Source organism: Monodon monoceros, unplaced genomic scaffold, assembly GCF_005190385.1.
Source record: "Monodon monoceros isolate NGI ecotype Baffin Bay Population unplaced genomic scaffold, NGI_Narwhal_1 Super_Scaffold_7, whole genome shotgun sequence".
Classification (NCBI taxonomy): domain Eukaryota; kingdom Metazoa; phylum Chordata; class Mammalia; order Artiodactyla; family Monodontidae; genus Monodon; species Monodon monoceros.
The window spans coordinates 3,484,161-3,555,541 of record NW_021703784.1 but is presented as its reverse complement, the minus strand read 5'-3'; the positions used below and the strand labels follow the sequence as shown (position 1 = coordinate 3,555,541).

At 46.4% G+C, this 71,381-nt stretch overlaps 2 long non-coding RNA genes across 5 annotated transcripts; both read left to right on the top strand.

The window, feature by feature from the left end:
- The first annotated feature begins 11,526 nt into the window (after positions 1-11,526).
- Positions 11,527-25,417, top strand: LOC114886771. 3 transcript variants are annotated; one of them, XR_003791414.1, is made up of 8 exons: positions 11,527-11,760; positions 15,051-15,184; positions 15,465-15,599; positions 15,964-16,117; positions 16,473-16,679; positions 22,726-22,896; positions 24,201-24,357; positions 25,357-25,417. It is a non-coding gene; the product is annotated as an uncharacterized LOC114886771 (long non-coding RNA). The 3 variants fall into 3 exon arrangements; XR_003791415.1 differs by lacking the exon at positions 15,465-15,599; XR_003791413.1 differs by lacking the exon at positions 11,527-11,760 and having other exon boundaries at positions 14,771-15,184.
- A 6,054-nt stretch (positions 25,418-31,471) lies between these two features.
- Positions 31,472-67,296, top strand: LOC114886435. Of its 2 annotated transcripts, none has more exons than XR_003791343.1 (3): positions 31,472-31,606; positions 32,514-32,670; positions 66,491-67,296. It is a non-coding gene; the product is annotated as an uncharacterized LOC114886435 (long non-coding RNA). The 2 variants fall into 2 exon arrangements; XR_003791344.1 differs by lacking the exon at positions 66,491-67,296 and adding an exon at positions 54,215-55,153.
- Positions 67,297-71,381: the final 4,085 nt, after the last annotated feature.

Sequence of the window (71,381 nt, the reverse complement as noted above, 5' to 3'; positions counted from 1 at the left end):
GCTGGGGACAATTTTACAAACTTTTGATCAGTTGCTTTCCCTGCAACTCCAATTTCAATCTTGTGTGCGTGGAAAGGGGTGGTGCAGGTATGCTGAGACTATGGCTCTCCCTTACCTAAGGGCTACGGGCACCCAGATGTCTCCTCTCATCAGTATTGATGTATAATCTCTTGACCCTTCTTAAATATGTTTAGCTAAGACCTCCTTTAACATTTTCAAAAGGAACACACACACAAATGTAGAAACAATTGAGCAAAAGTAGTTTTGCCAGAGCTTAAAAAGTACCCCATCCTTACCTTGTTGTCCTTGATACGACCTGGACAGTCAACAACTTCGAACTCATGGCAGGTTTGGGTTGGCCCAGCTGCCAAGTTGGGCAAGAATTCGATTCCTCCTGGAACTTCTCCACAGCCCTTTTTCCAGCTGAGGGCTGGTGTCCATCTCCTCTGGACCCTCCCTGTAGGTCCCACCCTGTTCTGGTCCCTTAAGTGAGAGGGACCCTTTGTGTCTGTCTCTGGGCTTTGAGCCAGCCTTCCCTCTAACCTCTCTCCTGGAGTTTTCCGTGGTTCCAGATTCCACCTTTGCTTTCGATCCTTTCTAAAGGATCTCTGCCTGTTCTATTTCTGTGCAATTTGTATTTGGCTGAAGCACGCCCACCCGCCAGAAATGAACACTTGTTCTCCCCTTCTCAAAGGCTTCCGGTCTTCATCCATCATCGAACATAGCAGTAGGCTCTGGCCTCTGTGACAGCCACAGCCTGCCTTACATCTCCTCCTTTCAGACCTTGACTTCCCTTTACCACCACCCATTAGGTTCTCCTTCCCTGTGATCTAATTTGTTGTGAGCAAATATACTGGGACCTGATTTGCTGGACAGAAATGATGGACAGCTCCTTTTCTCAATGACTGATCAAATCTTTTCTGCTTCGCTTTTTCGGCACTACCCCCTTCCTCAAATTCCCTTTGTTGACTCATTCCTCTGGAGGCTTTAAGAATCTTCTGAAATTCTGACATAAGTTAATAGAATTGAACACATTATGCACATACTGTATCTTCCACATATAGCAGATGGAAAAAGACATCATTTCCACCTAACGAGTATGAGGCTTATTCCTTGTCACTTGGTTGAACAAGGATTTATTTACTCCTTGGATACTTGCTGAGGTGATGGATGGGAAGTGTCACTGCCTTAGGTAACCCAATCAGTTACCTGCTGCCAGTTGTAACCAGTTTGCTGAAAGAGCAATAAAGCAAGGCCCCGATACCGTTCAGGTCACAGCATATTGTAGAAAATAGGAATTGTATTATTACCAAAGAGATCCAGATACTTTAGCCCCTGGGGGCTCTGCCTTCTCCACGCCTCACACAGTTGCCCTGAGAGCTGAGGGAATTATGATCTCAGCTCATCCTAACGCATGTTGCTCAGGCCCAGGAGTGGGGAAGCTCGGCTCGAGGTTTCCAGTGGGAGTACCTTAATTGTGTATTTACACCACTGCCCATCAAACCTTCTCCATCCAATCTCCCTGCTCCAAGTCCGAAGGAAGTCTTGGCAGATCCCTTTGCTCTCCCAGGTACTTTCAGGCATAGTCTCACTTTCCATCTAATTAAAAAATATAGGACTTCTCTGGTGGCCCAGTGGTTAAGACTCCGTGCTTCCACTACAGGGCACATGGGTTCGATCCTTGGTTGGGGAAATAAGATCCCACATGCTGTGCGGCGCGGCCAAAAAAAAAAAAAAAAAAAAATAAAATATATATATATATATATATATATATATATATATATATATATATATATAATCTCTTACCCATTTCGAAGCTTCTCCCCTTGCCCACAGAAGGCTCAGAACCTGCAGCAGGCTGCTGGGCTGTCTTTGTCCCCTGCTCCACCTTCCTTCCGATGAGTTTGGGTGGAAAGAAAGGAAGAGATGAGGGTGGCCTTGCCTGGTGCTGTTGACACTGGGGTTGGTGCATGCTGTGTGGCAGACACCCCAGTGCTGACTTTCTGCTGGGACACCACTGCACCCCGCCCCCCCCCCCACACCCTTTCCTCTGGGTCACCTCACCCTGGAAGGCAGCCGCTCTTTAACTGACGCCTCAGTGCTGACCCCTCAGCCAAAGGGAAAGCTCAGTCAGGTTGCATCACTATTGGCGGACACGCAGCTGCTTCCCCTGCAATTCCTTGCCTGTGTCTTTGCATCACAGGAGGCACCAGCCCACCTCCCACCTTCGGGCTTCCCACATGACAGGGAGACACCAGTCTTCGGATCCAGAGACAAAGGATAAGTTCTTCCAAAATCCCTCCAGGCGTCCCTCCAGCCCCTGGTAGCCCTGGGGCTGTGTTTCCCATTCAAAGCCCCTCAGCAGACCAGCAGCCCACCCCATCCATATGTCAGGAGAAAGAGGAGAAAATGAATATGGAGGCAGGTTGCTGATAAGACTCCTGGGGAGTTTTTTGTTTCTTTCAGTTTTAAGAATTAAACCAAGCTTTCACTTTTGTGAACCATCAGCCATACTTACTGCAGCCTGCAATGAATATTCATTAAAGTCTGTCATTGAAGAAGCGGCATGGCTGCCCCAGTCTGTTTTGAATCCAGTACAGCTCTCTTTGTGCTGTTTCTGCAGCACCAAAGTCCTCATGTAAAACCTTTCTCAGAGTCCAGGTTAGGCTTTTTACTACTACTCGTGCCCTGGATGCTGTAACCTGTCTTTTAACACATCATCAGAGACCCTTGAGATTCTCAAATGATTACGTTTCAAATGTGAGAATTGTAATGCCTTCCAGGAAAAAGATGTTTTTCTTAGCCATACTCAGCAAATCCCACGCAATATATTGAATGGTCTGCATGAAAATGTTTGGGCGATGCATTTCCTCAGAGGGCAGGCCGCCACATTCCTTACCTATGAATAAAGCTCTCTAGGTGGCACAAAGAGGTAATGCCCAGACTGAAATCTCCTGAGGCCAAGTTTTCTCCAGTTGATATTCCCCTCACAGCTGCTACTACCCTGTGGAATGGGCACCCACTATTACCACAGCAGAACCAGGGCTAGAATCCAGGGCATTAGAGGAGTGGCACTTTCACACTCTCCTTGGAGCTCCTGCAGTGGGAATATTTTGTAAATGTTACAGAGCCAGTCATTCCGAATATACAGAGATGGGAAAAAAAACATTAAGCAGGAAATAAAAACAAACAGAACAACAACAAGAAAAAGAAAAAATAACAAACAAAAAACCCAATCTCCTCACCCCAGCACCCAGAACTGGGAGCAAATCCTTTCACCAAATGTACTGTTGGTGATGTCAGAGAGGAATGTCCTACCAGAGGCTGTTAAAAGCATTTAGAAGGTCATATAAATGGAATCATACAGTATGTAAACTTTTTTCTTTTTTTCTAACGGCCACACTGCGCGGCTCGTGGGACCTTAGTCATGGTGGACATCGGATCCAGTTATTCCCATCGGATCAGGCTCACAAAACCGAAGTTCTGCCTTTGGTGTTGCAGCTTAAGGAGTTAGGAAGGGCTTTTATCTTACAGTTTGATTGGTCGGATGAAACACGGATCAAAAGGCGGTCCATGGGGAGCGAGCTGGAAATGCCAGACTTGCCTTGGTTTAATGTGGAAGAATGGATGCAGTGGCTTAGGGAGATAGAAATGTTAGATAGATTTGTCATTTAAGACCCACTCACCTCCCCTTGAGGGTCCAGAAGACATACTTTCACCACTGTTATGAGGGATAAATGTGTGAAGAGAGCCCTGGCATCCTTGGAGGGCTCTGTGATTGCTCTTCTCTGAAGGGCTGACCTCAGCGTAGAAACTGCAGCCACTGAGTTGTCCTTATTCTCTTACGAATACTTGTTTGTGTGTGTGTGTGTTACGTGATATGGAAGATGTATCACAGTGTTGGTGTATTATTAATATCACATCATAGTATTTAAGTTGCAGGATATCAAGGAGAAGAGTAAACATCACCCAAGGACCTTACATCCTCTTCTGGGGAAACAGTTAGTGCATTTTCAGTTCTAGGCAGGATCGCTGTATCATATTAGATGGAAGGGTGATCTTGTTATTGTCTTCATTTGGAGCTTCGTTATGGCTTAAAGAGGTGTGTGTGAGTGTCAGGTTGACAAGGGGTGGTCTTGTGATGGTTAATATTATGTGTTAACTTGGCTGGGCCACAATGCCCAAATATCTGATCAAACACTACACTGGATGTTGCTGGGAGTGTGGTGTTGGAGAGAGTAATATTTACATTGGTGGACTTCGGGTAAAACAGGTTGTCCTTCATAATGTGGGTGGACCTCATCCCATGAGGTGAAGGCCTGATGTTTTCGACTATTTGTGTCCTCCCCAAAATACATATGTTGAGGCCCTAGCCTCCAATGTGATGGTCTTAAGAGGTGGGGCCTTTGGTAGGTAATTAGGTTTAGATAATCCCATGATGAGATTTGTAAGAAGAGAGACACCGGGGCTTTCTTTCTTCCGCAAATGAGGACACAGCAAGTATACAGTCATCTGTAAGCCAGGAAGAGGGCCCTCACCCTCAGGCTAGCACCCTGATCTCAGACTTCCTAGCCTCTAGAACTGTGAGAAAGAAAAGCTTGTTTTTTAAGCCACCCCATCTATGGTATTTTGTTGTAGCAGCTGAGGAGACACCTGACTAGAACAAAAGACTGACCTCCCCTGAGCAAGAAGGAATTCTGCCAGCAGACGGCGTTTGGACTTGAAACTTGTGTGGGTGTCCAGCTTCTAGACTACCCTGAAGATATCGGATATGCCAGCCTCCATAATCACACGTGCCAACTCCTTAAAATAAGCCTCTCTGTGTACACACATCCTATTGGCTCTGTTTTTCTGGAGAACTCTGACTAATGTAGTCACTTTGGAAAACAGTTTGGTGATTTCTTAAAAAGTTAAACATTCACCTTTCACATGACTTAGTCATTCCACTTACCTAAGAGAAATAAGCACACGTTCATACAAGGACTTGTATGTGGATGCTTATAGCATCTTTATTTCTAATACCACCAAAACAGAAACCTCTCAAAATGTTCATTAATAGGTGAATTGATAAACTGTGGTATATCCATATAATGGAGTCATAATTAGCAATAGGAAGGAAGAAATACTGATACACACAACATGATAAATCTCAAATAATTGTGCTGCATGAGTTCTTTTACATAAAATTCTAGAAAATGCAAACCTGTCCATAGGGTCCGAAAGCAGTTCAGTGGTTGCCAGGAGATGGGAGTGGGGATGGAAGTTCTGAAGGAGCATGAGGAAACTGTTGGAAGTGATGGATGTGTTCATTATCGTGATTGTGGCAGTGGTTTCACACATGTCAAAAACCGTCAAATTGTACACTTTAAATATGTGCAGTTTATTGCACGTCAGTTACACCCCAATAAAGCCGTAAGTGCCCCCCGAACAACAACGACAACAAAGCAGATGCAGACCGTACCTTCCTGGTACTCACTGTTAGTGGGATAATAATCGCTAGTATTTACAGAGCTCTTCATATGTGCCCTGAGCCTCTATATGTTATTTCTTTCAGCATTATTATTTCCTTTTAATAGAGGAGAAAAGTGAGCTTAGAGAGGTTAAATAACTTGCCCACCTTCTCTAACTTCACCTCTCTATCCAGAAATGTGAGTCCAGAGCCACTGACTATGGACTCTGACTCCACAGCCGTTCTCATGTGGGGCTGAGTATAGGGGAGAGCAAAGAGGGGCGACGGGGGCAAAAATGAGCCTGGGACAGAAACACAGCCTGGCGTGCCAAACTCAGGAGCAAAACCTTTATCCTTCAATTCCATGCATCGAGTCAAGGGTTGCTGTCCATCAGCCAGATAAGATGAGAATCAGCAAAAAATGGATTGAAATGAAAGGAAGGATAAAAGAATGGGGATAAGAAAGGGATGGAGAGAAGGGAGGGAGGAAGGAAGGTGCAAGCCAGCTCATATCCTCAAGGGATTTAAATTATAATTTAAACATAAAAAAGCACACTTCTTGTAGGGCTGGGGAGAGTGGGCAGAGATACACAATCTGGAGGCCCAAGGCCTTGATGGATGCGGCTGACGCGGGGTGGGTGGTTGTGAGGCTCAACTGCTCACACTTCTACCGAAGAAAATTCATTTTCTTCGGTACCCACGTCCGAAGGGCAGTTGGGGAAATTCACTCTAGTTTTACAGGAATCAGGAATGACCTCTAACACTGGAAGATGATGGATAAAGTGGGAGGATAGAGGGGGATTCAGTCAATGTTTCTTGGAATTTCCTTGGAAATGCTGAAGATACCTTAGGAGGAAACCTTTGTGGACGTTGAGATCATAGCATTATTACCATTCAGAGTACAGATGCTTACCCACAATGGATAATTCCAATGACCTAGAGGGAAATTACTCACATTGGGACAATACAGAGAGACTATCTCAATTATAGCATTTTATAACTATTATCAGTTATAAATGTATTTAACTTATTGGAAATGTAATAGTATGGCTCCCCAAAACGTAATTTCTTTTCTTTCAGAAACACAAATATGCTTATTTTTCTGAAGACACCAAGAGACGCATTCTGAGTCATGGACTTAAGACAGTCTGTTGTGGACTAAAAGTTTGTCCCCACCCCAGATTCATGTGCTGAGGCTCTAACTTCCAGTGTGATGGTATTGAGAGGTGGGGCTTTGGGGAGGTAATTAGGTCATGAGGATGGGGCCCTTATATGGGGTTAGTGCCCTTATAAGGAGAGACACCAGAGATTCCTCTCTCTCTCTACCAGGTGAGGACATAGTGAAAATGCAGCTGTCTGTAGGCCAGGAAGAGAGCTCTCACCAGGAAGTGAATCAGCTGGATCCTTGATCTGGGACTTCCAGCCTCCAGAACTGTGAGAAAATAAGTGTCTGTTGTTTAAGTCCCCCAGCTGTGGTATTTTGTAATGGCAGCCCCAGCAGATGAAGACACAAGATTACTGCAATTCATTCTTTAATAAAGCAAATGGAATCTCTTCAAACATCTTAGCTCAACCTACCTGCATAGGAGACAAAGTGACAGGAAGAGAATCTCTAACATACCTGTGACTTTAGGTGAAGCTTCACGTTTGTGACTTTTAATGGACTCAGCTATAAAATGAGGGGCTGAATTCACGTGCCCTTAGCCCATCTGGTTCCTGGGGAATCGGTCAGACTGCCCTTCTGTTTACTGTTGGTTGAGTTGTTATGACCTCTACTTCTTCTCAGCCTTAAGGGGCGACAAAGAGGACGATTTCAGTTTTCTATGTCTGGAGGGTTCTCATCTATCTTCAAGTTTTATGTGATTTCTTACCTTTAAGAACAGATTTTCCTGGAACTTCCCTGGCGGTCCAGTGGTTAAGACTCCATGCTGCACTTCCACTGCAGGGGGTGTGGGTTCGATCCCTGATTGGGGAACTAAGATCCCGCATGCCATGCAGCGTGGCCAAAAAAAATTTTTTTCCTAAGGTTGAAGCTGATGGAAATAGGTTCCTGCAGCTTTGGAGCAATCATGAACGGTTAATATGTGAAGTGCCTTAGGGAAAGTTTAGCTGCCAGACAACTAGTTCTAAGTTCTTGAAGAGCTAATGCACTAGGGCTAGTTCAGTGACACCTGCTGTCTCTGCTGTGACTTAGAGCTGTTTGTGGTGAGGTGTGCCAGCAACAGGTGTGGAGGCCTCACCTGTCATCACTGGTAAGTGGGCAAGGCCAACTAGGCCATGCGAAATTGTTCATGTGTATGGTTGTTCCAGCTCCCCTTTGAACGGCTGTCTGGGGAAGGGCTAGATGGACACTGGAGCCGTCTGGCCCTCTGGGTGGGTGGAGGAAGGTGGAGTGTTTCATGGAATTTCACAGTCCCCTTGACAGGCATAACCTGAGCCATTAGACTGATCTCATCCATCTTGATGTTATTTCTCTCAACAAGCAATAACCTTAGCTTTCCATGGCTTGTGGTTTCTGTAAGCTGGGAATGAATCCCTTGACTCTGAGTGAAGGTGTCCAGTTTGAAACAGTAAAAAAATATTTAGTCCATAAAGACATCTTGTCATCAGGGAGTGCCCTGTATTTGGAAGAGTCCAGTGGATAAAAGTCGCTTTGGAAATCCTTGTGGAGCCAGAGGAGTGATCCGTCAGCCACTCAGGCATTCTTATAACCAACATTTAGTAAGCATCTGTTGTGTACTAGACCCTATGCAACAAATGTCAGACACCAGAGGTGAACACATACAGGGCTTGTTTTCAAGGAACTCATGTATTAGTAAGAGAGATGAAAGCATGAACTGTTAGATTTTTTAAAATTAGTTTTTATTGGAGCATAGTTGCTTTACAATGTTGTGTTAGTTTCTGCTGTACAGCAAAGTGAATCAGCTATACGTATACATACATCCCCTCTTTCACTGAGTAGAATTCCCTGTGCTATACAGTAGATTCTCATTAGTTATCTATATTTTATAGATAGTATCAATAGTGTATATATGTCGATCCCAATCTCCCAATTCATCCCACCCCGGCCTTTCCCCTCCTTGGTGTCCATACGTTTGGTTGGTCTACATCTGTGTCTCTACTTCTGCTTTGCAAATAAGATCATCTATACCATTTTTCTAGATTCCACGTATGTGTTAATATATGATATTTGTTTTTCTCTTTACGACTTACTTCACTCTGTATGACAGTCTCTAGGTCCATCCACGTCTCTGCAGCTGACCCAATTTCATTCATTTTTATGGCTGAGTAATATTCCATTGTATATATGTACCACATCTTCTTTATCCATTCTTCTGTTGATGGACATTTAGGTTGCTTCCATGTCCTGGCGATTGTAAATAGTGTTGCAATGAACATTGGGGTGCACATATCTTTTTGAATTATGGTTTTCTCAGGGTATATGCCCAGTAGTGGGATTGCTGGGTCGTATGGTAATTCTATTTTTAGTTTTTTAAGGAACCTCCATACTGTTCTGCATAGTGGCTGTATCAATTTACATTCCCACCAACAGTGCAAGAGGGTTCCCTCTTCTCCACACCCTCTCCAGTATTTATTGTTTGTTGATTTTTTATGAACCGTTAGATTTAATCACACGAAACTGTAGACATTCAACCACTTTGGTCTATTAAAAACCGACAATCTCATATGGTTCAATCAGATGCTATTGTGTCTTATGTATAACAGGCTATGGGAACAGAGGGGAATGAGTGGTTAATTTACACGTTGGATCGTTGTCAAAAGGCTTTACTGAGGAGATAACATTTAACCTTGGCCTGAAATGGGGAATAAAATTTTGAAAATATTGTAAAAGGTGAGGTGAGAGGAAGTAAGTTGCATTTATGCCATAAATACTTATTGAGCATCTACTATGTGCAGGATGGTATCACACGCTTACGATACAGTGTTCAGCCTATACAGTTGAAAGTCTCTGTCTCCCTGGAATTTACATTCCAAAGAGGGATCCTGGGAATAAACACCTAATTAATTATTTAATTACAGTTCTGATTGGTGCTAAGAAGAAGGAAGTTTGCTAGGAGAGCAAGTTACAGGGGCCTGATCTGACCTGTGGATTCTCCAAGATAAAAAGGAATTAGCCAGAAAGAGATATGGGTGGAGGAAAGCATTCCAGACAGACGAACTGCATGTGCAAAGGCCCTGCAGCAGGCCAAGGGAGCAATGTTTCACCTCTCAGATTTTAATGATCCTAAGAGTATATGTCTCTATGATATGATCCTATTCCCAGGGGCTCTGACACTTGGTAAATACACAGGAGAAGACCTGGGTTCTAAGGTGTAGCCAGATCACTAACAAGGTGACTTGGGTGAAGATATCTTAGCCAGGAGCTATCTGTTTGGAAGGAAAATTAATTAATAAAATAAAAAATGAATGAAAATGAAAGCAAAGCAAATAATTAAGGATATTGATTTTTTTCCCCAATTGTTCAGGTTTTCAACCTCCTTTTCAGATCCCTGCTGATCCTCCTTACGTCTGAAGCCCAGATAGCCTTAGAAGAAATAGGCTTAAAACCCGTTGGGAGGTTTAACCTGAAAGCGCGTCAGAGTCGCCCACCTGGGTGGGGCACAGGCTGATTTCAGTGCGCCCCTATTTGGACACGTGTGGACCACTTCTGGAAGGCTCAGCCCTCTGCCACAGGCTTTACCAACGGACTCCACAGGGAGTGAATGCCCTCGGGGTCTGACCAGCTGAGGACACAGCTGAACCGGGCCCGGGCTGCTGGCAGAGGTGATGGGATGGAGAGGCCGGGGGGCTGATGCCACCTGACAGTCCCTCTGCACATTTCACAGCTTTTCTTCGTGTTTGGCGTTGTTATTTTTGCAAATACGGTTTTTAAAAAGGAGGCTATTATTTTTTCATGTGCTTTAATATATGTTTGTGAAAATTTTTCATCTGCAGATTTAGTTCCTCGTGGACAATATCCAGCACAGAACTTAGAGGCAGAGACTCCTCAGACCAATTAGCCAAATCAGCCAATTCCTCTCAGAAAAACGCCTGACTTCATTTTTGAACTCGAATAAGTTTCCTTGCATCCCTGTGACAACTGTCTCACTTCTGAATCCCGATTCTTGCAGAGAATCATAAGACCTTCATCTGACCTTGTCACCTGGGTGAAGTAAGGTGCCTCTACCTCCAGTATTTTCTAAGGACATTTCCCTCTGTCCCTGTCAGGGGCTCTCTGGAAGGAGAGGTGTGGTGCCCTGGAGGCTTTCACCCTTGTGAGCTTCAGGATGGGTGAGGGGCATGCAGTTTTTTTATAAAGTGGGAGAAGGATGGCTGGGGTAAAAAATCGTTGAGAAATGTGAAGTACAGGTCTATTCTTAGGCAGAAAAAAATACAAATTTAAATCGAGCATCTGAAAATTAATTTCCTCAAGACTGTCAATGCCTGAAGAGCCCCTGGAAAAATGTTCTTGTACCCCTTTTGCAGAATACTGATTTAAAAACAACTCTTGTCGGCCAGCTTGGTCCCTGAGCCCTCTGTTCATTTAGTGTTTAGAACGCGGCCACTCACCTCTCCCCAAAGTTTACTAAATCCACTTCTCTCCTTTTAGAAGAGTGTGCGCTTGGAGGACAAACCCTCCCGAGGTGAAGCTGCCCTGACGCCTGCAGGCTGCAGGCTCCTGTCCCACACAGATTCCCTGCCCTGAGCTTCTGAAGATGGGACCGGCCTCAGGTAAGTCCTGTGAGGGAGCTGGTGGGCTTAATGGAGCCCCAGTCTGTCTCCATGACAACAGAAAAAATGGTGTATTTTATAGAGTCAATTTTGCTATGGCTAAAAGAACCTCAACCTGTCCAGCACTGATTTTTTAGGTCTGGAAACCGAAGCCAGAGATATGGGGGGCTGGTGTCCCCCAAATCTCACTGTTAGCAAGTGGCAGAACTGGGCTGGAAGTTGATTCCCCAAAACCAGGGCTACCCTGGGGAAATGAAACACTGGTTGATGTCACAAAGATACAACAAATGGGTTCACTGACCAGACCTTTCACATTTTCCTCGCTGCCCTGGTATCTTTCAGATACAGTTGTGATTTCTTCATCTTGGAAGCCAGATGGTCATGGACCTCCCCCGGACTTTAAGAGGAATCACAGCTAGAGATGCCTGGAAGGGTTTTTTGGCTATGACTTTCCTAAGAATAAGTCTTTTAGAATTTCTATCACCTTCCAAGTGGCTGCACAGTCCCCAGGGTTCCTACTGGACTTGGGCTGCAGAGGGGCCTGAAACTGAAGTCCTTCAAATCATTCCACATTGCAGGTGCTTCAAAATAAATGTCTTTTAAAACTTGAGCAATGTTTGCCTCATCTCTGGGGCTTTTCTCGTTTAATTCAGACTTGATGGCTTTTCCCACTTTGCACCTGCTGGAAATACCAGAGGATCAGCGGTCGGTCCAGCCATGACCAACCACCAGTTAAAGACCCCAGTCAGCTGCACTTGACTGAAACATTAGGTAGCCTTCCACAGTTCTGGGAGAGGCCAACATAAATCCCTGTGCTGAGTGGGACTCCGGAGACGGGGAGAAGCCCAGTCCTGTAGCCTCTTGGTTGGACCTCATCACCTCATCGTACCTCTGTCCAGAATGATCCTGAGCTGTAGCAGAAGTCAGCATATGGTACATCTGAGGGTGCAGATGAATCAAGTCTCTCGAGCTGGAAGAAATGAATTGCTGGTGAATTCAGGAAGAATAGAGAGTTCATCAGTGCAATCAGAAACCATCTTAGCATCCAAATTAGCAGCCTCGTTTCCTGAGTCCATTGGGCAATTACTTCTCTTCATTTTAGAAGTGCCTATAATAAACCCCTTAAAAAATAAATTCAAGTAACTTTGCAGAAAAATAAGAATCCAAATGGATAGGAAACTTAATTATCTAGAGTCTAAAAATATTAGAATGAGTAAGGATGTTAGAGATGCTCTGTATTCAACTATACTTCAATAAATTTTTTTTTTTTTTTTGGCCACGCAGCACAGCATGTGGAACCTTAGATCCCTGACTAGGGATCGAACCTGTGCCCCCTGCATTGGAAGCGTGGAATCTTAGCCACTGGACCGCCAGGGAAGTCCCTCAAAAAACTTTCAAAAAGAAATGCTCTGTAAAATGGAGATAATATACACACCACATAGAATTGGGCTGTAGATGAACTGTCACAATGACCATGAGGCATTTGGCCAGAGTCTTGTTTATACAACTCTGATTTCGTCTAATTCAGCTTGTCATTTTATAGACGGAGGACCTGAGGCCTGGGGAAACTTCCTTGTCTATGTCAGAAAGCTGCTGTGAGCTGACCGGGTCCTGGGCTGACACCCAATTTAGAATCCCTTCTACTTTACATGCTTCCAACACCCACAGCCAGCATAAATCAGCCCATTTTGACTTAACCCTTTAAACTCCAGAAAGCGCTGAGGGAGATAAGATTTCTCGAAGACTTCTGGTATGTGTGTCACAGAAGTTGCTTGAGGCTGCTGGACGACTCACATGGAAGCTTTGGTTTCCTCCTGAACCTTCTGCCTTCCTGTTGGTTACAAGCTGCTTTCACATCAGCCTGAGGCCTGATTGGAGAAGTGCTGGCTTAGGGGTATGACACATGCTTGAAACACGTATCAGGGTCCTTCTGGAAGGAGAATTGGGAAGAAGGTGGTAAAGGCTTATAAGATGGGTGATATTTTAAAAAAAAGAAGCTATGGAGCCTTCTCTCTTTTACCCCCAAGTTTCTAGAAATCTCACCTACAATGGATATTTATTTTGGCCTTTCTCAGAATCATTCAAGCCCATTTTATATCAGAATTTAGAGGAGCTGGCTAAGGGGAGAATATTAATTGTGAAAGCATGGGGATGACTGGCTGGGTCCATCTTGCTGGAATTTCCACCAGGGGCTCAGTAACTGACAAGCAGAGGTAGATCACTCAATTCATATGCTATTAAAACTTTGCATAATAACGCATAAATCTTACAAATTTTCTTTACCTTAAAGCCATTAAACACATTGATGATATAAATGTATTTTTCCTAAATATAATTAGAATACTTTATTACTAATATATTCTCCTAAATTCACTCCCTTAAAAGTGGTTCATCTTTCTCCCTGTTAATTGAATTTGACTATTTTCACAGCTTTATATCCTTTCTACTCTAGTTTATATTTAGCTGCTATTTTAAAAGTTCCTTTATCCCTGTATGTTAGTTATTTCTTCTTTCTTTCTTCTTTCCCCTAGTACTGTTTTAGATTTAAAAACATACATTTTGGGGGGATTGGAGAAGGAAGGCTGAAAAGTGTACTTGTTCAGCCAGACTTATCCAACCATGGGCATTTATTCTTCACAGCGTTCCATCCTGTCTTTTGAGGGGTGTGTGTGTGTGTGTGTGTGTGTGTGTGTGTATTTATAATTTTGCATATTCTGCTTTTGGTTTTCGACTGTCAGCTGAGGCCTCCCTGCCTCTTTTGAGATTGGGCACAATGAGCGGGAACTTTCCAACCCCATTGCCTATGGATTTCCAAAGTTCTCCCCAACATCTCTCTGAACTTCTGGGGAGTGGGCAGCTGTTAAGGCCTCTTCTGCTTCTGGGAATTCCCTGGTGGTCCCGTGGTTAGGACTCGGCGCTTTCACCGCTGTGGGTTCTGGTTCAATCCCTGGTCAGGGAACTAAGATCCCACAAGCCATGCGGCGAGGCCAAAAGGGGGGAAAAAAAAGGCCTCTTGTGCTTCTTGGCTACTCCTTTCCTTCCTGTAACTTTGTCTCCATTTACAGCCCATAAAACGCTGTCTGTTCTATGATCAAATAGACCAAAACCTCCAGTTATAAAGGTAAGCAGGGAAGACCCTCTAAGAATGCATCCATGTTGAAATGAGTCCCCGACAGTGATCAGAGCTTCCTAGCATCGTGCTGTTGATATTGAGTCATGTGGGCGAGAAAAAAAAAATGTTCCTATCATTTATTGAAACTGTGTGTACTTATTGAGCTCCTGCCAGCCACTCTCGCTAGGTATCGTAGAAAGCCCAGAGACCCCCTAGTGAAGAGGACTGTGAGCAGCAAATATTTTGAGGCAGAACGTTGAACTAAAACAAGGGGTGCGCAGACCATCAAGATGGGAAACTGAACCCCCGTGGCTCCGTTTCTTTCCTGTCCTAAAACTGACAGGAAAGGTGTACTATCACCAACTACGGAAATTCCTAACAGGACTGCAAATTAAAGAGATGACTTCGGTTAACTAGAAATTATTAGGAATTTCTAAAAGACATTTGATAGAGAGAAGCAAAGTAAAGTGAGAAGCCAGACCCCCCAACATTCCGAGGAGTGGTCTCCAACCAAGTAAAGATGGTACCGGCAGTAGAAGTGGCAGCCGGCACAAGGAGTGGGTCCTGAGCCCCCATCTGGCGATTTTACATCCACGGGTGTGTGTGAATGCGCCAGGAGGGGTCTGGGATTGGGTGGGCTTGTCAAGTGGGATTTAAGCTATACCTTCCTTTTAAAAAATGTTTATTTTACATTGCAAACTTAAACATATAATTGCTCATTTTAAGGGGGAAATTTTCTCTTGGTTTTTAAAAAAGAAGCAATCGCATTCAGTTAAACGGATTCAGGACAAGCTTCACGCTGGAGACAGGATTCTCCCTACGACTTGAAGCAGAGATGACAGAAAGAGCATGCAGGAGCTGGTGGGGAGTGATGAGCTCGTCAGGATGTGGTGAGCAAGCCGGGAGCTAGATGTGTGAGGGGGCAGGGCTGCAACGGAGGCTGAGGAGGACTGGGGGGCCAGATTTGGTCATGCTTATTGTACTCTGTGCATGAAGCAGAGTGGGATATTTTTGAGCAGGGCAGTTACAATGTATGACTTCTACTGTGGTACAGGTGTGTGTCCCAGGGGGGTGCGAACCGAAGCAAAACTCTAACTGGGAGCTAGTAAAAGGCTAATGCGGACAATTGGCTCACATTCCCTAATGCCTCGCTCCCCACCGTGCCAACAGGAATAGGGAAGGAGGAGAGGCATTTGCAGTCGACTCTGATAGTATTTGCCCTGGGATGGAGGAAGAGAGCGGAGAATGGAGAGAGGAAGGATGGAGACACACAGCATGGTCCAATCCTGCAGTTGCATCTGGGAGGTGAAGGCAGACATGTCCCTGAATTTAATTACCGGACAGTGGGAGGTGACCTGTGACAGAGCAATTCCAGCAGGTGGTGGGGGTCAGGGTGCAGAGCTGGGGGAAGAGTGGGTGCTGTGAGGGCTCCTCGGGTGGTTGCATTGTTTAGCACCTTGGTAGTGATGGGGAGGAGAGAGAGGCCACTAGAGAGGAAAGCTGTTTTAGGAATAATCTCCTTTCTGAAAGACCCTTGACCTAACCCACTCTTCTAGCTTTCTTCTTGTCTCACTGTCCACGCCACTGCTTTCAGAAAAGATCGAAGGCTGGGAGAGGCAGTTGGAGGGCTGGAGTGACATTGTACATGTTCCCAAATCTGACTCCCCAGGTTACAATCTGCTCCTTGAACAATTGTCAGCCGCGATGGGACCAGAGACGCCGAGATGATGGGATGGACGGGATGGGATTCTGCATTCTCAGACTACCTGCTTCCTCCTCCCCGGGACCCCTGCTCTGAAAAATCATCCTTGGCATCACGTGCCGTGAGTCAGCTGTTTAGCGTACAAAACTACTTCAGAGCTTGAAAGTCAAATAAAATAAAAGGTTGGGTTGAGAGTTTAACGTGGGGGAGTTCGGACTTGAGATTTCTCTCTCCAACTTACTACAACATCCAGACTAGAGTCCAGGCCCCGGGAGCTAATCACCATAATGAGAGGCACTCAACTGTTTGGTTTCTGAATAGCGTTTAACAGGGCAGCAAATTTGGAAAGCGTCACTTTTTTCTTTAGGGAGTGATAAAATGACCTATTTGTTATGAGCGGATTAATGAGTACAGACTAGCTGGTAGACTCGTACAAGCAGGACACATTTTATAATAGGATGAACGTCTACACGCAGGTCTCGCGGCATCACAGGAAGAAGCAAAGGCATCCAAATGTTAGATTTTATAAAGCAGGAAGCAGGAGGCCGCTCACGGCGTTTGATTGGGAACCAAAGCAGCCCACGTAACGTGGCCATGATGCCAGGTGGAACTGAAGGTTGATTTCACCACCTTCAGGACCTTCAGTCACCTTCCCGCCAAAAACCCCCGAAGAAACGAGGCAGGTGAGAACAGTTGGGCACAGTGTTTGGGGAAGATGTGAGGACAGAGACCAGGCTCTCTCTGGAGGTCTCTCCATCCCTCCTATAATGTGGGTCATAAAAGCCTGAGCTCCCTGTAGAGTGGATTTGTTTGTTTTGTTTTGGGGCCAACAATAAGAAATACTGACATACAAATTGTACGAGGCAGAGAAGGCGGAGGAGATTCCCCACCTTCCTCTCCCCAACCCTGCCGCCCTGTCTCCGGCTGGCGGCCTCCATGGCTGAACTCAGCGGAACCCTGCTGCTACAGCAGTTTGAGAAACACAGCCCGCAGGGTCGGCCCCTGAGAGACGGAGCAGATGGGGTGTGAGGAGCAATGCGTGAGTCGACAAGCAGGCCCAGGACCGGTCCAAAGATGCATTGCCGCGTTATCTAAGCTCATTTAGCACAGTTTAGCTACTTTGAGTTTTCGACAGGGTCTCACCCTGCCTTTCATTTCCTCCCCCACTAGGGCCCTTCCCTCCTTTGCCGTGTTTTCCTTCTACTTCTGATCCTTTCAAGATTTCTTGGTTATGAAGAAGCAAAACCGTCGTCTTCTGGGACGCAGGCTCATTTCTCAATTTCTGGGGAAAGCACTTCGTGGGAAACTAACGAATGGATAGAGGCTGGTTGTGAGGCAGACGGGGCGAAGGAGCCCGTGTTGGCATCGCCGCAGGTCGGGCTAATGCAGAGGTGGACGAGGAGATGCCTGCGGATGGGGGGGTTAGCAGAGGAGGCCTAATCAAAGCTGTGAAGGAGACGGGACTTGTCTCCCATCGGCCTTTCCTTTTTAGGAACCAGTGCTTCTTTGCTGTTCTCTTGTCCCACTGCCCTCAACCCTCTTAAACAGAAGCCCAGAGCTAAACCCAAGCAGGCTTGCAAACAAACACAAACAAACCTCTGCTTTGAGCTGAGACGAGACCATTGGTGCCAAACCTTGAATTCGGTTCCCATCCCTCTCGCAGGGGACTTGCATTGACCGTTTCATCCCAAATTATGAAATGAAATGCCTTGTACACTGTTAAAGAAATATGAGGTGTGGGGAGTCTGTTTCACCCCTTAAAGCATATCAGATGCTTGTGTGCAGGGCAGGTTCTGGTCGGGGATGTGGGCAACTGAGAAGGGCAGGCAGCAGGAGGGAGGCGATGCTGACCATCCTGGGAGCAGGAATCAGGCTGCGCTCTGGACAAAGCATCCTTCTCTCTGGCCTCTTGGGTTGTAAGTCAGAGGTCTCCTGAGCTCTGAGAAACTAGGTGGAGTAGGATTTCTGTGTCAGATAAGAAAATGAGGTGAGTAAAGCCTTAGTGAGCCTCTGATGAGGTTGGAGTGGAGCTAGAAACCATGCCACCCAGAGCGCCTGGTGGGTTGAGTTTGTCCTGCAGACCAGAGTGGGCATGAGAGCCAAGGAGGGCAGAGGGGAAAAATAAAGGAGCTGAGTGATAAGGTTATGCAAAGAAAAACAGGAGAGGAAAAACATGGCCTAATCAAAAAGAACCCACTTACATTTTGATTTCTTGTAATATACTTCCTGCTCCACAATGAGAAGTCCCATCCTCCCGCGTGCTATGTGATACCAGGCAGGGCGAAATCCCTGAGCCCTGGTCGGAGCAGCTCTCAGAAAAACATCTGCGTGGATTTGCTGGCTTTCCTTAAACAAGGGCCAGCTCAGCTCCTCCAGGGCCTTGTGCAGCAAAGCTGATGACAGGCTCTGCAAGGAAAATACAAGAAGTTCTCCCTCTGTTACAAGGGGCTCTATCCTTCCAGACCAGGCTGCAGAGCATCCTCTGGGGGTAACGGCAGTTCAGGTAAGGAGTGAGGGGCTTGAGTGGTGAAGACCTTAAACCAGACCTTGGTTTAAGCACCTAGGTCCTGCCCCCTCTTCCCCCACCGCCCCACCCCCAGACGACAGGGCCCAGGAGGTTCTTGCTACAGGAAGTGGCTATGGAAGCCGGGCAGGGGGAGAAAAGGCGGGTTGGGAGAGTGGGGTAGGGGGGTGTTGAGTGAGACCTGCTGCCTGGGTCATCGTTGGAGCAAGGAACAAATTCTGCTCAAGTTATGCGATAAACCAATCGATTTCTGTCTTGGGAAGTGAGAACATGTGGTGCCCCCAGCGAGGGTGTGCCTGTCAGGCCCAGACTCTGCCCTGAACCTCAGTGGGCAATGCCCCCCATCTCAGGTGTGGCTGTGCTGAGTCCTAGAGCTTGTACAGATGGGAGGCCTTGCTGGGCTACATCCACACCTCAGTCCCAGAGGTGATCTGAGCATGCAGTTGAAGTCCACTAATATGATCTTGTAAAAAAGATTTCCACTGCGAGGTGAGGCTCAACTGCTGTGGCTTCTTGAGACCACTTTCTTCCGTGTATGTGTCCAGCTCGCTCTCGCATCTGTTTCGGCTTCTAAAATGCTTTCTCTGCTTTAACACCTTGAGCGCTTTTTTTTTTTTTTTAGGTAAGAAGTGGATTTATTTAGAGAGAAACACACTCTACAGACAGAGTGTGGGCCATCTCAGAAATCAAGAGGCCCCAGGGTACGGGGTGGTTAGTTTTTAATGGACTGGGTAATTTCTTTTTTTTTTAACTTCCTAAATTTTATTTATTTTTTATACAGCACGTTCTTATTAGTTATGTATTTTATACATAATAGTGTATATATGTCCATCCCAATCTCCCAGTTCATCCCACCACCACCACCTACCCCCTAGTTTCCCCCGCTTGGTGTCCATACGTTTGTTCTCACAAACGTATGGACACACATGTAGAGAACAAACGTTTGAACATTTTCTTAAATGTGACAAGTCTGAGTAGCTGGAGCAGAAGGACTGTGGAACCCTCTAGATCATCCTCTCCAATGAGTGGTGCTTCCCAGAGCACCGCCATCTTGGTGGCCTGGAGCCCTAAACCTTTGCCCAGTCCACTTTGTCTTGAGAGCCCATGGAGCAAGCTTCTTCCCTTGGCCTGACATTATCCTCCCGATGGCGGTGAGCAAGTGGGTGTGACATTCAGAGGGCCTAGATATTTGTAATCTTGACCTAACTGGCCTTGATATGACTTAGCCACTCGTGCTTTGGAACGAAAGTGGTCCTGGTGAGAAAGCCGGGGGTGGAGACGGGAGCGATACTCTGAGAACTTGTCCGGTTCTGTGTCTCTTGCTGGCTTAGATGCCGGTGGATCCCAGGAACTGATCTCTCACGCTTCCTCCTAATCCCATTTTTGAGGAACACACAAAAATGTTGGCCATATGATTCAGCATACAAATCACATCTTAGGTAATAATTCTAGGACATACGACTAGAAAACTAGTGATAACAAAGAAATGCCTATTAAGCATTAACAATAGATCTTAGACGTGGCCATGAGATGGGCTTCATCCGTTGCCCTGTTTCCACCTGTCCTAAGATTTCCAGAGAGAGAGAGAGTGATTGGAAGTAATTAAGTGAAGGATCTACTTTTCTCTAATTGGTTAGACCTTAAAGGAAGGATTTATGTTCATATGAATTGTGCAGAAAGGAATTTTAACAAATAGAGAGGCAGTGGGAGACAACATAGACTGAGAACATAATTCAGAGAAGAAAAAGCTTTCCAGGAAGGACTCACATACACTGCAAACTCTCCAGTCACAAGAAAGTCCTCTGTGTACTGGAGTGCCCTAGTGAGTGCATTGGATGCGTTTATTCATACAATTAGTAACTAGTCCATAGCTTGTCCTCCCATTGCTAGTAACAGAGACCTGAACTGCCCTGAAGCCACACCTTGCTGGATCTCCAGGGTTTATCAGCCTCAGCACAGTGACATTTCGGGCTGGATCGTTTACTGTTGGGGGAAGGGTGTCCTATGCATCGCAGGATGTTCAGCAGCGTCCCTGCCCCTACCCACTAGATGCCTCTGGCACCCCTCTCCCAGTCACACAACCAAAAAGGTTTCCCGACCTTGCCCCATTGTTCCCAGGGGACGAAATCCCGCCTCTCCCCCATGGTGAGAACCAATGAGGTAGAGGAATGACATCTTTTTTCTCCAATGTTTCCCAACAATTAAGTTCGCTCTTTGGGGAGCCCAGAGGGACAGAAGGCATCATTCCGCCTAATGCCGATCCCCAGCAGGCTGACAGAGTGGAGGAGTGCGGACCACATGTGTGCCCTGAGTTAAGGATTCCCGTCTGGGGGTGGAGGTGTGAAAGGTCACCGTGACAGCAGTCACTCCCACTCCCACCCCCAGCTCCTGGGTTTCCCATGAACAAACCCCACCAAGTGCTGAGTGAGCCAGATCCTGCTGAGGCTGTGAGAAAACAGGCATTCTGGATTCAGAACATTAAAACAACTCTTTGGCAACAGGCAATGACTAGAGCAGAGATGAATAATGACATGTCTCCCTAGAAGAATCCCTCTTATTTTCATAGGAATGATATCTTTGTGTGCTGAAGCAGAGGCACGGGGGAGAATGCTGTCTATACACAAAATGCTCCCCAAACATATGACGTTATCCCAAAAACTCCGAAGAGGAGGATATAACTTCAAAAACAAACCAAAAAAAAAAAGAAAATGCGAAACCCTCTTGGCTCTGTAGACAGAGCTGATACTTCCTCTATATTGAAAAAACAATGCTTCTGTGGTCAGTCACATCTGAATGCTGTTGGGTGAGGTAACCCTGGGGTTTCCATGGAGACGTGTTTTCCAGTGGTGCCTGCATCAGGACACTTCACTGTGCTGCTTCTCATCTGCAGCTGAGCCCCTGGATGCTGAGGGAAGAAAGTCATGCCCCGAACTGAGACACACCCCGAAAGGGAAAAGAGCCCTGGCACCAGGGAGACTTTCCAAACCCTTTCTATCGGCGGACCTCAGAGTCCCCTTTGTGCATAAGGAGACCCATCTGGGGACAGCAGTGGTTTCTGAGCCTGCAGTGAAGGTAAGACAGAGACGGGGTAGAGTGGAACGTGCGTGAAGACCAGGCATATGAGACTGACTCCTCCCACTGGTGCTCAAGTCCAGAGGCGTCTGCTTTGAACTCTCCCTTTGAAGTGGGTGCTGGCCCTTGCTGCCAGCATTCTGGGTTCTCAAAAGAGGAGACATTTCTGTTGCCACAAATAGATTAGAGAAGGCTTTTGACAGTAACATTTGGCTGGATTCAAGGACTCTGAATTCTCCTGGAATAAGATTCATGAGCAGTCAGGCCGTGATGCTAACCCATGAATGTCACACACTTTACGGTAGGACTCAGCATGGCTGTTTTTCACAAGGAGCAATATTTATGTGACCCAGACAGGTGCCTACACAGCTTGAGACGCAACTCAGGCTCCCGTTCCTAATGGCTTTCTCTCTAAGGACCGACTCGTGTCCAGAAGAGGCTGGATCAGTCTCTGACAAGTGATGTCTCATGGTTGATGTATCTGTTTCCAATAAGCCAAGTTTTATAGTCTGTTAGTGGACTGACTGCAGAGTTATAAAAAGTTGATCTCATAAAAGAGAAACATGAGTGGTTGACACATCACATTGTATCTGTGTCATTCTGTGCTCTGGCAGCTGCACTGGCCCTCATTTATAGCAAAGGAGGTGACATAAAAGCAGAATAATCGGATTTCAAGTATAATAGGGATTTCTCTACCCCATGGGGCTCTGAAGGGTGAGGACTATTGTGGGACTTCTGGTTTCCAAGGAAATATATTTTCCGTGCCACTGCTGAGATGTACTCAGTAAATTCCAAAAGGAATAAGGCAGAGTGGAATGGCTTCTAGCTTCTTTAGAGTGAGAACTGATCAATTTTTTGAAAGAAATAAAAACTAAAGAAATAAAGACTACAAACTAACATTCTTGAGGCTTTCAAGACTTTACCTAATCAAAGAACTTTTCTGAAAATATCATGGCGTCAGTTCTCACTTTTGGTACATCTAGTTGCTGAGAGAGGTAGAGAAACAGTAGCTCCTTTTAAGAACAACTCCAGTCCTGAATATCCACCCTGCTTTGCAACCTGACCAAGACATACTTCTATCCCGGTTGCCCTGCCTTTTTTCAAAATTTTATTCCAACCAGTGTTCTAAACAGGGATGCAAGGAGAGGACCACCCATCGTGTGATGCAAGACAGACCACCCATCGTCACCTGACGCAGAGACAGAATCATGACGCAGAGAAAGAGAATTACTTGTAAACCTATACGTGGATGGGAAGGTCATCAAGACCCGAGGCTACTCCAGGGACCAGTCTTCCCTCGTTGTGTCAGTTTTTATCTTCATAAAACTCTGTCTCCTGTCTCTACCAGCTGGCTTCCTCACCCTTAGCTCCCACGTGGCAATTTGAACCCAGCTTTGGATGCCCCAGCTTTGACTTAACCTCAATGTGCCCTTCATTTGACCTCTGCCACTGATGCCTCAGTCCCCCAACTCACCTTTTCCGGCCATCATAGAGCTTTGGCAGCCTGTAGACTGGCTACCCCAGGTCCTTTGCTTGCTCCTTGGGCTCCAGGAACAAGAGAATTGTGCTGCCACGGCTGCCAGGCATGTGGTAGAGCATGTTCTCTGAGAGGGGCTGTGCCCTGCAAGTAGAGATCAACCTCTTAATAGGCCATTGGCCGCCATCCCACATCTGAAAGACATCACTCCATCCCTCCATGATTCAGCTCCAACTTTCTTTTCTGACCTTCCTTCTAGCCCAAATGAAGCACTTGCTGGTCCTTGAGGACCTATTACAGACCAGGGTTCTTGGCCTCCTTAATCAATAGAAATTGATCAGAGGCCAGACAAGAAATTCAGGCAAGGCTTTATTGGGGGCTCCTGCTACAGCAGGCGGGAGCAAGAAAACAAGTAACAGGTTCCCGTGTTTGCTTCCTAAGCGCAGGGGCGAGCTGCTTCCTTATATGGGGTGAGGGTAGGGGCAGGTCCAGGGGTCGGGCTGGAGGGGCAGCTTAGGTGGTCTGCCCACCCCTTTGGTGGTGTTGAGGGCAGTGGGCATGCGCAGTACCCTGCTTTGGCTCCCGGCTCTTCAGAAGTGGCAGCTGGGTTTTTGGTCTTTTTGTATCTTATTGTTCATAATTTACCCCAGCTGCTCATGCATGCAGTTATTTTTAGTCCCTTGTAAGTTTCTTTGTATCCTGTTGCTCAAGGAGACATGTTTCCAGGTGCAAGCCCCACAGCAAAGGTGCCAGGTCCCAGCCTGTCTCAGACCCTCAGCTCCTTCGACTCTGTGGATTTTCTCCACATATGGGAAACCTGCCACAATCCCCAGCCCCAGCCATTTTTCAAGGCTCACTCTTTCTGTAAAGCTTTCTCTGATCCTGCCTGATTGAAAAAAAAAAACGAAAAACAAAAAACTACACTCCCCTCTGATCCCGCTAAGCATGTCTCATCGCAGTGCGCTGTTGCCACATCCCAGCAGAAGGGGAGCCGATCTCTCTACCCCTTGAATCTTGGGCTTGTTTTGGCCAATGGAATATTAGCAGACATGACATATGGAGGAGCTGGAAAAGTGCTTGTGTATCAGGGCTTTTCCTCTCTCTTGCTGATAGGGACCTTTTTTCCACCAGGAGAGTGAGGCTGGACCACATTTGGAGGACAAGAGGTCCCCTCCATCCCAGCCATCCCGGATGGGTGAGCAAGGCCCTCCTAGATCACCTGGCACTGCTGAGCCAGCCCCAAACAGAAGAACCGACTGGCCCATTGCAGAACTGTGAGAGGCAACAGGTAGGTGTCCTCTGAGTCACTGAATTTTGGAGTGGTTCGTTATGCAGCAAAACCAAACTGATGTCCCATCCCTCTGCATCCTCCATGTTGGAATCGCTCTCCTTTTTTGAAGCCCCATAGTATTTTGTCAGTATCTTTTATTGGACATTTGTCACTTTCTACGTTTTCTCATCATCATTTATGGAAACACTTAACATCAGTGAGAGAATAAATTACTTGAGGGCTGAATTCATGCTTGATTCATTTTTGTATTTCACCCACCTTCCACTCCCACAGCATCTAACTAACCCTGACATGGAGCAAATGGCCAGCAGTGTTTGTGGGGTGAATCGGTGAAGGAGGGGCAGCATGGAGCCCTGAGTGAGAGCACAGATTTTAGAGTTCCTGGGTGAAAACCCCAGTTCTGCTACTTACTAACGGAGTCTCCCTAGGAAAGTTTATTTTGCCTCGGTTTCTTCATCTATAAAAGGGGGGAAATAGCAGAATCTACATCATGAGGTTGTTATAAGGATTAAACAAATTGGCAGTTGTTGTTTGTGAAATAAATAAATGAGAGGCGCCCACTGCTGCCTCTAGTCCATCCAGCCAAGGCCACACTCGGCGGCAGCTCCGTTCTCCACGTCTGCCAAAGGTCCTCTTTTTTTAAAATATTAAACAATCAATTAATTGATCTTTAAAACTTGAGATATAATTGACATATAATATTATATAAGTTTAAGGTATACAACATGTTGGTTTGATGTATTTATATGTTGAGACATGATTATCACCACAGTGTGATATGTTTCATGTTCGCATCTTAAAATTAGGTAAATGACCTCATCTTTCAAGCTCGAATTCATTTTTAGTTTTAATTTGATTTTATACAATGTATAGACAGTTCCCTGTTCTCTGCGTTTAGAAGTATAAACAATATAAATCTGTTAATTCTGTACATAATATTTGTAATTAAGATGTAACGCTATCCTATCCTTAAAACATTTAAAATAAACCCTTTAGGGCTTCCCTGGTGGCGCAGCGGTTGGGAGTCCGCCTGCCGAAGCAGGGTACACGGTTTCGTGCCCCAGTCCGGGAGGATCCCATGTGCCACGGAGCGGCTGGGCCCGTGAGCCATGGCCGCCGAGCCTGCGCGTCCGGAGCCTGTGCTCCGCAACGGGAGAGGCCACAACGGTGAGAGGCCCGCGTACCACAAAAAAAATTAAAAAATAAACCCTTTATGTGCAAAAAAAAAAAAAAAAGTCTTGAGCCTCGTCTACTGAGTAACAGAATCTGACAGTCAACTGGTCCAATGAGCCAGCGTACATAGAGATGGCTGGCCTCTGCCCGGGCTCCCCCCACCCTGCTTTGGAGCAGAGGGAAATTGAAAAGGAGATCGTTGTTAAAAGCATGGTCTTTGGAGCCATTTGGACCACAGTGCGCTTCCCTGCTTTATCAGGCACTGCTCAGGGGAGCCTGGGAAGACAACCCATCTCTCTAAGTCCCCATTTCTTCATCTTCATTGGACACGCAGCCATCACCCCTCCTCCACGTCCTTCTGTTGTTACTGCTACTTCTGTCTCTGCTACAATGGCTGTGCTGTCTTGCCTGAAGGAGATGCTCATGCCAGGGATATCTGCCAAAGGCCCCATTTTAATTCAACCAATTAAGGACTGCCTGGAGATACCCTCTTCATGTCCTGTAACCCGTTTTGCAAGGGCTGTTGAGTTCTGCCTCCATATATGGTGGCCATTTGCACAGCTGTGAAACACCTCCTCCAACAAGTACCACTTGTTACTCCACAGTGGTAACAAGCTGTGAGCCTGTGCTGGCCAGACCAAATGCCAAAGGGAATAGAAGAGAGAGTGGTGTTGGAGAATGTGGCTGCACTGGACTCTTGATTTCACCTTCCAAATATCTTTTCAATCTGTCCATTCCCACAGCTGCCGCCCTAAGCCAGGCTCCTGTCCTGTCTTACCTAGACAGCTGCAGATGCCTCCGTCTTACCTGAGATACCCCGAGAAAGCAGAGCCTAAAAGGACTTCTTTGCAGATTGCTTATTTAGGAGTAATCCCAGGAATCAGAAGTGAGGGACAGGCAGAGTGGGAGAAGAAGGAACGTCTATATAAGAGTGCGTAAGTGAGGTCACAGTCGTGGGACCTAAACCCAACCTGGGACCTGAAGAGTGGGTCCTGATTGCCCATGAGGAGTGTTTATCCCACGGCTCCCATTCTCCACTGGCTGAGGGTCGCTCCTGGACATTCAGATCATTCCTACATGTGCACCAACAGCTTCCCTGGCACCGGTGTCACTGGAGAGGCCCCAGGGAAGGCGGCATTTGAGATGAAGCCCACCTGGGAGAGTCCACCATGGCCATGGCCATGGCTGAATTCAAAGGGGGTGCTGAACAGGTGTGGGGCAAGGCAGCTAAGGTTTCCTGTACAATCTTCTAACTGCACAGCCTCTTCCTGTACAATCTCTACCCTTATCAAAGTGTTCGCTCTTCTCTACACAGGAGCTACAGTGATTACGTTTTCAAAACGTTAAATGGATCTGTCACATATACCCTCTGAACCCCCAGGGCTTAAATCAGTGCTATGGATAAAGATCACAATCCTAAGATGGCCTAGGGAGCCCTGCCCACCTCTGCCCACTGCTCCTGCCCACCTCTGCCCACTGCTTCTGCCCACCTCTGCCCACTGCTCCTGCCCACCTCTGCCCACTGCTCCTGCCCACCCCCACCTCACTCTACGGGAATGGGCCACCCTACCTCCTTGCCATCTTGTCCAAAGTGCTGTGCCCACTCTGACCACAGGGCCTTTGCACATGCAGTTCCTTCTTTCACTAGCACACCCCTGTTTGTCCTTTACCTCTCAGCTCAAGCGTTGTTTCTACAGAGGAGCCTTTTGAACCCCATCTCTGGGATGGGCCAGGGTCCTTTGTCAAGCCTGTTGGAGGACCCGACAGTCTCCTTTTAGAGGATCTGGTGGCAGCATTTACCTGGGTGGGGGCAGGGGGACGGTAACTGGAGGGGAAGTCTGGGAGAACAACTGACTTCTCGCTGCATAGCCTTTGGGACCTTTGGAAATTTATACCCTGTTCTCATGTTGCCAACTAAACTATTAGGTAATTAAACCTAAATCAGAGCAATAAGACAACTGCAAAAATCCTAATTGGGGGCTTCCCTGGTGGTGCAGTGGTTGAGAGTCCGCCTGCCGATGCAGGGGACGTGGGTTCGTGTCCCGGTCCGGGAAGATCCCACATGCCGCGGAGCGGCTGGGCCCGTGAGCCATGGCCGCTGAGCCTGCGCGTCCGGAGCCTGTGCTCCGCAACGGGAGAGGCCACAGCGGTGAGAGGCCCGCGTACCGCAAAAAAAAAAAAAAAAAAAAAAAAATCCTAATTGGCCAACTGATCGTTCTGGTTTCTGTGTCTGGATGGCTGCTCCTTAGGGACCCTGCCTGTCCCAGGGCCTCCTCTTCCCCTGAGCCCGCTCACGGCCAAGCTGCATCTGAATGCTGTGGGACATGTCTTATTCTCTTCCAGAGATGAGATGGGTCAGGAGAATGTATCTTCCTGGTTCCTTGAGTGTATGTTTTGCCCTTTATTCAAGATTTGTGCTCCCCCCACTTCCTGAAGGGCTTAGGCTGGCTGAGAGCCTGGGATGCCGTGTGGGGAGAAATGTCTGAGCATCACACTTCTAGGACTCTCTCCGAGAAGCGGATGGAGATGTTTCAGTCACCTGATTTGAACAGATCACAAAACTTAGGCAATAAGTTTGACTTTTAAACTCTCTGGCAACCAAGGCCGAAAAAAGGGGAGCAAAGTTCTTGGCTTTGGAAAAATTTCATCCGGGAATGTGTCCGAGTTTCAGAGGTTCAGGAAGAGCTGCTAATTTTTAAACTTTCTCTCCAAAGACTCAGACTGCCTTCCCTAAGCACAGTCCCTTCCCTCTTCTGTCTACCGGCTTGACTGATGTGTCGTTGATACACAATAAACCGCACGTGTTAATGAATACAGTTTGATGAGTTTGGACACATGTGAACACCTGTGACGCCATCACCGTTTTCAGAGTAATCGACATATCATCACCTCCGCAGGTGTCCTTGTTTGATGTCCTGTTTGATGGTTGTGTAATGTAGTGACAACACTTAATGTGAGACCTACTCTCTTAACACATTTTTAAGTATACAACACAGTATTGTTGACTATAAGCCCTACACGGCACAGCAGATCTCCAGAACTAATTCATCTTGTGTAACTAAAACTTTATACCAGTAGGGCAGCCACTCCCCACTTCGCCCCTCCCCCCTGCCCAGTAACCACTGTTCTACCCTCTGCTTCTACGTCTGTTTGAGATTCCTCATATAAGGGGCATCGGGTGGTACATGCCCTTCTGTGTTTGGCTTTTTTCGCCGAGCACACTATCCTCTAGGTTCAACCATGTTGTCGCAAATGGCACTCAGTGTCCATCAACAGATGGGTGGGTGAAGAAAACATGAAATGTACATACAGGGGAATATTACTCAGCCTTTAAAAAGAAGGGAAGCAGGACTTACCTGGCGGTCCAGTGGTTAAGATGCCGCGCCTCCACTGCAGGGGGCACAGGTTCCATCCCTGGTTGGGGAACTAAGATCCCGCGTGCCGTGCGGTGTGGCCATAAAAGAAAAGAAAGAAAAAAAAGAAAGAGAAAAAAAGAAGGGAAGCAGTCCCTCTCTTCTTCATTCATCCTTTTTTAAAAATTTAATTTAATTTTTATTTTATATTGTAGTATAGTTGATCGTCACGGATCCGTGTTTTTAAGCTCTCACCCCTCAAAACGTGCCTCCCCTGACTCTCCTGTGACTCGGTTCTCTCTCCTCCTTGTCCTCTCCCCACTCTTGCTTCTCCCCCTTGCCTCCCCACCCCCTAACCCCCTAACTCTGTGTCCTTGCCCTTTCACACACCCATCCACAAGCTTCCTGTTCCTTCAGTTTTCACCATCTGAAGTGCTTCCTGCAACATGCAAGACTTGAAAGGGAACAGAACAGGACTCAGCTGTCCCTGAACTTTCCTTCCCTTCCCAGCCCTTTCCCCAAGGGCTTCAGAATATTTCAGGCCCAGTGCACCTCTCTCCTTCTGTAGATGCGCCACTGCCATCCCTCATAATGGTACCGACCAGGGTTCTTGGCTTTCCCCAATCAATAGAAATTGATCAGAGGCCACACAAGGAATTCAGGCAAGGCTTTATTGGGGGCTTCTGCTACAGCAGTGTGGCGGGAGAACAGACAACAGGTTCCCTTGCTCCCTCCCTGGGTGGGGGAAGGGAGCTTGCTCCTTACATGGGGTGAGGGTAGGGGTGTGTCCAGGTGTCGGGCTGGAGGGGTTGGGTGTTTCACCCACCGCTCTGGTGGTGCTGAGTGCAGGGGGCATGCGCACTACCCCGCTTTTGCTCCCAACACCCTGTTTTTGCTCCAGGCTCTTCAAAAGTGGCAGTTGGGTTTTTTGGTCTCTTTATATCTTTGGGGTCCAGAATTCGTCCCAACTGCACATGCACGCAGTTATTTTTAGTCCCATAGAGCTTCTGTGTATTTTGTTGCTCCAGGAGAGATGTGTCCAGGTGCAAACACTGCAGCAAAGGGTCCCAGGTCCCAGCCTGTCTCAATAAGAGCCGGAGAGCAACTTCCCCTTGGGCTTCTTGGGGAAGGGGAGGCATCCACCCCATCTGCCTCCCCCCTCGCCGCTGTGCTGTCAGGCACCTCCCAGCCAGGTGCACCCGAGGCTCAAAGCCAACACCAAGTTTCCTGCTGGGCCGGGCGAGTGAAGTGTCGCCCACGCTCTCCTGCACCCCAGCCTCAGACAGCTGCTCCCCACCAGGAACACGTGATTGATGGAACCTCTCCAGAGAAATCCGCCTCGGCCTGCGCTGTAGGCAGAGCTGCTAATGATCACAGTTTAAATGGCTTTGGCAACAACAGAGCACAAAGGTCTTTAAAAGAGAGTCATCCCTTGTCTATCAGAAGAGCAGAGCCAGTTGTTAATACTTTATTACAGTTTATCTCCAGAGATGGGGGTGGAGAAGGGAGGCCTGGGGAGTCATTTCCATGTGTAGATAGACTCAGGCCTGACGTTTGTATGTCACCCGTGGCCAGAGTTCTTTTTTCTTTTTACTCCAGAGAGGAAAAGTAAAACTGAAGCTGCCCATTTAGCAACTCAAGGCATCTCGTGCTGCTCAACAGCAGCTGGCACCGGGACGCCTTGGAGCCGTGTCCTCGTCACCAGGGATCTCTGCGCAATGGGCACAGCCCCAGCAGCCTTTCTGCCCCACGAGGCCAGGCGCGTGAGCGCTCCTTTGGGATCCTTCCCAAATCAGTCTGGGACCAAAGGATATCAGCCGGTGCCCCCAAATCAATACACTGTCTTCCACCATTTTTCTTCTTCTTGTTTGGATGTCTTTGGAATTTGTGTCTGAGAGGAGCGTCCTGGGACGTTTGTAGGTGAGGCTTGTGGACTGTGAGCTGGGGGAGAGATGGGGAGAGGTCGAGTGGTGTGAGGAGGAGCTGGTGGTGGTTTAATAGGGTTATTAAGGGTGGAAGTTGTTGGGGTGGGGGTGGGTATTGCTGTGGGCAGAATGTAGCCTTGGAGCCTGGGGACTGGATTAGACAGGTTCCGGAATTGGAGCAGGGGACTCAGGAAATTTGAGGTAAAGGTTTTGAACCCATGAAGGCCTTTCTTTGTCTCTGCATCTCATCCCTTCTTGCTTCCTTCATTCCCTTCTGCATTCATGCATCAGAAAATACCAGCGTTTTGCATAGCACAGGGAGATCAGCTCAGTGCTTTCTGACCATCTAGAGGGGTGGGATAGGGAGGGTGGGAGGGAGATGCAAGAGGGAGGAGGTATAGGGATATATGTATACGTATAGCTGATTCACTTTGTTATAAAGCAGAAACTAACACACCATTGTAAAGCAATTATACTCCAATAAAGATATTTTTTTTTTAAAAAGTAGCCATGGTGAGGAAAGTTCTCACTTAGTCTTTGTAACCATCTTTAAAAAGAGTAGAGGATGTCCTATTCTATTATTCTATAACTACTGCTTTATAGACATATATTAAATTTAACAATGTAAAACTTTTAAATTATCTGTTAAATCTTATTTACAGAAAAAAAAGAAAAAGAAAATACCAGCGTTTGCCAGGTGCCAGCTCCTGGCGACACAGCGGTGTAAAGACAAATGTATTTGTTCTCCTCACAGGGCTTCCACCCTCTTTGCCCCTCTGGGCAAGGCCCTCAGAGGTGAGTCATTCTACTGCGGGAAGCTAACTCCACCCCCGAGGTCTGATGGAGGGGCTCTTGTCCATAAACAGCTACCATGGGGCACAGCAGGAGGTGGGCAGATGTTGCTGGAGAGGGCACAGCAGCGGCCCTGCCAAAAACAGCCCTTAAATGGAAAACATGCAGGCAGCTCATGGCTTATTAAGTGAGGTTGTCTGACAAACCAGCGGATCTAGCCTGGAGAAAAGGCGGCAGGGTGGGCGGGGCACGCTACAGGATCTTCAAGATCTGAAGGGTGTCACAGAAGGAAGAAGGTGGAGGCGTTTACCATGACCTCAGAGAACACAGTTTACAATGCTGGCTGGAAGCTACAGGAAAATTAATGTTGGCTTAATGTAAGGAAAAATTATCTAAAACATAGAGCTGTCTGGAAACACGTGTGCTGCTCCCTTGAGGGGAGGAGTCCGCCTCCGTGGAGGAGACAGGCAGCATCTGTACCTCCTGCTGGTCACGGCGCAGGAGAGGCGCCTGCACGCGGTGCACAGCGTGTCTGCACGATATCCAGTGCCCCAGCTAATTTTATGATTTTGAGATGCTATGAAACATTGAGCAACTTTATCTTAAAAACCACCACCACTCAATTTTAATTTGAGGGCTCCTTTCACATACAACTTTCTGTGGAGTGGGGAAGAAAGTTTCCAAGGCCTTGCCCGTCTTTGCTCCCTCTGGAAAACCATCGGAGGCACCTTCTCTCTTGAGTGTGTCATCTGGTAAACTCTGGGCAAACAGGGCCCAGTGCCTTATAAGCACAGGGAGGTTACACACGCTTCTGCGACCCTGGAAAACACACACTGTCCGTGTCCTGGTCTATGGTTCATTTTCAGATGGTGCTCTGAGGTCTTAATTCATTCTTATTTCCTTTTCTCAGGTTGAAGAGGCGAGAGTTAAATGCCGGTGGGTGAGTTGCCACCAGGATCGCTGCCCTCTGAGAAAGGAGCGTCACTCTGAAGGGAAGCTGGAATTCCTGGGGAATTTGGGGCCACGCCTGGGATGGCAGTGCAAGCAGAAGGCACCTGCCATGCACAGTGAGTGTCTCTGTGGGGTTCGCCGTGGCCATGAGTCTGACCTTTGACTCTCCCTGGTGGCTTGTCCCCAGGCCTGAGTGCTGGGCTGGATCCTACACATGGCTGCCGCCACCTGGAACTTGCCTGAGCCAGCCCCCCAGGTTCTGGGCCTTTCCTTGTGAGGCAGGGGTGGGCACTGCAGGGAAGGGCAGGGTGTGGGGAGTAACCATGTTAGCGATCGTGACTCTGGAGTCTGGCGCCGGGGGTCGTTTCAGCTTTGGGTGCCGGGGGGGCGGGGGCGGTGTCACGCCAGGGCAGCGTTGCCTTGGTAAAGGCTGCCTTCCTGCCTGGAAGAGACTTGAACCCGCTTGGAGGTTTTCAAAACCAGCCAGACTGCAGGAAAGAAAGAGGATGTCCTTCCTGCCACCTTTGATCTATCATGTTCTTCCTTCTCAAGCACATCATGCCCACGTTGCTCAAACCACTGCAGTTTTTCCAGGCAGCATCTCCTTGGTCGAGAGCCCAGGTGTTGTTACAAGCTGCACCCATGCCCTGGTATCCCCGTGACATGGCCTGCCCCACGGGAAAGGAGAGACACCGGCCCTTCGGAAAGACACTCAGTGACACCAGACCCAGAAGCAAACAGCGAGGCTGACGGAACCTCTCCCCACCCCCCGTCTCCAAATGCAGCTGTTTTCTAATGGTCCCCCAGGAAGGAGATCTGGCCCTTGCTTCAGCATCCTGCATCAGCTTCTAACAGCCCCATGTGGGCTGAACGCTCCAGGAGGAATCCTGTGCCCCGTGGGCCCTCTCTGTGTATCTCCGTCACCGTGGCATCAGGCTCCTTCCAGCCCTGTTTCACTCTACGTTGATTGCAGCCTTAATACTCAAGTTCTTGATGAAATCCTCTCTTTGACTTTTGCTAACTTATAACACCCCTTCAAAGCCCCTGGCATCCCAGAGGCACTGGGTTCTGGACCAAACACCAGGCGCCATCCCCCAGTCCCCCAGGTGAGTGTAGCCAGCGCATCTCTAAAATGCCAAGTGGCCAGGTTGCAAGGGGACAGCCTGCCGAGGGTGACCTTGCTGGTGGAGTGGGGCCTGGCAGGCTCGGGCGGTGCAGGGCGTCCCGTTACTCTGCGGCTTGACCTGGTTCACCGTCGGCTGAGGCCGGAGCCCAGACGGCAGGCCCGACTCAGCTGTATCCTCTGGTCCCACACAACATCTTTGTCATGAAGCTTGGCAAGGACTGCTGAGTTCTTCCTTTCTGTTACTCCAGAATCATGCTCTGGGAGGGAAGGTGCTCCGGCCGGCCTGTCTTGGAAGACTAGGTTGAGGCTCCTAAGGTGGGATTTCAGCCCCTGTGGGGCTTTGATGTGCAGGGAAAGGAGAGGGGGCTGCTGAAGGTCTCACTGCAGTGCAGAGACCCGAAGCCATACGCGGAGCGTGAGGAATCCAGCCCAGGCAGTCTGGGAAGGCTGCTTCAGTCTTGGCGACGGTCGAGCTCCCAGGGGCCGTGACTACACCACATATTTACTTGAATTCCCTCACGTAACCCAGCACAGAGATTTGCCCAAGTGGACAGACTAGGTCAGCGGAGCAGGGGGTGCAGCCTGGAGCCTGACTGTGTGGGTTCGGATCCCTGCTCTGTCATTCAGCCTTGGGACGTGGCGGCCGCGTCAGCCACCCTCTCTGGGCCTCGGTGTACTTGTCTGTTCAATGGAGGCAGCGAGAATCCCTGCTTCTGAGGCTGTTGCATTTATAACAGTGTTTGGCTGACCCGCTCCCACTGTGCCGCACCCGGCAGGCACTGGTAGAGGAGAGCGGAATCCAGGGGGCATCAGACTGGCAGCTGCCCCAGGGCGTAGACTTGGGCCCCTTGTCTCTGGCACTTATCTTTTACCCTGGTGTTTGTCAACTGTTTTACACGTTGGGGACTTTTGGAATTACTCAAATCACGTGACCAAGACGGCCCAGAAGAAGCCGGCACGAGGACTGAAACTCCACCGCCAGGCCGTGAGCAAGGACCAGCTGCGTCCTTTCTACGGTTCGCGCTCGGGCTCAAATGTACGGCTCAGCGGTGCCGGGCTCTGGGTTACGCCGCCCGGCTCCTCTTGAGTCCAGGGGTGTGTCAGGAGTGGGGCACACCCCGGGGCCCCAGCCCAGAATGCCGCTCAGATAAGTCTCCATGGGAATTTGTACTTAGCCCCTGGCCTTGCTGGCCCCAGGCTCTGGCCACCTGAGAAAGTGGCCGGAGACGACAGAAAATCACAGGATAAGCCACAGGCCAGGTGTCCAGGGAAGGGCCTGCGAGTGACCGTCCCGGGAGTCTTGTGCAGGGGAGGACGCCCTAGCAGAGGAACCCATGCTCAGCTCGGGCCCTCCCCGACCCCTCCCTCCCGAAAGCCTCAACCGACAGAAATCATCCCCAAGCGTGGGCGCCCGGCTTCTCTCACCCCTTCCCTTGCGCTAAGCTCGCTGTCGGGCAGGCACTGCCTCTGCCAGGCCCCTGGGCTTCCCTGGGCCCCGAGCTGCCCAGAGAACACCAGCAGGATGATTGCTGGCCCAGCTGTCTGGAATCATTTTGGGGATGAAGACAGTTAAGCTTGGCAGGAAGCCCGCCAACAAACCCCATCTCTTCTGTTGCACTCCCAGCAGCCCCTGTTCTCTCGTCCTCTCCTCCTCACCTTTCTATCCATCCGTAGGCGGCTGAGAGCGTCGGCCAACAGGCCTCCAGTTCCAGAGGCACCGGCTCAGTCCTGTGGATTTGGAGAGCCTGGGTACTGGGGGAAGGGCTAACGGGATTCCGGAAGCCTCCCTCCCCGGGGAGGCGGGGCCAGATTCAGCCAAGGCCCCACCATCTGTGCGAGGAGATGGCACGCATTTCCCAGGCTGCCCCCTGCTCTGTGCAGCAGACGCTTGGCTGTGGCGCCGGATGTGGAAACTGAGGCAGGGCTGAGGGAGGCTGTGGGCAACTCGGCATCTACCCAGGACCCCCTCAGGCTCTGCGCTCTGGCGAGCTCAGCGCTGCATCTGAAGAAAGTCCTCCGACAACTCGGTTCCCCCTGCAAAGGCAGGACCAGCTGAAGAAGGGTCTGGAACTGGAGGGGCCCTGGGACAGCCAGGGAGGAGGTGACAGGGACAGCTGTGGTCCCTTTTAGTTCCCAGGCTCCACACCACTGCTGAATTCCTCTGAGCAGTGTCAGGGTCCCCACAGCCGCTGTTTTCCCACTGCTGTACCCCAGGGTCTAGAGCTGTGCTTGGCACATGGTGGCCTCTTGACAAATCCGCCTTGACTGGGGACGGGCAGCATGGAGAGGGGCAGCAGGGGCTCTCAGGGCTCCAGGGCCCTTTCTGTTTCAGTCTTAGAATGGCCTGGGGGTTGGGGCGGGGGACCAGGGAAGCGGGCGCAGTGTGTCTCCAAGGCTCTCAGCCACCCCACCCCCACCCTGCCATCCCTGCCCGCCTTTACCCCACTGCCACCCCGCTGCCCTGCCACCCCATTCCCACAGCTTCCCTCCCCTCCTCCACCCTCTGATGTTAAGATGTTCACATTCGGTCTCACCTCGGTTGTCTTAAGTGTCAAAGTCTTAAGCCAAAGAAATAAATCTCTAAGATGACTGATCTCAGGCATCAACAGGAGAGAGGAAGGCCTGTCTTGGGGAGGCGGTGACAATGGGGACTTCAGGGGCACAGAAAATTCCCATGAGACCCAGCTCCCCGGCTCCCAGCCCAGGGGTGCCTTTCTGCTCAACACAGCCCCTCACTGCAGCCAGTCCAGGGGTCAGCGGTCTGCGAGGGCGGCTCCCCTGCTCACCTTCCCAGCTGCCTGGGTGTGGCCTGGGGACCGGGAGCCTGGGCTTCCAGAACAGACGATTTCAATTTAAGGTGGCATTTGGGGAGAATACTGTTCCATTTGCTCGCTTTTCTTAGTCCTCCCTGCAAAACTTGATTCGATCAGCAGTGAATGAGAAAGGCCTGTTCTCATCCACTGAAAGAAAGAAAGGCCTGGGTTCTCATCGGGAAGAGGGCGCTTGTGGGGGTAAAGAAACAGAGGCCGAGCAAACACTGGGCGGCCCTGAGCCCACCACACTCCCTGGTGGTTGACCTTTCATCCCATGTGGGACCCCAGAAAAGGCACGAGAGCACAGGGAGCCCCAATGATGTTTACGCCCAGGGACACACACCTGCTCGTTGTCCGGCTCCCATTAAGCCAGCCTGATCTCTTTAGGCCTTTGTTTATTTTCATGGCTGATGCAACCCAACCAGACTGATAAGTGTCTGGATCTTTCTCTTTCTTATGTTGTTTCCTGTTTAGTTGAACGTGTTCAATACTTCTGTGCATATTCATCTCTCATCTGATGCTGCCAAAGAGAACCATGGCCCTTATTTCCTCTTCCAAAGCCATGGTCTGGACACGGTTCATCGCCAAAGGGAGAGAATCTTTGGGAAAGATGAAGGGTTTCGGTCCAGCCTCTACACCCTTTTGGAGTTGGACAAGCTGAGTTTCTAAAGTGAAATGGTTGGCTGGACTCGGAGTCCCAGCCCTGGGCCAGGATGAGATGTTCAGGAAAGGTGTTTCTAGGAGGCATGTTGCTCTGAAAATTTCCAAGTCTGGGCTTGAGGATTTGGGATAAAGTGACCTTCCTACCTTTCTGAGGTTCTCTTTCTCTTGGTTTCCTCGGAGATCCATCTACCAGCCTGGCTCTGGGCCTGGCCAGAAATAATGGCCCTGGGTTTGGAAATATCCCCAAGTATAATCTCCTCCAAGGGTTTTACCCTTCACTTGGAACTCCACTGGGCCTTTTAAAGTAGATTGAATCCATATGTTTCTGATTCATTTACACTTAACTCATCAGAATGTTCCCTTTTTTATGAGTGATTTGTTGTCTTAAGATGCCTTTTGTAGTCTTGTTTATAAGCATTTCTTTTACCCTTAGAAACAAGATACCATGTCTTGTTAAAGCATGGGGGTAGGGGCAGTGGTGGTAAAAGTATAACTTCAGGTCTGAGTTTTGGGTCGCAAGAGGAAACGCAGTGTTTCAGCAGAGCTCTTTGGTTGGTCAAAAGATTTCTGTATTTGCTCAGAGCATGAGATTGGCAGTGGCTATCCACACCCCTCCTCCTAGGTTGGAAACTTAGTGAGTGCTTCTCTGAGCACCAGTGTAACACTAGGCAAATTGCTTCATGTCTTTTCTCCTCAAATCCTTCATCTGTAAAATGGGGCTGCTAATACTCCCTGCCTCACAGGGCTGTCGTGGTAATAATGTGTTGAGGCTGTTACAAAAGCATGAGTCATACAGAATTAGCTAGAGTTCCTTTAAACAGTGCCAAGCCCATGCATTGCTCTATCCTTTCCTTCATATGCCACCCCTCTAGTCCACTTTAACTCCAATTAATCCTCCAATTAATGTTTGACTGAGTTCAAACATCACCTGTTCTAAGACCTTCTCTGCTCACCAGCCTTGATCGTCAGTTTCTCCTCCGTGTCCCTGCACACGTCTTACACACTTCTCTGTTGTCAGTCTCCTTGCTTGTTGGCTTTTTGTTTATATAACCTGACTACCCCATTTGGAAACTGGCATCTCCTTGAGGGCAGGAAAGTGATATTCACCTTGGTTTTCCAAAGCCCAGGGCAGAGTCTGACCCATAGGAGGTGCTCAACAATAGTTTGAAATTAAGGAGATAAAACCAGAAAAGGGGACACAATGCTGCCCATTCTTTTTGTACTCAGGATGAATCTGGTTAACTGTACGTGGCTTTATAAGGAAGGAGACTGATGGAGTGGTACAGTGACCACAGGGTCTTCAGCATAATGTGGGCTGGGTGTGGCGAGGGAGAGAAAGGGACCAGAGGAGACTTGGGATCTGAGCCACAGAGGCAGAGCAAGTTCTGTGGAGAAGGTGAAGAGTTCATTTTGGGATGTGTGGAACGCAACACTCAGGTGAAAATATCTTGCACAATGTGGCAGTGTGGGGCTGGGGAAAGTTTGGATCTATAGATGTTGAAACACTGAAGGGACTTCTGAAGTTAGGGTAGGTCATACCACAGGGGAAGTGTGGTCTCTTTGAGACCTTGGAACATAAACTGTCAGCCACTAACATTTTTTATTTTTCTAGATATTTAGAGTATAAAGTTAGGTCGTTCATTAGAGGTCTTTCTACATCATTTACAGCTATACATTTCCCTCTTAGCACTTCTTTCACTGCATCCCATAAGTTCTGATACGTTGTGTTTTCATTTTCACTTGTCTCAAGATATTTTACAGTTTCCCTTGTGCTTTTTTCTTTGACTCATTGGTTGTTGAAGAGTGTGTTGTTTAATTTCCACATATTTGTGGATTTTCCAGTTTCCCTTCTGCAATTGATTTCTAGTTTCATTCCATTGTGGTTGGAAAAGACACTTTGTATGCTTTCAATTTTTGAAAATCTGTTAAGACTTGTTTTGTGGCCTAACATATGGTCTATCCTGGACAATGTTCCATATGCAGTTGAGAGAAATGTGTATTGTGCTGTTGTTGGGTGGAGTGTTCTGAATATGTCTGTTAGGTGCAGCTGGTTTCTAGGTTTGTTCAAGTCTTCAATTTCCTTATGGACCTTCTGTCTGGTTGTTTTATCAGTTACTGATAGGGGATATTGTAGTCTCCTACTATTATACAGTAGTGTTTGCGTCATATATTTGGAGCTCTGATTCCTGTTGCGTATATGTTTATACTTGTTATAGCTTCTTGGTGAATTGACCCTTTTATCAATATATAATGTCCGTCTTTATCTTTCGTAATAGCTTTAGACTTAAAGTATATTGTGTCTGGTTTTTGTATAGCCACCTCAGCTCTCCTTTTGTTACTATTTGCATGAAATATCTTTTTCCATCTTTCACTTTCAATCTATATGTGTCCTTAGATCTAAAGTAAGTTTCTTATAGGCAGCATAAAGGTAGATCATGCTTTTTTATCCATTCTGCCAGTGTTTGTCTTTTGATTGCAAATTTTAAACTATTTACATTTAAAGTAATTAGTAATAAGGAAAGACTTATGCCATTTTGTTAGTTTTCTGTATGTCTTATAGCCTTTTTTCCTTCATATCCTCTATTACTACCTTCCTTTGTGTTTAGTTGTGGGTTTTCTTGTTTTTTGTTTGTTTGTTGTTTGTAGTGACGTGTTTTGATTTCCTTCCTATTTCCTTCTGTGTATATTCTACGTGGGTTTTCTCGGTGGTTATCTTGGGGATTATATATAACCATCCTAAAGTTATAACAATCTATTTTGAATTGATACCAGCTTAACTTCAATTACATACAAAAACTCTACTCCTTTACAATTCCATTTGACCCCAACTTTATGTTATTGATGCCACAAATTACATCTTTATATCTTGTATACCAATTAACATAGATTTATAATTATTTTTATGCATTTCTCTTTTAAATTCTGTTGAAAATAAAAAGTGAAATTATAAAGCAAAATTAGAATAGTACTCACTTTTATATTTGTCCCTGCATTTACCTTTACCAGAGGTCTGTATCTTCCTAGGGCTGTGAGTAGCATTATAGCATCCTTGCATTTCAACCTGAAGGAGTCCCTGCAGCGTTTCCTGTAGGGCACAGCCAGTGATAATGAATTCCCTGTTTTTGCTTATCTGGGAGTATCTTAACTTCTCCCTCATTTTTGAAGGACAGTGTTGCTGAATACAGAACTCTCACCTGACAATTTTTTTCCTTCAGCACTTTAAATATATCATCCCATTGCCTCCTGGTCTCCAAGTGTTCCAATAAGAAATTTGGCTGATAATCTTACAGAGTATCATTTGTACACGATGAGTAACTTTCCTCTTGCTGCTTCAAGATTTTTCTCTTTGTCTTTCAACAGATTAATTATAACGTGTCTCAGTGTGGGTCTTTTTGGTTTTATCCTGCTTGGAATTCATCGAGTTTTTTGAATTCGTAGATTCATGTCTTTCCTTAAATTTGAGAAGTTTTCAGCCATTATTTCATCAAATAAGCTCTCTGATCCTTTTTCTCTTCTCCTTCTGGGACTTCCATAATGCATATATTGGTCTGCCTGATGAGGTTTTGTAAGTCTCATAGGCTCTGTTCACTTTTCTTTATTCTTTTTTCTTTCTGCTCCTCAGACTTAATAATTGCAAATGTCCTGTCTTTGGGTTCATTGATTTTTTTCTTTTTCCTGTTCAAGTCTCTTGTTGAGCCCCTCTAGTTAATTTTTCAGTTTAGTTACAGATATCCCACACTTTTTAAAAGTTTGCTTTATGCCACTTCACTTTTACAAAAGACCTATATTAGTAATTGTTTTTACTAACCAAAAGAAATCAGAAGAAAAAAGTGAAAATAGCATTCAGCATTTGTTTTGCAGTGAGCCATTTTAGAGACAGTACTTCCTCAGGAACTAGACTCAGTATCTCAGCATCAAGTCACCATAGTTTTGAACTCTGTCTGTGAGCAGCTATGCTTTATCCTGATTTATTTTGTGCATCCATTAGCTACATGTATCCTAAGGTAATTTCTTATTTACTTTATGCCATTTTGGCTTACAAAAAGTTTCACAGAAATGCTGTACTTTCAGAGAGTGGGAAAAACCTTATTGTATTTTTCAGTTTCAGAATTTCTGTTTGGTTCCTTTATGTAATTTGTATCTCTATTCTCATTTTGTTCATATATTGTTTCCTGATTCCTTTCAGTTCTTTGCCCATGCTTTCCTTTAGCTCTTTAAGAATATTTTAGATGACTATTTTCTCACAGATACAAAGAACAGATTGATGGTTGCCAGGGGCAATGGAGAAATGGGTAAAGGTGGTCAAATGTACTTCTAGTTATAAAATAAATAAGTCCTGATGATGTAATGTACAACATGGTGACTAGAGTTAATAATACTGTATAGTATATTTGAAAGTTAAGATCTTAAAAGTTCTCACAAGAAAAATAATGTAACTCTGTCTGGTGATGGATGTTAACTACAGTTACTGTGGTGATGATTTTGCAATATATACATATATCAAATCATTATGTTGTACACCTGAAACCAATATACTGTTATATGTCAATCATGTCTCAATATCAAATCAAATCAAATCAAATCTTTGGTACACACATTGAATTTCCTTACTAAAATCTGAGAAATTCTGAATTCCAAAACACAGTTGGTTCCAAGAATCAGATAAAGGATGTGGATATGTGTTAAAAGCAGTTGTCTCTGAGTACTGGGACATATACTTTATTTATACTTTTTGCATTTTCAATACTTTCTATATAGTACATATATTATTTTTTTTTTTTTTTTTTTTTTTTGCGGTACGCGGGCCTCTCACTGTTGTGGCCTCTCCCGTTGCGGAGCACAGGCTCCGGACGCGCAGGCTCAGCGGCCATGGCTCACGGGCCCAGCCGCTCCGCGGCATGTGGGATCTTCCCGGACCGGGGCACGAACCTGTGTCCCCTGCATCGGCAGGCGGACTCTCAACCACTGCGCCACCAGGGAGGCCCCTATTATTTTTAAAATTATAAAAATATCTTAACAAAGTACATATTCATTGCAGATATCACAGGACATCTGCTACCCATATTCTTTTAACAATTAATCCAGTTAGTTTCTTTAATATTGAAAGAAAGATAATACAGTTCTCCAAAAATTATAGAATCATCAGGCTTTTCACCAACAGGAATTTTCTTCCACTTTAATTATTCCAGATAAGGATGGGCTATTGCCTCTGAGTTTTTCTCCCACAGCCATTCATTTCCTTTAAGGAATAACTGGAAGCCAGCAGGCTTGTTTTAGAAGGAATTCACATGTCAGGTGACAGTGCTTTTCAAACTTTTCTGCCAAACGGAATAGAATGAACAGGTATTCCCAGGGGCTTAAGAGCACAAACCCTGTCTGCTCCGTTCTCTTCTGTAACCTAGTTGTTACAGAACCTGGCAGGAGTGAGCAAATGGGTGAAAAAATGAATAAGCCAATAACTAATTTTCTCTATAGAGCATTGTGCAAAAATAATTCTACTTGCTGTACTTTAAGGATCAAAGAAACTCCTCATAGAAACACATAACTTACTTACATGTCTCTTTGGAAGTTAATCAGTAACTCCTAGAACCAGTAATTTTCTCAGTGGTCAACCTAGTTAAAAAAAAAAAAAAGACGATTGTTTGAAGTCTTTGTCTTGTATCCAATGTTTGTATTTTTTCAGGGATGGTTTCTGCCATTTAATTTTTTTCCTTTGAATGGGCCATGTTTTACCGTTTCTTACATGTTTTATTGTATGCTTGTGATTTTCTTTTGTTGAAAACTGAGCATTTGAAAAAACAACTACCTCTCCCAGTGCAGACTGGCTCTGTGCTGGGGAAATCCTTGAGTAATTAGCCAGGCATGTTCTGAGCCTCTGGATCAGCTCACAGAGAAAGCTTAGGGCCTTCTCAGGTCTTTTCTGAGCATGTGTCTTGCATGGGCCTGTGTGTGGCTTTTCAATTACCCCATATACACAGTTGCTTATAAATGTCTTAACTGCACAGAGTCTCACCTCAGTTTCTCCTTGGGGCCTTAGATGGTTTACTATGTGTCTCCACCCATAATCCTTTGTCCCAGACACCTGCAGATCTGTAGTTTCCCTGCAGCTTTCCTGAGCAGTGCCAGGTGCTTCACTCTGCCTCAGATCTGAATTAGGTGAAACAGAGACCAGTCCTCCAAGCAGCCGCCAGATAGGTTATAACATTGCAGATCTGCTCTGCTCCCTCCTGTTCAAGGGAGGGGACTGGGAACAGCTGTGTCCTCCAAACCAAGACCACGCCACACCAGGGAGAGGGCAGGGAAAGGGCAAGCAAAAGTACCACAGAATTTCCTACTGTTTTGAGTGTGGCAAGTTCTTTGAACGTGGCATTTTCTTTTTTTTTTTTTTTAACATCTTTATTGGAGTATAGTTGCTTTACAATGGTGTGTTAGTTTCTGCTTTATAACAAAGTGAATCAGCTATACATATACATATATCCCCATATCTCGACCCTCTTGCGTCTCCCTCCCTCCCACCCTCCCTATCCCACCCCTCTAGGTGGTCACAAAGCACCGAGCTGATCTCCCTGTGCTATGCGGCTGCTTCCCACTAGCCATCTGTTTTACATTTGGTTGTATTTATAAGTCCATGCCACTCTCTCACTTCGTCCCAGCTTACCCTTCCCCCTTACCACGTCCTCAAGTCCATTCTCTACGTCTGTGTCTTTATTCCCGTCGTCCTGCCCCTAGGTTCTTCAGAACGATTTTTTTTTTTTTAGATTCCATATATATGTGTTAGCATATGGTATTTGTTTTTCTCTTGGTTGCTGTAGACCTTGGATTGTTTTTCCATAACTCATATAAGGTTATTTTATCCAATTTTTGGTTGTTTTTTTTTGATGTCTCCATGAGGAAATAAGGGAGTTTCCTAGTCTGCCATTTATTTTGCTGGTTTTTCTCTCCATTATTATTTTTATGACTCCTTTTCACCCCCTGGCTGACGCATATCCCGGACAGACCAAAAGGAAGGCAGATGAGGGTCACATGTGTGATACCAGATGAGCTTCTCCCATGGGTAGTGTCTCTGCTACTTAGGAGCAACAAGCTATGAGAAACAGAGGCCTTGGGAAGGCTAGCTCTTCCCATCCCAACCACTATTCCCAAATATCAAACAACTCTATCCTGGTATAACTGGACCAGGTGGTGATTTTTCCATGGTTGATCCAATGTGTGTCTCATTTTAGACAAGCAGCTCTGAAAAGACTCAGTTTCCCTGAAAGCAAAGTTGGACACAGGGGCATCCACGTAAATAGTTTATTTGGGAGGTGATTCCAAGTTGCAGAAATGAGGATGGGAGAGGGTGATAAACAGAAGAAAAAGCCAATATGAGAAAGTTCTGTGGCCACTGGGGGCTCAATTCTGTTGGACTTCCCAAGAAGTAGACAGAGCCATTCATCCCCAGGAATTGCCCACAGGAAGGCTGGGGAACCAGAGTACTTATTAATTGTAAAAAGTTGTTCTTGGGGACACTAAATCTTTCCTCTGAGCTATGTATCCTGCATTTCCTGGGCTCCCGTCTATTTCTGAGGTATTACCCAGCCCGTAAGGCAGCAGTGGACTCTGTCATTGGTCAAGGGTGTCTGTGACTTGGCTCAAGTGGTACTCCGTGAAAACTGAGGATGCTGGTGGGGGTTGGGCAGGGTCCAAGGTGTCTGCAACATGGCAGTCATGCTACAGCCTCATAAGTATGTATGTTTGTTGTTCTGTCAAGCAGAACTCAACAGAGCAAATGCAGCATCTCACTTCTCCTCTAGCTCCTTGCTCTTTCCCTTCTCTCCTTTATCCTTGTCAAATTTCACCCATTAAAAAAGGTGTCAGTACCATAATATAGAGAAGTGAACCCTATGCTTTTCCAAGCCACTGGTGATATACAAGTTTTCCCTTTGTTTTCGTAGTTTCCTAGTGGCTGGTAATCAGAGATATTCATCTCAATCCCAGAGGAAAGTCCTTAGCGTATTCTTAGACTTTCCAAGGTGACTTTCTGGGTGTTGAGGAAGCAGGGGATCAGGGGTTCCCCAACAGCTATGGGTCTGACTAGTGACCCTGCACTGGTCTGTATGGGCTTCTATATGGGAAATGCAGCACAAAGGAGGTGCCCAAAAACCCTGCGTGTGATCTGCAGCCATTCATTCTCTCCTCCCTTAGGATTTCTTTTGGCTGAACAGCAGGCTCTCTGGCCTCTGCAACTAGAGAACATCACTAACATAACATAAAAGCTGGGTAGCTGCTGGGAGCTGGAGATGGTTCACGCTGAAGAGCCGTGTGAGGTTTGACCTTTAGGGAGAAGCAACACCAAATCCCACCACCACAGGCTGCTTTGCATTTGGATTTAGTGCAAATGAGGCATAATAACAATTCGACAGATGTATTTGGAGGGGAGGGAAATTAAAAAGGCATTTCACTTGGAGTAAGGAGGGGGGTAAAGAGAGAAGAAATTCTATGAATGACAGCAGAGAGGACCTCTTCTGGACCTTCCAGAGGTAGGAACCATCAGGAATCATCAGCTTTATGAGAGTGGGGCTTTCACTCTCACTTACGTGATTCTGTACTAAGTAATCCACGACTAGAACACAAAACACCCTGCGGTTGCACAAGCGTGGCTGTGTGAAAGGAGAGGGTTAGGAGGAGAGGCTCTGTTCTTGAGACAGCTGGGGACACTGGGTCAGAGAGTCTGGGATGGTTGCTGGAGTTGGATATTTAGCGGTAAATATCTAGGCTAAGATGTTCTGGGAAAGGTTGTCAAGACATGGGGCTTTAAATCTTGGGAGAAGATTTTTTTGGGTAAGTTCGCTTCCAATTCCCTAGAAACTGCTTATTTCACGATAATAAAAGGAACAAAAATGATCTACATGCAAACATTAATCATAGGAGGTTGAAAACGCAAATACGCTGTGGCTGTAGACAACTGCAGATAAATTTTGGTTGCCTTCCTTAAGCAATGCCAGCTATGGGTTTGCTTTCTCAAACCGAGATGGACTCTGTGGGGAGAAAGGAGAGGTAAGGGTTTCTCCACCGAAGACCCCACGTGTGTCTGGGCTGAGACAACTATATTCTAGTACTTTCCTCCTCGAATCGCTATTGTAATTTGAGGCTTACAGTAGTGGTGTAATGGATGTTTGTCCAACTAAGTATCTCGATAGCCCAAGGTCTACTTGCATTAAGCAAATTAAAATGAAGCTTTCCCACCCATTGTGCTCAGAGATAGTTTGTAAGAGAAGTTGGTCAAAAGGCTTCAAACGGTGAATGTGTATGTCTTACGGTACAGCGTAGTGATAGAAAGCATGAGCTTTGGTGTCAGATCTGAGTTTCTGGTTCTGATCTCGGAGAGGCAGCAATGAGCGGTGGCGTGAAGTGAGATCTTACTTCCCTGACCAGGAATTCAACCTGGGTAGCCGGGATGAAAACCAGGAATCCTAGCCACCAGATCCCGCGGTGGGTGCCCTAGTGAAAAATGCATTTCTCACGGAGACGGAAACTATAAAAACAGGTACAAAGTTTATTATTAGAGACATAGCGCAACAACAAGTGGGAGAGCACACAGAGAAACAGTTTGTTTAGTTAAGACAGAAGCAAGGCAGAGATGCACACCGGTGAGAAAGGGTGTGGGCGTCCTCCCTAATGAGGAGCGCAGTAAAGAGACTGTTAAGTCATTTATATAGGGCAGTTCTTCCGGGTCTTTGTTTACCTTTGGCCAATTACCTTTGGTTTCTTTTTCCACACCTGACCTGTCTTTCTGCGCATGTGCAGTGTCTCCCTTGCCCCAAGGATGGGAAATATATGACCTCTTGATCCTTTACTCAAACAGGGTTTAGCCCCTCTCTGTCCCTGCCATGACTGTTATCTTAAGGCATCTACAGGAGACAAATCCTGGCTGTTTACCCTGTCTCTGTCACTGCTTCCATCTCGGAGAGCAAACAGGAGGCTGGTCGTAAATGCCTAACCTGGAGCCCACCTATCTCCTGTCTCAGGAAATGCAAACAGGAGGCTAACTGTAACTGTCCAGTCCGAAGCCCCCTTTTTCCTGCCTCGGTTCCACCGTTTATTAGTTTCTCGACTGTGGGAAAATTGTTCAGCCTCTTTAAAGCTTAGTTTCATCGATTATAAAATGGACACAATAACTGTATGTCCCGTAAGGAATTACGGAGATTAAATGAGATAATTTCTTGTAGAATACTTAGCACAGTATTGTGTGCAGAGAGCACACTCAGTGTTCCTTGTAGTTGGTCATCAATATCCTCCTCTCTTCTTCCTCCTCACCTAGAACAAGGATGAGTAAACTATGGTCTATGGCTGTTTTTGTAAATAAAGTTTTATTGGAACACAGCCATGTCCATTTGTTTACATATTTCCTAGGGCAGGTTTCACCCTACAGGGCAGAGTTGAGTAATTGTGACAGAGACTGTATGGCTGGGAAAGTCTAAAATATTTACTATCTGACCCTTTGCAGAAAAGATTTGCTGACCCCTGCTCTAGAAGCGTGAAAATCTGGGGAAGTGTTCATGCTGTTCTTGATCTTAATTTACCAGGATAACTTAGATTGGAAGAAACTAGATGAAGGAGCCCATAAAGCAACAGAATATTATGTTTACTTCATAGGTTTCCAAAACATACTAAGGGGCAGAGATGAAGAAATGCTAAGAGGAAAAACAGAGATAGAATTTTTGGCTTAAAAGAAAAGGCACAGAAGCAAGCAGAGAAATCCTACTGACTTAGAGGATAATTGTTTCCATGGGCATTGAGCGTGTCTTAAGTTATTTTATTAAGAGAGAAATTCCTGTTTCTGAGTCCATAGATGTAATATGGAGAAAGTCATAAGGCATGTAAAGCATGGAAGTATTTGCACATAATAACAGATATGGTATTTGTTCCCAGTAATTTTTTTTTCCTTTAAATCTGACAGTCAAATACAGAGTACAGTGGAATTCCTGGTCTTCTAAAATTCTCTTTTTAGACTCGTAGATGAGAAAATCATCTTAAAATTCACTTGGAAGAAAGGAGTGACTAAAGTTGGAAACTTAGTAACATATTGGAAAGAGCCTAAAAAGGACCAAAAACAATACCTGAAAGATTAGATAAAAACTTCCCTGGTGGCACAGTGGTTGAGAGTCCGCCTGCCGATGCAGGGGACACGGGTTCGTGCCCCAGTCCGGGAAGATCCCACATGCCGCGGAGCGGCTGGGCCCGTGAGCCATGGCCGCTGAGCCTGCGTGTCCGGAGCCTGTGCTCTGCAACGGGAGAGGCCACAACAGTGAGGGGCCCGCGTACAGCAAAAAAAAAAAAAACCAGACAAAAAAACTGCTCTAGGAAGATCAGCTGAAAGAGGGGGAGAAACAGGAGGGGCTTTCCCAGGGAGCGGGATGTCTCTAAAGAAGAGACCCAGGCCAGGGGAGACCACAGGGCAGGGTTAGGGTTAAGATCAAGAAACTGGCCAGCCTCAGCCTGGGAGCCAGGATCCCTTCTGATGCAAACGCCCGTCTTCCGGCCCAAGGTGCTGTGTTAGGTGACCTTCTTGTTTCCCGTTGATCATCCAGAAGGAATGATGGACAACCATCGGTGCCCTGAAGTTTTGCTCATCTCTTTTCAAACTACCCTACGTAATCCTAGGACTGCACTGCGACACACTCTGTGGGCACATGGTGATTGCTGGGAAGTCGTTAAGAAACTGGTGTCCAGAAGTTCCCGAGTGTTTCTCTTTGTCTCTTAGATTGTTCTAAAGTGTGTAATTGTGATCATGTAAAGCACTGAGAACAGTGCCTGCAGAGCAGGGGCTTAATTCATGACAGCTATTTTTATTTTCATTGTTGAAACCCAACTAGAAACTTTGGTTTTTGCTGTTTCATAAAGAAATTCTGTTTCTTTACAATGAACAAGCAAAAAGCACTCTGTCTGAAAAGTCAGTGTAGCTTTCAGATTCTCACCCTTAGAAAGTCCTAATCGTAAACGCCCCCTTTTCCTCCATCTGTGATAAACACCTCATCTGGCAATTGGCAGAAGGAGCCACTGCCCAGGACCATTCACGAGCTACACATGTACAACCCCAATCTGCTTTTTGTTTCTAATTCTTGAATGAATGTCCTAAAATTCCCCATATGATAAAGTCCCTCTACCAGCTCTTTCTTTCCCAGGAACTCTATGATTGCTCTTTTGTAGATTTGCAGGATAAGAGAAATTTGAACATTTAAATAATAATGTATTTTAAAAGGCATGATGGGGTTAGTTTAGGGAAAACAACCCATCTCACATCATGTGCAGAAGAAATCAATATGTTTTGGAGTTCATTGGGGAACCAGAGAATATTTGATTTTATGAGAGTATTAAGGTTTCATTGAATAACGTCTTTATTCAAAGCAATTGGGTTCATCTACTGAAATGGGAAGTTTAACTCAGTGATCTTTGGGCTAGTAAAATTTAAACCATGATGAGAATCTTTTGATGAATCGGTTCTTTTAACAAAGACTCTGTTGAGCCAGATTTTCGATGTTCCCTGGAGATGAGGTTGGTGGTGGCTATTGACGGCCTCTACAAGTAGCCAAGGCAAGCATGCCCAGTGCCCTTAAGTGGCCCAAGCACGTTGGAATAACTAGTGGAAGAGGATGCAGGAACACCAGGTCTGACTTATTAGGGGTTTGCCCCTAATAGTTGAAGCTCCCAAACATCTCTGGACTTTAATTTCGTCATCTGTTAAAATAAGTATGCAAACCTACTGGTGATCCCAAAATGCTGCTCTGATGTCAAGCTAGTTACTTAAAACTCTCCAGGGGAGATTGTTAAAAAAAGACACCTCTTAGCATAAATCTGGAAACAACTTAACTGTCCATCAGTAGGGGGCTGGTTAAGTAAGCTGTGGTAGATCCAACCCTAAGTGCCTTTTAAGAAGCATGAAGCAGACCTGCATGGTTGGTGTAGAAATATCCCTCAGTAATGTTATCAAGTGAAAAAAGCGAAGTGCAGAGCAACATGTGTGGTGAATTCCTCTTGTGTAGGTGAAAATGCAGAGATGGGGCATTGACTTGTTTTCTGTTTTTGTTTATTGAAGGACGTACAAGAAACTGTAAAGTGTTTATCTTTGTAAACTAACTGCTCTGCACATTTCAGTGATTATTAGTAATAACAATGATAATGTTATCAGTTAAGGATGTGTTCTGATGCCTTGTTTCCTTTGTGCCCTTCAACTTGTATCTATTACTATGTGATCACAAGCAGCTAACTTGGAGTTGTGGGAAAAACACTGCATGAACCGCGTTGACCTGCATTTAAATCACCTACTAGTGAGTGATCTTGTGCAAGTAACTTCCCTTCTCTGGAGCTCAGTGTTCTCATCTTTTAAATGGGGTGGCTGGACGAGCAATCAAATGTGGGGCTTCTATTTTAACTTGCACGTGGTGTTTATCACCTATCTTGGAGACACAGATGCACAGAAACACACTCAAACAGAAAAACGAGAAATGATCATGAACTGAGTCTCAGCAAATACTTGTGAGCACTTTCTTTGCTAGCACTTTTCCGTGGAGAATAGAGAGGAAATAACTGTCCTGGAGAAACTCTATGATCTCGGGTGAGAGAAAAAACATACTTGCATGAAATAAACAGCAAATAACATGGAGCCGCATAGGAACAACCCTGGATTTGTTTCTCTCATTGTATGGCGCTCACTTGAAATATTACTCACCTGAAACTCAAGAAAACCAGGTTTAGCAATGAAAGTCAAACCCGAGACCGTTGACCACACTTGCACTGATCTGTAAAATAAAGGATGAGATGGATGGTCACTAAGTTCCTTGGCAGTGATGACATCTATGACTGTGCCGTCTCTGAGAGCAGGTCCAAGCTGAGGAATTGCTTTTCCCTGACACCACATTCAGTAGAGTCTCCATTTCCAATTTAGGGCTCTGACAACCCCGTAAAACTCCTGTGTGCAAAATCCCCCAAAGATAAAGTCTAAGAGCAGAGGCCCTCCCTGAGCCAGTCCCATTGTTTCTCTTGGGTCCACCCTGTCTGCAGTGCATCAGAGGGGACTGAACTGGGGCACCCAGGTGGCTGTCCGGCGGCCCAGTCACAAAGGCCCCAGTTAGCAGGGGGACCAGCACAGGACAGGGGCTCCGGGCGGGTCAGACTTGACGCCTATCTTGACCCCATTGGCAGCCACAGTCTGATAAAGACGTGATTGAGCTGAGGATTTCTTCTTGACAGCTTAACGGATGGCTGTAATTAGGGGGCCTGCACGGAGGGTGTGGAGACACAGACTCCATTGTTGGGAGGCTAAACGCTAGAAAGGTCAAGGCCAAAATATGGTATGAAAGAGGCTCAAGGTTCTCCAATATGGGTTGACTGGGCATGACCGAGTACACTGTTTTCTGTTGGTTCCTGGCCCCAGGATTGTCCTCGATGGTGGGTCTCTGCACTGGAGCTTCGATCCTTCAAGTTGTGACCCCAGAGACCAGCACCATGAAGGTGGAGTCTGAGAGGTTATCCGTGGAAGATCTCGGAAAGCACTGGACTTTCTCTCCTTCTCTGAGAACCATTTCCCCAAGAATAATAATCATGAGGATGACAGCAACAACCAAAACACATGCATAGATTTCTAATGTTACATTTAATCAATATTTGTTAGGTCTGTTTATGCCTTGTCGTCAAAATGATGGTTAATGAAAGTGGCTTTAAGCCCAAGACAGTTTCTGAGACTTCTTAGGCCTTTTTCTTAGAAGCTAGAAGTCACAGCGTGCCAGCCATAACAAGATCCAACTTACGATGATAAAAAATACAGTGAGTTAAAAAAAAAAAAATACAGTGAGTAATGACAATAACGTCCTCATAGAGGAAAACAACAGCTCATGATTTGGACATAAACCCAGGGAGTCAGTGAAACTCCCAACCCTGGAGGGGTTACAGGCTGGACTTGGAAATATCCTTACCTGTCTCAGCACTAGTGAGTTCATTTCCTGGTGAAGTTGGTAAAGTAGACACCTCGAAGGAGGTTCAATAATCAAAGAATTAGATAATCCCAAGGTTGGAAGGGACTTGGGAGGCCACAGAGTCCAAAGCTTGAATTGTGTCTCTAACAGTCCTGCCAAGTAGCTGACCCTCCTCTGCTGTAAGGATTCTGGCGTTCCGAAGCTCTACCTCTTTACATAGCCAATTCCAATTTGGGCAGCCATGAGTTTTGAAAACATTTCCTAATATTGGGCTAAAGGTGTTTCTTTCTACCTTCCACTGATCAGACCTGCTGTACTCCTTGGAGTTACGTAGAACACGGCTAAGTCCCTCCTGTATATATAAACAAGACTGCCTATATGATTTGCGGGGCTCAATGCAAAATGAAGAGTCGGGCCGCCCTGTTAAAAATTGTTAAGAATTTCAAGGTGGTGCCCACAGAGCATTGAGCCCCGCATGGCTGGACAGGTGAGCACACCTGTACGTAACCGTCTTGTTTCGATTCTGAATGACTGGACGTGGTAGAGTGAAAAGAGAGGGAACATTTTTCCTCCACTTTGTGTTAAATCCTTTCTCAATTCCTTCTTCCCTCCTGCAGATCCCGTAGAATATTCAGGTCATTTTCAGGTATCAAAAAGTCCAGTGCTGTCTTTTATCAAACTCCAAACTCTCCTCTGATCGCTGCCTTTGCCTCTCCTGCCAGGCCTGGGGGCTGGGAAGCCTGCAGAGACCCGTCCCCCCTCACTGGTCTTTCTGTCCTTCCCATGATTCTTGTTGCATCAGCTTTTTGGGGGCGCAAGGTGGTGGCAGAAGGGCCTTCCTTACGTGATGGGTACAGGTGTGATGGGGCAGAAGCGCCCTCTGTGCCGAGGATCCAAGGCTGCCTCTTCCTCTCATGGGGCTTTTCTAGGTTCTTTGAGCCCCTCCCACTTGGCATGTTCAACTGCTGTTCTCTGGCGTGGGTGTCGCCTGCCTTTGCTGGCTGCTCACAGCATCCTCCTAGCCTGTGGCTGGTAGCTCACCTCAGTCCTCTTCTGCTGAGGTCACCCACCCTGCACCCCAACTTCGGTGGCCCCCTTGGATAGAAAGGTTTTCAAGCTGCTTCATGGCTGGTCTCTCCCCTGGGGTTCGTATTTGGACCTTGGGAAACAGGTCTTTTTGTCCCGCCTCTGGTATCGCTGCTCAGGTCGATGCAGCTTTCTCTTCATTCAGCCAACACGGCCCTCAAACCCCCAAGCCAGAGATGGCCTTTTCCCTTCAGACTTTCTTTCACGCTCTTCCCTAATCCAAGGGACGTGTGTCAAAGCCACTGGGAGCTTCTTTAAAGCTCATCTCGGTTGACCTGAGCAGCGGAGAGTTAGGAGGGCACTTGGGCACAAACCTTTTTTTTTTTTAGAGAAACGTCACCTTTATTGCTCCCTCCTAAAGAATTCTTAATCTTTCCCATCACCTGGAGGTGGGTGACGGGCTAACGTAAGCAGGAAAAAATCTTGGCCTCACACCTTGCTTTAAATTTGGGGTGCGGACGCCCATTGGACAAAGTGTGGGGCTTCAACAGAAACTGAGACCATAAGAGATGTCCCACTTTGACATCCTGTTGCACAAGTAATGCCCTGGGAAGCCCTGGGCTGCTATGGATTGAGGGTGTCCCCCAAATTCACAAGTTGAAGCCCCAAGCTCCAATGTGCCTTAGGGAGGTAGGTCTTTTATAGAAGTAATTAGGGTCAAATGAGGTCCTAAAGGTTGGGACCTGATCCAACAGGATTAGTGTCCTTATAAGAAGAGACCAGAGAAACTTCTCTGTCTCTGCCATGTGAGGACACAGCTAGAAGGTGACCATCTGCAGACTAGGAAGGGAGCTCTCACCAGGAACCAAGTCAGCCGCCTCAAGCTTGGATAGCCACCCTCTAGAAGTGTGAGGAGCCGATGTCTGTTGTCGAGGCCACCCGGCCTCTGGTCCGTTAAGGTGGCTGATGAGGGCAACGACTCTGCGCTTCCCTGAGTGTAGCCTTTTTATCTTCTATGCTGCGTTTTCTGAATAATGCAGGTGCAGAACTCATATTTACAAATCTTTTGTTTTTCCTTCAGGTTCAGCCCTTCATTCCAAATTCATCAATCTATTCAAAACTTCTTACTGTGGCTTCCCTGGTGGCGCAGTGGTTGAGAGTCCGCCTGCCGACGCAGGGGACACGGGTTCGTGCCCCGGTCCGGGAAGATCCCACATGCCGCGGAGCGGCTGGGCCCGTGAGCCATGGCCGCTGAGCCTGTGCGTCCGGAGCCTGTGCTCCGCAACGGGAGAGGCCACAGCAGTGAGAGGCCCGCGTACTGAAAAAAAAAAAAAAAAAACTTCATACCGGTCTTAAAGTACCTACTCACACAATATTTACTAATGAAAAGGGGAAAACAGTGACAGGGGAGAAACCCGGCAGACGCCACTCCATCAAGTGGTCACAGTTCACATCACAGTGATAAGTCAGGTGAACGTCGCGCAGGCCTGAGGGGCTGCACTGAGGAGGACACAGCCTCACTGCTGTGCTCTTGCTCAAAACACACAACCTCCATCTTACCTGGAGATCACACCGGGCAGGGCAGACCCAGACCGAGGAATATTCTATAAAATCACTAACTTGAACTCTTCAAAGTTGTCAAAGACAGATTGAGGAGCCATCTCACAGGTTCTTGGAGACTAAGGAGGCGTTACAGCTAAATGTGACGTGGGACACTGGATGGGGTGCTGGGCCAGAAAAAGGACGTTACTGGGTCTGATTCTGACACCGAATCCGATGTGTATGTTTTTTTCACACCACCAAGCAATTAATTCAGTTCTGACCCTGTCTGCCTGGAGACAGCACCAGATCCCACAGGGTAAGGGCTCAGCCCTACGAGGCCCCAGCCCCCAGTCGCAAGCCGGATGGAACCCTCCTTCAGTTCCATTAATTTGCCTAAGTGGCTCATAGAACTCAGAGAAACATTTACTTCTGTTTGCTAGGTTATCATAGAAGGACGGAAGAGATGAGTCGGGCAAGATGTGGGGAGAGAGGGAGCAGCCCTCTGAGTGTCCTCTCTCCCCAAATCTCTCCTAACCCTGTCCTTTTGGGCTTTTATGGGGGCTTCATTACAGAGGCGTGGTGGATTAGACCACTGGCCATTGGTGATAAAATTCAATCTCCAGCCCCTCTCCCCTTCCCTGGAGTTAGGGGTGGGGGTGGTCTGAAAGTGACAAACATCTAATCACCAAGGTTGGTTCCCCTGGCAACAAGCCCCCATCTAAGGTGACCTGGGGCTTTCCAAAGTCACCTCATTAACATAACAAAAGACACCTTGATTGCTTTCATAGCAGAAAATTCCAAGGGTTTTAGGAGCCCTGAGCTAGGAATGGGGACCAAGACCAAGTATATATTTCATATTATAAATTACATTATTATAGTGGGAAAATGGGTGAAGTTCAAATAAGGTCTGTACATTAGTTAAGAGTATTGGATCAATGATAATATCTTCCTTTCAATCATTTTACTATTATTTTATAAGATTTTAACATAAGGGGAGGCTGTGTGAAAGATGTATAGGAACTTTGTGTTATTTTTGCAACTTTTCTTTAAGTCTATCATTATTTCAAACAAGAATCTTAAAAAACAGATTCACTGAGCACCTACCTATTCTGGGCTGTTCTCTGGGCTGGGGAGATCTTGGTGAACAAGACAGATGCAGCTCTGAGGCTCGGAGCTCTGTCTGCAGAAGGACAAGTAAGCAGGTATTTTTAGTAGAGACAGTAAGTTAGGACAGGTGTATGGACACCATACAATGGGGAGAATATAAGAGGGTGAGAGCAAGCTGGAAGTGACATCTAAGCTGAACCCTGAAGACTGGGGAGGAGTTTTCCAAATAAAGTAGGGGCTCGTGGGAGTCAGATCTGGGGAGCCGTCCAGGCAGAAGGGACAAACTGTGCACAGGCGTGTCCTTTGGGGAAAGTATGTCCTGCGTGTGCTGGAGGGCAGGAAGGGTGGGTATGTGTGGTCTGGGGACAGGGGGTGAATGAAGGCAGCACGTTTATGAGAGAGAACGTCGAGGGGAGTGGGACCAGTTCGTGAAAGGTTCATCCATCCTGAGGAGGGTGTAGGCCCGGGAAGCCATTGAAGGGTTCCCAACAGGGCTTTGAAACGAGGTTTGCGATCTGGTAAAAGCTCTGGGGCTGCCGAGGAGCTGGCTGATGGGCGGGGGCGAGGGTAGAGGCAGAGGAGCCCGGAGAGGCCGAGAGGTCACGTGGGTGAGAGGCCGCGGCCTGAGGGGCCCCAGAAGTCCGCAGGTGACCAGTGTCTCTGGGTCCACTGCTGTCCCTGTAGGATGGGAAGGGATGGATGTAGTGCCTCCCGTGAGTCGCGTTCCCTGCTGGACACCTGACTCCCATCCTTCACTCTGCGCCTGCAGGAAGTGTGTGTGAGCCGCAGGCCACCCCTGTGTCACTTGCAGGTGACTCTGGTTCTGGGAGGTTCCACGGTTGACCCCCAGTCCCAGGGGAGTAAACATGCCCAGGTCTGTGTGACCCCTGAGCTCATCCTTTCTTTACAGAAAAACATCACGCACAACACGACATCCCTTCAGGCGCTGGCTGTGGAGCAGCCTCACTGATGACACCCAAAGAGCGGGGGTCGTGCTCCCCGCGGAGCCTTCGTTTACCTGGCGCCGAGCAGGGCCCACGGGGCACAAAGTCTGTTCTGCCCTTTCACATGCTGTTCTGGTTAGGGGTTTATACAATGATTTAAAATGATTTCTCTTTCAGATTTGTGTACAGTTCTTTCCCACACTCAGCTGTGTTTCATGCTCAACTTAAATCCAGGTTCAAAGTTTTTCACAAGATGTTCTTGGATTATAAACTAAAGAGACCCAAAAGGCAGAGCTTTCAAAATGAACTAGGTCTCAAATTATGCAATTTCATGTCAGGGTTAAGTCAATAAATGCATTCTTGTGTTGCTTTGGACCATCCTAACATGTCCTTGGTTTTTAAAGTGAGCTTCTGGGTATTTATTCTCAAGGTCTTTCTTTTTGAACTCTGATGCCTTCCCTCCCCAGCTACAAAGGAACCCTTCTTTCCCACTGGCCATTTAAACCTCCCCTCTGAGGCTACATTGTTTTCCAGAACTTTCCATTACTTATCTTTCTGCAGGCCCTTAGCTCTCTCTCTCTGTAAAGGTGCCCACCATGGCTCTCAGCTCTCCACGCCACTGAGCCTCAGAAAGGAACACACTTCCCGCAGAACCACCTACATCCAAGCTTAGGGGATCCATTGATCTCCCAGAGCCCGGGATAGACACTGTTGCTGGTAATTTGCGTTCTTCCCAGGACAGCAACAATTCTTAGGACTTAGTCTTTGTGAGAAGATGGGATCCTGGCCTTCCCCAACCCCAAACACAAACAATAACAATGAACCCTCTACTCGAGTTCCTTTGGGACCAATCCACTTAAGAGGAGAATGCCTTAGAGAACATTTTCATTTTTATAACTGAGATATTTATCACTGAGAAGCATAGCCATGCCTGTGTCGCCAGGCTCACTGGGTTATTTCAGCCAGACCTCAGTGCTGGGGTGAGGCTAGGAGTTCTCAGGCCAGTCATTTGGAAGCACGACAAAATAAGACGTTACATGATAGTCTGGGCAGGTCCCAGGCAGGAGGAGAACGTCGTCTTAATCCAAGGGAATAGATTTTTAATGGTGAAAACTTCAGGTACCTTGTTAGCAGAGAGTGAAAAACTGTGCAGGAGGCTCCTGTTTTGTCCTTTTGCGATGCAGACCTTCAGAATTTTCTATCACTTCCATGTATTTTGGTACACGTGGGGATATTTCAAGGAATTTATGATGTTTAAATGGTGAATAAAATACGGTTTTCTCAAGTCAAACATTTGTTTACTTGGATACCAGATATTCAAATGTAAGTAAGGTAAGAGTCCTGCACCAAGGGGGAAAGTGGGGGCCGGCGGTGGTGGTGGGATGAACTGGGAGATTGGTATTGATATGTATACACTAATATGTATAAAATAGATAACTAATAAGAACCTGCTGTATAAAAAAATAAATAAAATAAAATTTTTAAAAAAGGTAAATTAATTTAAAAAAAAAGATATGAGTCCTGCATTTGAGTAGTTTAAACTCTATCAGAGAGAAACAGATTTTAGCAGTAAACAAAGGATCACCATACAGCTCATTAACCAAGGTTGTCGCGTTATGTAGACTCGCCATGATGGCACAGAGGAAAGAGCGTGTCTGCTCCAGGGTCATAGGCAGCTTCCTGGAGATTTTTAAAAAGTAGTTTGACACCGTTGCCAAAGGTAAGGTGAGAGGTAAGGCATGGGAGAGGCATTTCACGCAGGGGCGGGTGACCAGCCGTCCTGGGAGAGGGGACTGAGGGGACCCACCATGCAGGAACTTCTGCAGCCAGAACAGTCCCAGGTCCCAAGCAGGCCCGGTGCTCAGCCCCTGGGGAGGGATGCAAGCAGGGGATGCATCGGCCCCTCCCTTTTTTTTTTTTTTTTAACATCTTTATTGGAGTATGATTGCTTTACAATGGTGTGTTAGTTTCTGATTTATAACAAAGTGAATCAGCTATACATATACATATGTTCCCATATCTCTTCCCTCTTGTGTCTCCCTCCCACCCTCCCTATCCCACCCCTCTAGGTGGTCACAAAGCACCGAGCTGATCTCCCTGTGCTATGCGGCTGCTTCCCACTAGCTATCTATTTTACATTTCGTAGTGTATATAAGTCCATGCCACTCTCTCACTTCGTCCCAGCTTACCCTTCCCTCTCCCCGTGTCCTCAAGTCCATTCCCTACATCTGCGTTTTTATTCCTGTCCTGCCCCTAGGTTCTTCATAACCGTTTATTTTTTCTTTTTAGATTCTATATATATGTATTAGCATACGGTATTTATTTTTCTCTTTCTGACTTACTTCACTCTGTATGACAGACTCTAGTCCATCCACCTCACTACAAATAACTCAATTTCGTTTCTGTTTATGGCTGAGTAATATTCCATTGTATATATGTGCCACATCTGCTTTATCCATTCATCTGTTGATGGACACCTAGGTTGCTTCCATGTCCTGGCTATTGTAAATAGAGCTGCAGTGAACATTGTGCTACATGACTCTTTTTGAATTATGGTTTTCTCAGGGTATATGCCCAGTAGTGGGATTGCTGGGTCATATGGTAGTTCTATTTTTACTTTCCTAAGGAACCTCCATCCTGTTCTCCATAGTGGCTGTATCAATTTACATTCCCACCAACAGAGAAAGAGGGTTCCCTTTTCTCCACACCCTCTCCAGCATTTATTGTTTCTAGATTTTTTGATGATGGCCATTCTGACTGGTGTGAGGTGATACCTCATTGTGGTTATGATTTGCATTTCTCTAATGATTAGTGATGTTGAGCATCCTTTCATGTGTTTGTTGGCAATCTGTATATCTTCTTTGGAGAAATGTCTATTTAGGTTTTCTGCCCATTTTTGGATTGGGTTGTTTGTTTTTTTGATATTGAGCTGCATGAGCTGCTTGTATATTTTGGAGGTTAATCCTTTGTCAGTTGCTTCATTTGTAAATATTTTCTCCCATTCTGAGAGTGGTCTTTTCATCTTGTTTATGGTTTCCTTTGCTGTGCAAAAGCTTTTAAGTTTCATTAGGTCCCACTTGTTTATTTTTGTTTTTATTTCCATTCCTCTAGGAGGTGGGTCAAAAAGGATCTTACTATGATTTATGTCATAGAGTGCTCTGCCTATGTTTTCCTCCAAGAGTTTCATAGTGTCTGGCCTTACATTTAGGTCTTTAATCCATTTTGAGCTTATTTTTGTGTATGGTGTTAGGGAGTGTTCTAATTTCATTCTTTTACATGTAGCTGTCCAGTTTTCCCAGCACCACTTATTGAAGAGGCTGTCTTTTCTCCATTGTATATTCTTGCCTCCTTTATCAAAAATAAGGTGGCCATATGTGTGTGGGTTTATCTCTGGGCTTTCTATCCTGTTCCATTGATCTATATTTCTGTTTTTGTGCCAGTACCATACTGTCTTGATGACTGTAGCTTTGTAGTGTAGTCTGAAGTCCAGGAGCCTGATTCCTCCAGCCCCGTTTTTCTTTCTCAAGATTGCTTTGGCTATTCGGGGTCTTTTGTGTTTCCATACAAATTGTGAAATTTTTTGTTCTACTTCTGTGAAAAATGCCATTGGTAGTTTGATAGGGATTGCATTGAATCTGTAGATTGCTTTGGGTAGTATAGTCATTTTCACAATGTTGATTCTTCCAGTCCAAGAACGTGGTATATCTTTCCATCTGTTTGTATCATCTTTAATTTCTTTCATCTGTGTCTTATAGTTTTCTGCATACAGGTCTTTTGTCTCCCTAGGTAGGTTTATTCACAGGTATTTTATTCTTTTTGTTGCAGTGGTAAATGGGAGTGTTTTCTTAATTTCTCTTTCAGATTTTTCATCATTAGTGTATAGGAATGCAAGAGATTTCTGTGCATTAATTTTGTATCCTGCTACTTTACCAAATTCATTGATTAGCTCTAGTAGTTTTCTGGGAACATCTTTAGGATTCTCTATGTATAGTATCATGTCATCTGCAAACAGTGACAACTTTACTTCTTCTTTTCCTATTTGGATTCCTTTTGTTTCTTTTTCTTCTCTAATTGCTGTGGCTAAAACTTCCAAAACTATGTTGAATAATAGTGGTGAGAGTGGGCAACCTTGTCATGTTCCTGATCTTAGTGGAAATGGTTTCAGTTTTTCACCATTGAGAATGATGTTGGCTGTGGGTTTGTCATATATGGCCTTTATTATGTTGAGGTAAGTTCCCTCTATGCCTACTTTCTGGAGGGTTTTTATCATAAATGGGTGTTGAATTTTGTCGAAAGCTTTCTCTGCATCTATAGAGATGATCATATGGTTTTTATCCTTCAGTTTGTTAATATAGTGTATCACATTGATTGATTTGTGTATACTGAAGAATCCTTGCATCCCTTGGATAAACCCCACTTGATCATGGTGTATGATCCTTTTAATGTACTGTTGGATTCTGTTTGCTAGTATTTTGTTGAGGATTTTTGCATCTATGTTCATCAGTGATATTGGCCTGTAGTTTTCTTTCTTTGTGACATCTTTGTCTGGTTTTGGTATCAGGGTGATGGTGGCCTCATAGAATGAGTTTGGGAGTGTTCCTCCCTCTGCTATATTGTGGAAGAGTTTGAGAAGGATAAGTGTTAACTCTTCTCTAAATGTTTGATAGAATTTGCCTGTGAAGCCATCTGGTCCTGGGCTTTTGTTTGTTGGAAGATTTTTAATCACAGTCTCAATTTCAGTGCTTGTGATTGGTTTGTTTATATTTTCTATTTCTTCCTGGTTCAGTCTTGGAAGGTTGTGCTTTTCTAAGAATTTGTCCATTTCTTCCAGGTTGTCCATTTTATTGGCATATAGTTGCTTGTAGTAATCTCTCATGATCATTTGTATCTGCAGTGTCAGTTGTTACTTCTCCTTTTTCATTTCTAATTCTATTGATTTGAGTCTTCTCCCTTTTTTTCTTGATGAGTCTGGATAATGGTTTATCAATTTTGTTTAGCTTCTCAAAGAACCGGCTTTTAGTTTTATTGATCTTTGCTATTGTTTCCTTCATTTCTTTTTCATTTATTTCTGATCTGATCTTTATGATTTCTTTCCTTCTGCTAACTTTGGGGGTTTTTTGTTCTTCTTTCTCTAATTACTTTAGGTTGTAAGGTTAGGTTGTTTATTTCAGATGTTTCTTGTTTCTTGAGGTAGGATTGTATTGCTATAAACTTCCCTGCAAGAACTGTTTTTGCTGTATCCCATAGGTTTTGGGTCATCGTGTTTTCACTGTCATTTGTTTCTAGGTATTTTTTTATTTCCTCTTTGATTTCTTCAGTGATGTCTTGGCTATTAAGTAGTGTATTGTTTAGCCGCCATGTGTTTTTTGTTTTTTTTTTACAATTTTTTTCTTGTAATTGATATCTAGTCTCATAGCATTATGGTTGGAAAAGATACTTGATAGGATTTCAATTTTCTTAAATTTACCAAGGCTTGATTTGTGACGCAAGATATGATCTATCCTGGAGAATGTTCCATGAGCACTTGAGAAGAAGGTGTATTCTGTTGTTTTTGGATGGAATGTCCTATAAATATCAATTAAGTCCATCTTGTTTAATGTATCATTTAAAGTTTGTGTTTCCTTATTTATTTTCATTTTGGATGATCTGTCCATTGGGGAAAGTGGGGTGTTAAAGTCCCCTACTATGATTCTGTTACTGTCAATTTCCCCTTTTATGGCTGTTAGCATTTGCCTTATGTATTGAGGTGCTCTTCTGTTGGGTGCATAAATATTTACAATTATTAGATCTTCTTCTTGAACTGATCCCTTGATCATTATATAGTGCCCTTCTTTGTCTGTTGTAATAGTCTTTATTTTAGAGTCTATTTTGTCTGATATGAGAATTGTTACTCCAGCTTTCTTTTGATTTCCATTTGCATGGAATATCTTTTTCCATCCCCTCACTTTCAGTCTGTATGTGTCCTGAGGTCTGAAGTGGGTCTCTTGTAGACAGCATATATACGGGTCTTGTTTTTGAATCCATTCAGCCAGTCTATGTCTTTTGGTTGGAGCATTTAGTCCATTTACATTTAAGGTAATTATCGATATGTACGTTCCTATTACCATTTTCTTAATTGTTTTGGGTTTGTTATTGTGGGTCTTTTCCTTCTCTTGTGTTTCCTGCCTAGAGAAGTTCCTTTAGCATTTGTTGTAAAGCTGGTTTGGTGGTGCTGAATTCTCTTACTTTTGCTTGTCTGTAAAGATTTTAATTTCTCCATCAAATCTGAATGAGATCCTTGCTGGGTAGAGTAATCCTGGTTGTAGGTTTTTCCCTTTCATCACTTTAAATATGTCCTGCCACTCCCGTCTGCCTTGCAGAGTTTCTGCTGAAAGATCAGCTGTTAACCTTAAGGGGATTCCCTTGTATTTTATTTGTTGTTTTTCCCTTGCTGCTTTTAATATTTTTTCTGTGTATTTAATTTTTGATAGTTTGATAATATGTGTCTTGGCATGTTTCTCCTTGGATTTATCCTGTATGGGACTCTCTGTGTTTCCTGGACTTGACTTGACTATTTCCTTTCCCATATTAGGGAAGTTTTCAACTATAATCTCTTCACTATTTTCTCTGTCCCTTTCTTTTTCTCTTCTTCTGGGACCCCTATAATTCAGATGTTAGTGTGTTTAATGTTGTCCCAGAGGTCTCTGAGACTGTCTTTAATTCTTTTCATTCTTTTTTCTTTATTCTGCTCTGCAGCAGTTATTTCCACTATTTTATCTTCCAGGTCACTTATCCATTCTTCTGCCTCAGTTATTCTGCTAATGATTCCTTCTAGAGAATTTTTCATTTCATTTATTGTGTTGTTCATCATTGTTTGTTTGCTCTTTAGTTCTTCTGGGTCCTTGTTAAATGTTTCTTGTATTTTCTCCATTCTATTTCCAAGATTTTGGATCATCTTTACTATCATTACCCTGAATTCTTTTTCAGGTAGACTGCCTATTTCCTCTTCATTTGTTTGGTCTGGTGGGTTTTTACCTTGCTCCTTCATCTGCTGTGTGTTTCTCTGTCTTCTCATTTTGCTTCACTTACTGTGTTTGGGGTCTCCATCAAAGACTGGAGGCTTTGTAGTTTCAGGCTGCAGGTTCGTAGTTGCCATTGTTTATGGTGTCTGCCCCCAGTGGCTACGGTTGGTTCAGTGGGTTGTGTAGGCTTCCTGGTGGAGGGGACTATTGCCTGTGTTCTGGTGGATGAGGCTGGATATTGCCTTTCTGGTGGGCACAACTGTGTCCGGTGGTGTGTTTTGGGGTGTCTGTGACTTTATTATGATTTTAGGCAGCCTCTCTGCTAATGGGTGGGGTTGTGTTCCTGTCTTGCTAGTTGTTTGGCATAGGGTGTCCTGCACTGTAGCTTGCGGGTCGTTGAGTGGAGCTGGGTCTTAGAGTTGAGATGGAGATCTCTGGGAAAGCTTTCGCCATTTGATATTATGTGGACCTGGGAGGTATCTGGTGGACCAGTGTCCTGAACTTGGCTCTCCTACCTCAGAGGCACAGGCCTGACACCTGGCTGGAGCACCAAGACCCTGTCTGCTACATGGCTCAGAAGAAAAGGCAGAAAGAAAAGAAAGAAAGAAAGAAAAAAGGAAGGAAGGAAGGAAAGGAAGGAAGAAGAAAGAAAGAAAGAAAAGAAAAGAAAAATAATAATTATTAAAAAGTAAAAAGTAATGAAAAAAAAGAAATGGACAGAGAGAACCCTAGGACAAATGGTAAAAGCAAAGGTATACAGACAAAATCACACACAGAAGCATACACATACACACTCAAAAAAAGAGAAAAAGGGGAAAAAATATATATATCGTTGGTCCCAAAGTCCCCTGCCTCAATTTTGGAATGACTCGTCTATTCAGGTATTCCACCGATGCAGCATACATCAAGTTGTGGGGAGTTTCTTGCCTTTTGGGAGGTCTGAGGTCTTCTGCCAGCGTTCAGTAGGTGTTGTGTAGGAGGTGTTCCACGTGTAGATGTATTTCTGATGTATTTGTGGGGAGGAAGGTGATCTCCACGTCTTACTCTTCCACCAATTTGAAGGTCTCTCCCCTCCCATTTTTATAACGGTCTGTTCTATGCATCAGTGTTCTTTTTCTTTTTAGGGTCCCTTTTTTTTCTCTGAGCTAGCAACGATTTTGCTTATTATATGCTATTTATAGTGAGAGCTTCAAGCTCCGCTTTCAGTAACAAATTACACCTCATTTGCTCTTCTAAACAAATGCAATGCTTCGGCAAAGACCTTAATCGGAAGAAGAGAGAGTTGAGATGCTGTTACTGTCCCTTCTTTCTCTTTCTCCCCTTTTATTGACTCCTCCCCCTCCTGGTCTCCACCTGCACCTGGGGCCCCAGGACCTTCATTTTAACACACCTTCCAAAGAAGTAGCAGGGAAGCCCATCTGATCCGGAGAAACTTGTTCCTGGTTCTGGAAGCAGAGATGCAAGAAGCAGCCGAACCGCACAGAGCGAATCCGCTGAGAATCTCAAGAGGGAGGCATCTGACAGAGTCATACTAACAATGACAGTATTTTGCTTCCTTTAGAAGCACTCCAAGTGCTTCACCCGTATTAGCTAATCTCGTGTGGTGAGGAGGTGTGATTACACCTAGCCAGGGGTTTATTGTCAAAGCCATCAGGCCACAGGAATTCCGTTGGTCACAGTATTTATAGTGGCTTCTTTTCCGTGTCTGATTCCCCACCCCTTCCTCTTTTTTTTTTTTTTTTTTTTTTTTTTTGCGGTACGCGGGCCTCTCACTGCTGTGGCCTCTCCCGTCGCGGAGCACAGGCTCCGGACGTGCAGGCTCAGCGGCCACGGCTCATGGGCCCAGCCGCTCTGCGGCATGTGGGAACCTCCCGGACCAGGGCACGAACCCGCGTCCCCTGCATCGGCAGGTGGACTCTCAACCACTGCGCCACCAGGGAAGCCCCTCCACCCCTTCCTCTTAAAGAGCCTCAGTATTGGTGAGAATGCATTTGTATCCTCACTCTTTAAAAACTAAACATGAGGGCTTCCCTGGATTCCCAGGCCCCCAGTGCCCTCCTGACTCCCCAGAGCCGTGGTGCCCTGACAAAGCTTCTGTTTTCCAGGGAATAGCTGGTATTCCCATTGTCCCATTCCTTGTGTATTTAATAAAGATTTGGAAGAGAGAGTAAAAGCAGGTGAAAGTTATGTGTTTGAGCATCAGACACACCTGAGTTCCATTCTTGCCTCTGTCACTTATTAGATGTGTCATCTCAGGAAAATCGCTTAATGACTCAGAGCCTGTTCTTTATCTGCACGATGACAACACAGACCACCTCCAAAGAGTGCTGTGCAGAGACTGGGGACATGGGGCCCCTGCTCCACATGGTCACTCAGGGCCTCAGGCTGAGGTTGCCGGGCGGCTGAACCAAAAGGGAAAGAGAGCTCCCAAGCGTCTCTCGTTAGCATTTTAAATGGGTAACAGGCCCACCTACATCGGATGGGCTAGGACCAGTCACACGGTGCCACCTACCCACCCACAAAGGTTCTGGGAAGTGCAATGCCCACGGGTGCCAGGAAAGCTGAGAGCCAGAAACAGCTGGCACCTCGTGCAGCGTGTAAAGCAGCTGGCACTATGATGGGTGTGCTCTAAGGGCTGCATCCAGGCTAGCCAGATTTTGGTTTGGATCTGTTATATATAAAATGTTGTTTATGTACTATTTTAGTATATTCAGGAGTGTCCATGGCTGATAATTCATTGACGTATTATGTTCTCCCTTTCAGAAGTACCCACAGTTGAAGAGAAGATTCGTGGAGATGTGAGAGTAAACCTCGAGGAATGAGTCTCACCAGTAGCTCAGATGGCGGAAGGATTCAGGTTTCCAGAGGAGGCAGCATCTGGCCTGGTTTGGGCGTGTGGGTAGCATCTCAGACACAAGGAGCCAAGGACGACCTCAGCATGGGGCACAGAGCACCCGAGTTCTCCGCTTCGGGCCTGGGAATTTATCTACAACTTGCTTGTTTGTTTATTCATTGACGGGTTACTGAATGCTCCTGTGTGCTGGGCACCGGGGCTGTGGCCCTGAGAACAACAGACACTGCCTTCAGACGATGCGTTTTAGGGGAGAAGACACATGAAGCACAAGTAGGTGGTGGTAGCTGCAGAGCCAAGGGTGTCGGCTGTGCCGGGGTGCACAGGGTGGGAGGGTGTAGCTGCTTTATCTGGGTTGGTCAGAGAAGGAATTGAGGGAGCAGGCCCTTGGGGAGCTGGGTGAAGAACATCCCTGACAGAGGGGCTGCAGGACCAGGGAAGAGTGCCACGGTGGAGAGAACAGGATCTAGGAGTGGAGTATCAGAGCTTCGTTGGTTCTGCTACTGATTTGCGCTGGTTCTTGGACCCAGTGACAAAGCAACGTGATTGTGAGGATGGGCTAGGAGCTGGACCACGTGGATGTGAATCCCAGCTCTGCCACTTATGACTAGATGAGCCGGCAAGCTACTTAACCTTCCCAAGCTTCCATTTCGCCATCTGAAAATATGGGGGAAACCCCCGTGCTCCAGGCCCTCTTTGGGAGGATTAGATGAGTTAATTCACATAGAGCACCGAAACCAGGGCCGGACCTGCTGTGAGCCCAAGCTGACAGCAGCTATTTCTATGAGAGCAAGTTGTTTGCCCTCTATGGGGTGCAGTACTGTCATCCCAGATTGTGAGCTTCAGAGAGGTGGTCTCTTTAAGTGCTCAACCCAAAGATTCTTGGAAATCTGATGTTAATTTACATGTTATTTTATGGACCATTTCATGTCATTTGTTAACTGCTTTTTTTTTTTTACGGTCTGCCCCCATCACTGTCCTCTTGCAGGGTTTAGCTTCTTTCCAGTGATGTTGAGTATGGGGTCCTTCACTTGTCTTTGCTAGAATCCCACTTCTCTCTGCCTCACTGGTGGGCTTTATTCCTTCTGGGATCTTTACACAGCACTCAGTGCACTTAGTTGATAAAAAACATTCTCTCTATTAATTTCAATACACTGGCAAGGGATCTCTGTAGCAGAAACTTTAAAAAATGAAATTTCATTAGGTCCCAAATTGAGCTACTTGTAATGAGGTGGATGGACCTGAAGTCTGTCATACAGAGTGAAGTAAGTCAGAAAGAGAAAGACAAATACCGTACGCTAACACATATATATGGAATTTAAGAAAAAAAAATGTCATGAAGAACCTAGGGGTAAGACAGGAATAAAGACACAGACCTACTGGATAATGGACTTGAGGATATGGGGAGGGGGAAGGGTGAGCTGTGACAAAGCGAGAGAGAGGCATGGACATATATACACTACCAAATGTAAGGTAGATAGCTAGTGGGAAGCAGCCGCATAGCACAGGGAGATCAGCTCGGTGCTTTGTGACCACCTGCAGGGGTGGGATAGGGAGGGTGGGAGGGAGGGAGACGCAAGAGGAAGGGAATATGGGAATATATGTATATGTATAACTGATTCACTTTGTTATAAAGCAGAAACTAACACACCATTGTAAAGCAATTATACTCCAATAAAGATGTAAAAAAAAAAAAAAAAAAAAAAGAAAAAGACATTTCAGGCCTGTTTTCTGTTTGGAGACCAAGTGTCTGGGTCCACAAAATCACAGACACTCATGGATGGCCCTCCCTGCAACACTGTCCTGGATGCCAACAAAGCTTTGTACGGCCCACCTGACTACTGCCCTGGCCACAGTGCCCCATACAGTGGGACACTTGAAAATCCCTCCAGTCTCTCCAGAACTCATGGTGCAGTGCGATCCTCAGTGCTGGGGACCAGCTGGTGTTCATATTGGATGGAAAGGGGGTTTAGAATGAAAACTGAAACCAGGGATCCGATATCTCTGGGTACCAGAGATGCCAGACTTCACTTCCCCAGCTGGGTGGTCAATTCCATAAGGACCCTGGTGAGGAGGGATCGGAAAGCCCGGACGGGAGTGCCAGTGCCACCATTTATGAGCTCTGTGACCTGAGTCTCAAGTTTCTTATCTATAAAATGTGGGTCTGCACCTTTCTTTTGATGAATAAATGACAATATGTGGCTTTATAAATTCTTTACTTATTATCCTGCATAAATAATGAATGTGCATATTTATCTTGCTAAATAAATATACGGCGGCTCTTCAGTTTTAGATCCTGACAAGTCCACAACCTACTGAGTCTATTGTATTTCTTGGTCGGGTTGGAAGCAGAGAGAACAGTGCCTGGAGAGGGCTCTGGGTCCAGGTAAACCCAGCAGAGGGTGGACCTTGTAAGGGTGTCTCCCCCTTCTCCTTCACCCTGGGGATTACTTATTTATCAACTAGTGAGTGCAGATTCATGCACCTGTAAATAAATCATGCTCTTAGCGATTCTCCCTTGCCCAGAGCATGTGCACCCTGACACCGGGGGAGGGACATCTGGACCCAGCCTGAAGCCCCCGTCTGGTTCTGCGTCCTCACCCGGCTCCTTTCCTGCCACCTGTCACTCACACACGCCCGCTCAGCCTGCAGGCTGCCTTGGCCGCCTCTGCCCTGGCTGCCGCTCTGCCCACATCAGCTTGCAGACCGTCTAGAATCTCCCCACGCCCCTCCCCATCCTGCCCACCAAGACGCCGTCTAGCACAGGGCTTGTCCTTTTCATTCCTAAGTCGTGAGCCCACCTGGTCCCACAGTATGGCTTTAATTTATGTTGGGCGAACACATGGAAGGTCGAAGAAGCTGAGGGGAGAGAGAATGAAGGGACTTCCTTCCAGGCCTCCCGGCAAAGCAGCTGCGCAGCCAGAACCCCAAACCGAGAATCCAGTTCCTACCTGGAGCTTTCCATCGAGTCAGGCTAGCTGGGGCCTGGCTGTGCTTCTGGGGCGGGTAAGCCGCGTTTGGCGGGGCCGCGGCGTCATCTCCTTTGGGATCGCCCTCCGCCCGCAGGGGCGCCACCTGCTCGCCACGGGGACGCAGCCCTCGCGCCCAGCTGGGACAGCTCTCCCTGCTTGTGGCTGAGGCAACAGCGCCACCTGCTGGCCTTGAGGCCCCGGCCGCAGCCTGCCTCCAGAGGTCTCGGGCGCCCTCTGGTGGGCATTCAGAAGATGCAGCGCAAAAGTGGCCTGGTTACTCCCAGGGCGCCGAGAACCATGATGTCCCTGGGGCCTTTTCCACCTTTGATGTTTGAGCCATGCTATGGGCCCGCACTGGAACCAAGCCTAGAAAGCAAGGCTTTATAGCAACTTAGGATGCAGACGATCAGAGCCGTATGATGGAACAAGTTTCCAGACACAGATGACATGGCACGCTCTCTGGTGACAGAAGGTCCACACAGCTCCCCCAAGTGGCACATAGAGCCGTGGGAAAGGCGGTGGTGGTGAGAAAGAATTGTGGAGGAATTGGGAAGTAAAAAGAAGTGGAGGGAAAGGAAGGGGTGCTATTCTGACCTCCACACCCCTCCTCCAGGACTGAAATCACCAAGGAGGCCATTTGAGAAGAGCAGGCTGCAGTGTAGACAGCCTCTCCCCAGGAGGAGGTCTGCAGCATGTCCAGTTACCCTTGTCTGAGCCCTTCAGGAACACACCCGGCCCTGAGTGTCCCCTTGTCGCTGTCCTATTACTGCCGATCATTGTTGGCTCTGCTGGAGCTCAGCCGCCCTCGGCTCCTGTGTCAGCCATGTAAGAATCTCAGAGGCTTGGGAACGCGAGCCCAGCTTGAAATATACTTCCCTGAAGGGCTTATTTTGTTTTGGGACAAGTCTCATGCCAGTCTGTTCTGCCAAGAAATGATTGGTGTTGAACCGTTGGTTTCCATTGCTGTCAAACACAATCTTACATGGAGAGTAAGGGGGCAGTCACTCTGGAGGACCAGCTGGGAAAGAAGGCTTCTGACTGGCTGGGACTTTCTTAGAAGCCCCTGGAGAATTTTTTTTTTTAAAGGAACATCTGGAATGGCTGATGTCCGATGAGCAGGACACTTTTCCAGTGGGTCCTGTCCATCTAAAGTGGCTGCAGTCAGATTCCACAGGTGTCCAGGGAGAAGGGTGAACAGAGGTCCAGAGCCCCAGCTTAGCTTTGGGCACAGGCTTGGATTTCCTCTATTCCAAATGCAGACAGTCCTGCAGGGTCCCGCCTAGCACACAAAGGTCGGGAAGAATGCAGAAGCAATGTCCCAGTGTTTGTGCAGGTCTTAGGTTACTGAAGGGAGTCTGGACAACATTGGTAGAGAAGCTTGCTTTCCATTCATGCCTCTTAAGACACCTGAAGGTGTGAGAAGGTGAAATTTGACGCTGCTGGCCTTGTTCTTGTGTTTGTTTTGTTTTTCATCCTCATACAACTTAATTGAATGCAAAACTAGTAGAAAATTCATAGCTCAGAATCTGTTCAGATGAATGGTTGGTTAGGAGTCAAAGACACTGACTTTGTGAGTGTTCACTGCATTCATTCTCCCTCCCTGGGCCTCAGTTTCCTACTCTGTACAGTTGGGGGTTGACTGACTTTCAAGGACCTTTACAGTTCTGATGCTCTTTGGTTCTTTAAAATGAAGCCTCATATCATGCCGTGGTTGACTACCCATCACATTGTCATGCATAATGGTCCTTGCTTTACCAAGGAATGTTCGTCTGCTCATGCATTTCCCCACCCATTCATTCAGCGAACGGTGAGTGCCTGCAACGTTCTGGCA